Source organism: Taudactylus pleione, unplaced genomic scaffold (genome assembly GCF_031769625.1).
Source record: "Taudactylus pleione unplaced genomic scaffold, aTauple2 ptg000053l, whole genome shotgun sequence".
Lineage (NCBI taxonomy): Eukaryota > Metazoa > Chordata > Amphibia > Anura > Myobatrachidae > Taudactylus > Taudactylus pleione.
Genome location: NW_028284455.1, coordinates 42987842 through 43059930, shown reverse-complemented (window position 1 = coordinate 43059930; position 72089 = coordinate 42987842).

The following is a 72089-nucleotide window of genomic DNA, read 5'->3' as shown; positions in this document are numbered from 1 at the left end:
ATATACATTATAAAGAAGCCATACATTATACCAACTTGTACTCCATCTGTCACAACTCACGGATGGATAGTGGATGCTGGTCTGTAATTCGAGATTTGCTAGACCCAGTACTGAGGCACGGAGTCTAATGTGCTGGTGGTATTCACCAGGGACCCCCGCAAGGAGGTTTGGAGTTAGCTGCATCTGACACGCAGGGCGTGGCCCTCAGACTTGGTTCCCTTGTACTGGTGCTGGTGTTCCCTGGATTGGAGAATATGGAGAATATTGCAGAATACGGCAAAGGTGTACAACGTAGTCGACAAGCTGAATCAGAACCGGACAAGACGTTACCAGGGATCAGATGAAAGACAGGTCACAGAGATTAGCCAAAGTAAAAACTGGAATACCAAGCATAGTACCAGGATGGATCAGGTCACAAGCAAAGCCAAGGTCAGGAACGAGCAGTAGGGATCACTAGAAATGCTAGAGTATGGTTTGGGAGCATATACTCTGGAACTGTCTATTGCCCAGAGACCCCCTCTTATAGGGAGTTCAAATCTCATGCCAAACGTGGCACCATGTTTGGTACACCTGGCTCATTAAATTTCTCACAGGTCGGCACGCGTGCCCCCAGAGGACCAGCGGCCACCTGTACACAGCTGCAGGACGCCGGGGCAGGAAACCGAAAAACACAGCAGCGGGCGCTGGGGACTCCCCACCAACTGCCCTGCTGCTGACCAGCGCTGCCAGGCCTGGTAAGTATGTATCGGTGTCTGGCATGCTTTGACACCATCACTTTGTGCAATAATTCTACAGCAGGAATTGCACTGTTACTCCACTGGTATTTGTGCAGATAGTTTCTATAGTAGAGTAGAATCCTACATTACCTAATGCATTAAATGAAACAGGAGTGTCAGTATAGCTAAAGTGCAGAGAACATTTTTGATCTAGTTTGCCACTCCTGTTTCACATAGTTTATTATGCCATATGAACATATACCAATATTGAAACATATCAACTTGATCTTCCCTGAATGCACTGAAGTAGCAGCGCATTTCTTTGCGTAGAAATTGTCAAGGCATGGACTGCTTAATCTTGTTTACTGCATACTTTGTAGTGGCATGATATTACTCCAACCAGAGGTGATGCTGTATCTTTTATTTCTTCTGTTCCAACAATGCAGCAGTTAATGAGCTGCACCTCTTGCCAGGCTTTTAAACCTCTAGCTCTTCCTTATTTCCTGTGACTCATCATGTTTCTGCTATCCTGAAATCCTGGTATCCTGACTCCCTAAAATACAGTTCCAAGAGTGCAATCCTGTGTTCCTGTCATCCTATTCTCCATGTGATATCTGGAAATTCAGGAACCCTGCTTCTTGTGTACAATCATGAGTTCCTGTCGCTCTATTCATAGAGTGCTATCCTGGGTTCCATGTAGTCTGTTTCTAGTGTTTAATTCTGAGTTTCTAGCTTCCAGCTAGAAGTGTGCAATCCTGTCATACTTGGTTCCTCTTGCAAATGATTGTTTCACAGTAAACTTTTGTTTGAAACTACTAGTCTTCTTGGTTCCCTTTTGTGATGAAGATTCACTCCGAGCAGCAGCAGGCCTAGTGCACAAGGATTCTTCTTGGGACTCCTTGATAGGGGAAGAGTTAGTTTGCCTTTGCAAATTGGATGCAGGACTACCTCTGATCAGTAATGAGGATGTTGATGATGAAGGTGTTGACAGCGGAAATTGCATGTGCAATGGTAGCTGATGCTGGAATGCTTGCTATTATTTAACAGGATTTTCCATATTTTGCTAGACAATTTGCATTAACTTGCTGCAAATGATGTAACAAGGTGAAGGTGCCTAGATGATTAATGTCCCTACCTCTACTTACTTTGGCAGCACAAGAGGTGGATTTTTTTATTTTATGCCCAGACAATGTCCTTTTTCTTATCACTGCTAAGAACTGCTGCCACTGGTGGGTGACTTACCTTGAAACAAACTACATATCCTCCTGAATTTTATAATCTTGTTCTTGTGAAATACATTAATCATCAACATCCTCATTAGTATTAGAAAACAAATATCCCCCTCATCCTGTTGCACTTCCAAAGTAGCATCCTCAATTTCTAGGTCAAAACTATCATCATAATCATCAATACCTTTACTACTATTCATTCTCACATTTGCGCATGGTTCAGAAATGGAGGAAGGAGGGTTCTCTAGGATTTCAGTGTCAGGAATATGAGACATATCACACATGGACACCCTTAGACCCTGCTTGGGAATCTGTTAAGTTTGTAAACACACAATTTGCTTTATTACAATGCAGTTTTATTTAAATACTTCATTGTTTTTTTGAAAACAGATAAATTTTTCTTTTCTACAGTACTTTCATTTTTTTTTTTGGGAGCAGCTAACCAAGACATGACGACAGTGAGAACAGTAATATATGCTGCCTTTTCAAGACACACACTATTGAAATACTGTTTCAATTGAATTATTAAAGACTGCAAATTTTTTTTGACACCAGAAAAAAATCTTTTTTTCCACTTTAATTATTTTTTTAGGGACACGACAACACCCAGAGTAAGTACATTAATATACACTGCCTTTCTCAGACACAAACTCTTGAAATACTATTTTGCCTTGCTTTGACATCTGAACTTAACAGGAAAACCCGAGCTGGGACTCGGTTCTCCTCAGAAACCCGAAGTTTGGGAGTGTTCGTTTTTCTGTAAAACCAAACCACTCATCTCTAATATTTATATGCAACACTGTATATGCAAAGTTATAAAAAGTAATTATATATTATAATAAATACATAAAAAACACACAACAAATAAAAATGGTTTTAATAAAAACAGAAACACACTCACAGCCCTCTCACAATCTTCCTTTTTTATCTAATATGTAATTTGTTCCACTCACATTACAATGGCTGAGTTAATATGCAATCTGAACCACTAAAGTTTATGTACAGTATAAAGAAACTACTGCTCCTATTCATACCCCTTGTGACAACTTTATCGTGGGGAGAGAGGTGTAGCCACATAAATCCTGGAGGGATTTCCATTAATGTCCACTTCTCTGCAGTGTGGCCATTACATTACAGCAATTGCCACTGCTCTACTATTTAAGCCCAGAACTCACACTGACTTGCTCTCTGGAAACCACCACAATACAGACACTTATCTGCTTCCAAGACATCTGCAGTATATTTCTGACGGTACTCTTTAATGCTCTCCAGGTTGTTACACTCTTACACATAACGTTTAATATGTAACAAAATGCACTGGCAGACTAAGTAAAATAGTTACACTAATTTTAAAAAAATATAAATAAGTCTGACCATCTGAGAATGCTATAATAAAATATAACAGGTTATGAAACAGTTTTAATTAGGGATGTGCAGGCTCGGTTCTACTCGGTTCCGTTCGGTTCTTTTTACCGGATCTTATTGGGTTTCAGCTGTCACGAGTTTTGGATAGCCAATAAGATTCGGTAAAAAGAACCGAACGGAACCGAGTAGAACCGAGCCTGCACATCCCTAGTTTTAATGTACTTATCCAGCATTCGGGGACAGATTCAATTACCCGTGGTGTTCACCACGTAGGGAAAGCTACATGATTAACGCTTGGAGTTATTCAATTATTAGTCAATTTCCCCATGCAGTAAACCCTTCGGTAGTGTACATTAACACATAGATTCGGTGTTAACTGCTGGAATCTATGGGTTTCCCCGCACATGTTAAGTGCCCCCACACATGTTAAGTGCCCCCTGTGGGACTAAATTCATGGGATGCAGAAGTCAATTGATTTGCTCAGGGCTGATTGAATCTGCCCCTATATGTTTTGCCTTTAAGACAACCGATGTTTTTAAAGGAGATTACTTTGGACAATTGCCCACTTTCTCACCTGCTGCTTAATTTGGCAAATAGGGTACATTCTCCGAAACTCATTACCTGGAGCCAGGTACCAAAGACGCTGGAAGAGGGAGTCTGTTCAGCTCATAAAGGTATTAAATACCAAAGATTCAAGTGCTGATTTCACTGCTCACTCACTAGTGACACATAATATTCAATACTTCCATATAATGGTATCAAATTAATCAACAATGAACATTACTCATATATTATATGTATATTAGCAGAGCAATTTACATAATAGTAGCAATGTCACATTTAGATCACATCACATCTAATAATGTATGTTAAGATAATTTGCAAATGTCATTATTATTCTACGCTATCATTATATTTCCATAAGAGCTGCTTTCATATTAATTGTTTCTTTTACATACTCATTTTTTTCTTAAATTCCTCATATTCCAGGGGACATTTGGCCATAAATAAAGTACAGAATATCCCATTTTAAAATCTGACTGAAAATGAGAGAGCTGTTAAATCTTGGCTGGGTTTCTAATCTCCCATAATCTGAAGACATCTGGTGACCGTTATACAAAGCTGTGTACTAATATATGAACTGGATCAGGAAAATTGATGCTGTCAGTGTATTCTCCAATGTTTTATCTTCTCTGCAGGGGATCTGTAACCTTTTATACTATCTGTAGACAGATATCACATTCAGGTCAGGTCAATATTTTTTTAAAGGGCTTATTTATAAATTGCACATATAAATCTTTTTATGACAATGTCACAATTAACCTAGAATACTAGGTATTCTGCAGCTCATTTAGTACATTACAATCAATACAATTGACTAGAGCTTCAAATATTGTCTTCTTCCTCTTCTGTTGTGTATTGATCCAGTGTTATCAAACAACATTCTGCAAACAAATTCTACAATATCACAGCTTAACGCCAAAGGTGGACATCTGAAACCTGAATTAATGTTTCTTTCCTCCAGACTTGTTCTGCTAAGTGTGCAATTTTTTCAAAACTATGGTAATTATAACAAGCAGTAATTATAGTCACTGCATCTTATGTAGTAGAAACATGAAGACTAATACCTCGATTCTTCTGGACATTTTTAGGCAACATCACAATGTTTGATTGTTTTTGGCAGACTGAAATATAACAAACACTGAAAAAGGTTATTAAGGGAGTTCAAAACCTCTCCTACCATCATTACATTTGTTTGTTCATATTAGGGATGTGCAGGCTCGGTTCTACTCAGTTCCGTTCGGTTTTTTTTACCGAATCTTATTGGCTATCCAAAACTCGTGACAGCTGAAACCCAATAAGATTCGGGAAAAAAAAACGAACGGAACCGAGTAGAACCGAGCCTGCACATCCCTAGTTCATATACACTTATTTAGCTATCTCACACATATATAGATGCAGACCCATGTTCAGGGGAAGACTGGGCCATGTTGCAGGGGGATATAACCTCTGGCCAGACCACCATGTGTCAGTTTGTGTCTCCTGGTTTTTGCTGGTTCATGACATGAGGCTGCTTCCTATGCGTCATTTACTTTATAATCATGAAGCAGTTGCAGGTGAGTATTTGTTCTACATGGCTCCTATAGTCCAGAGTATGTTGTGTCAAGGTGCGGCACTCGGAGAGTAACAGACACTGTTCTGGCCTCTCGTGATAGAGACAGGGGCGTATCTATAATGGGTGCAGGGTGTGCGGGGCCCCGCACACCCTGCACCCATAATATACTTACCTCTCCAGAGTCCCATGTCAGCGCGGGGGTCCGGCGCTGTAAAAACATCTGGAAAATGGCTGCGGTGGCCATTTTTCCATTGTTTGAGCATGCACAGTACAGGGAATATGGCTGCCCCATGGAGATAATTCACACAAATGGGTAGATCTAGAGACAATACACTGAGTCGTCACTAGATTGAAGTCTAAACTATTCCCATCCAGACCTGGAGTAATAAAACAGAGGGGGAGGATAGTAACCATCCAATAGTCCAAAACATTATCAAGGGCCCTAATGATGATCACAGCACTCCACGGCCAACCATCCATAAATTCCGCTAATAAAATCTAGATCATGCTAATTATCCAAATTATGGATGGGAATAGTTACAAATGGGATCTCTGGCGCATGCCCAGTGGAGGGGTTGCAATGGGATTTCTGGTGCATGCCCAGTGGAGCCAAGCCATACGCCATGTAGCGAAGGCTATGATATTCCATACACCATGGCATAGCGCTACATGCATGCGCCAGAGATCCCATTTGTAACCCCTCGTAACCCCCCTCATAACCCCCCACAGCGCCAACGTGCTGACATTGATGCAAGTTTGCGCTTTAAATGCACAATCAGTTTGTAATGCAGAGACCTCTCTCTCAAACTGAGCCCACTACCAGTTACTGAACTCATGAAATCACTATAGTGTAAAAGTCTGGGACGGCGCTGACAGTGGCGCAAGTGTGCAAATTCAACCACACAGTGTATGTACTGTTATACAACCATCCCACTTTTGCTGTGTGACTCCTGCTCCACTGGGCATCCCGCAGTGCTATGATCCTCCATACGCCATGGCATAGCACTGCATGGTGCATGGAGCGGCTCCACTGGGCATGCGCCAGAGATCCCATTGCATCCTCTCCACTGGAAATGTGCCAGAAATACCATTTGTAACCCCTCGGAGCTGACAGCCACCACAGCGCCGACGTGCTGACATTGACATAAGTTTGCACTTTAAACACACAATCAGTTTGTAATACATAGACCTCTCTCTCAAACAGAGCCCACTACCAGTTACTGAAGTCATGCAAAATCTCCATAGTGTAAAACTCTGAGACAGTGCCACAATTTTGCATTTGTAATGCCTTACTTTTAAACAGCCCACTACTACATTAGTTTCACTATAGTGTCCAGAGCCGACAGTGCCAAAATAAAATTATTCTTTTCCAGGGCTCGAACCCAGGACCAGCATTGTTGCAAAGCGATCACCTAACCACTTGCCCACAAGCCAGCTATATTAAGAACCGCACATACCAGGCTCATCCTTGTGCACTCCACCCACCTGCTGCTGTTTTTAATAATAAAAAAATTGTCTTCCTTTCCAAATATTATACAGTACTAGTACATATATACACAGTACCCCACCATTAGAGGATAATTCATCCCATCTCAGTGAAAGCTGTGCGTGCATCTCATTAATCTACAGTATCGGTTATACTGTGATAACAACTCGGGCAACTTCACTACTGTACAGTTATGTACAGTATGTATTCTGATTTGCATCCCATTCTAAGAGCTTACTGTATGTATGTGATATTAAAAATATTAATTGTGCGAACATGCAAATACTGTACAGTGCGTGAATGTGATATCCATCCAATTTAACAGTATAGTATTCAGTACAAATTACAACAGTGGAGCACTAGCCACCCAGCGGTTAAGCGCTGTATTACATGCCGTAGCGTATCCTTAGTTGAAGAATACCATGGTATGCCACAAGTCCAGCCATCACGTAACGTTCCATGGTGCGACACAGAGACCTGAATGGTGCACCATGAACAACAAACTAGCTGGGCACATCTGTATATATGTATATATATATATATATATATATATATCTATATATATATAGGCACACTCACTTCCCCAGCAATTAAAAAAGTGAAAAAGGACCAGCAGTCACCTTTAGATGATCAAGACTTTATTCACATAGTCATAAATGATGATTACAGCAGCAGCAGCTGCAGCAGCACAACATCCATTTCAGCTGATGCTTCTCAGTTTACCCCTCTCCAGCATCATATTTCTCTATATTACCTCTCCTCCACCCCCACTTATGCTACACCCTTCCAGTTACCCCCAAACACCTGTGAGCACACAACCCCCTCCCCCATATGCAGAGTGCAGCAGAGCGTGTGTCAGGGGGGACTGAGGATCCTTAATGGACTGAGCATCCTTAATGCGCTAAAACATTTTAAGATTAAAAAGAATGAAGATATTTAAAACAAATAGTACATGGTATATATTGTTATTTGTGAAACAATTTTATGAATACTTTGCTATAGAATAAATACATATATTTTTTTTAGCCATTTACTCAGAGCAGGAATTCTCTCATTCTTTTTGCTTTTCTTCCCTATACTATCTTTGTTCTAAATATCTTCCTTCTTTCTAATTTTAAAATGTTTTAGCGCCTTAAGCATGGCTATAGTTTAAACTTTAGCTTTTTCTAGCTCTTATCCTGTTAACTCGGAAGGGACCCAGGTTGCTTAAACAGCTGCTGAACATTTAACTGCTTACCCCGAAAGGTCTTGCACAGATAGTCTCATTTGTTTTGTCTATAGTCCCCCTGCTGAAGCTGATCTCTGCAAGTAGTGCTTGGAGGGGAACTAAGAGGGAGCAATTCCGAAAGTGATGTCGGCAGTCACAGACTGCTGCAACACTTCTAGTGGTCCAAGGGAGTCAGAGGAGTCAAAAGTATAGAATGGATCTCCAATGTAAAGATGAAAGAAGCAGCAGGGCGGTGTGGTCGCATGTGATGCGACCTTGTCAGCTGAAGCACTGCTGGCTGCAGACGCATTACATGTGACGTCGCCAGTTAAGGGGTTAATATTTGTGCTGTGCTTAGTGCCCTAAAACCCCTTGACTTTGACTTCTGCTCTGTCTGTGGGCTACAGCTCAGGCTTGCCGATAATCTGGCTGCATCTTCTGGGAGGAGGCAGCCAGCTCGGTACAACGGTGGGGGGGAAGGGGGGCATGACGCGATTTTGAGGGCAGGATGGGGGGCATGGCCATATGATTGTGTCATCACGGATCCACCCCCACTACACAATGCAAAGATTACCTACATTGTGTAGCCAGGGGCGGGGCCATGATGACGTGATTCAGCGCGAATTGCATCATCAGCTCCCCTGAACCAGCCACTTAAACAGGGAGTGAGCATATGCTGGCGGGGGTATGCGGGAGGGTTGCACCAGCTGATAGACTTGCCCACTCTCCTGGGGGGTCGGAAGCAACACCCGATTTTCGGGAGGCTCCTGACCATTTCAGGAGGGTAGGCAAGTATGCTGCAGCAGCCTGCATCATATCATGATTCTATGTCAGTGTCAATGTCCAAGGTTTGGTATAACCATAATATAAGATAAAGATTACAAGGGGCATATTTATCACAATCCGCATCTCAGATTGTGTATAATTGAATCTGCCCCTATAAATTAAAGTGGTTGAAGGTAGGGGCTAGCTACAGTGTGCCCCCCATGGAACTAGCCACAGCCCATGGCAATAACCACAAACCCTGTGCTGACCACACCCACACATCACTGGTCACACTCCCACATCACTAGTCATACCCTATGTAAGGGCACACAATAGGCCAATAATAAATTTCAGCTCCAGGCCCATGTGGACCTTAATCTGGCACTGATGAGTACAAACCATTCTCTGGCTTTTTAGAGGTCTATCGCTAGTTAACTTCTTCATTTATTTGCACATATTAATGCCATGCATTTCTATTCACTGGGAACACCAACTTTGGCAGACGGTTACACCAATTAAGCGGGCCCCTACTATTGCAATCCCCTGGTGGGCCCTTCATGCCTCAGTCTGACACTGCCCACCAATGCTGCTCAGTTTTATTTTTACATTGCATTTTAGATGTCAGTTTGGACACACTCGATCTGCAGATATATCTGTTAAGTATGTACCCAGCATAAGATGCAAAGTTATTTTCTCTTTTTCTTGCTTTCCTCTTAACTCTGAATGAGCCCCTCAGTCTGCATTCAGATGGATTTTTAAGGTACAAACATTTGTTCCATCCACAGATTCCATCTTGACAGGCCAATCCATGTGCTTCCCATACAGGGGTTAGCTGGCAAATTTTAGTCTGGGGCAAGCAAAGTGCATCGACCAATAAAAAGCAGCCCTTCATTAAAACATGGGTCTGTATTCAATTAGTTTTGCGTCCACGATACTTTTTCGCATGCCGCACTTTTTAGCCGTGGAAACTTATTGTGCGCGCCCCTGTTATTCGCCGTATTCAATTCCAAAGGACGCGAAAATGCGTCCCTGCGAAACTATAATTTGCGAAAAGTGTTGGCAGAATTGGGGAAATCAGCCTGACACCCCCCAAAATTATACACTAACATTGGGGATCAGTATAGATGTCCTCAATTAGCCCTACTGAAGCTATTTGGGTATTTAAGTGCTGTCAATTGCTCCCAAATAGCATCTTTGCACAAGTGGTGAAGAATAGCATTAAGCAGTTTTTTACTATTCCTGTCAAATTTGGGGTACAGGTTGAGTCTCCCATATACAAATATTCTGAAATACGGAATATTCCGAAATACAGAATTTTTTGGCTTGACTGAGAAAATTAATCCTTTGATTTTTGATGGTTCAATGAACACAAACTTTGTCTAAGGCACAAATTATTACAAATATTGTATAAAATTACCTTCAAGCTGTGTGTATAGGGTGTATATGTAACATAACTGTATTTTATGTTTGTACACAAACTTTGCTTGAACCACAAAATTATTGGTAATATTGTATGAAATTACCTGCAGGCTGTGTGTATAAGGTGTATATAACACATAAATGCATGCTGTGTGTATATTTGGGTCCCATTCCCAAGATATTTCATTATGATATGCAAATATTCCAAAATACAGAATATTCTGTTATTCAAAATACCCCTGGTCCACGTTTACATATGGTACATATGGCAAGACAGTTGTTGTCCGGATCTGGATAGAAATATTGCCAGACCAAAGAGGTGGAATGTTTGGTCATCTGCCCAGGCATGACCGTCATGGGCTTTTTCATCCCACGGACAACAACTGTCTCCCCCGGAGCCTGATTTAAACAAAGCACATCACCATCAGAATCCTCCTCGCCAACTTCCTCCTCAGCGCCAGCTACACCAGTATCCTCATCCTGTTGTACTTCAACAGTGACATCTTCAATTTGCATATCAGCAAGTGGACTGTGGGTGCTCCTTTCAGCACTTGCAGGGGGCGTGCAAATGGTGGAAAGAGCCACCTCTTCCCGTCCAGTGCTGGGAAGGTCAGGCATCGCAACCGCCACCACACTTGGACTCTCCTTGGGGATTTGTGATATCTTCTTAGAACGCACAGTTCTTTGCTGTGCTTTTGCCAGCTTAACTCGTTTGATTTTTTTAGCGGGAGGAGGGCTTCCATCGTCATGTGAAGCTGAACCACTAGTCATGAACATACTAGTCATACTAGTATGTCACACACTAGTCATAGGGAAAGACCTTAGCCGTTCCTTGCCACTCCGTGTCATAAATGGCATATTGGCAAGTTTACGTTTCTCTTCAGATGATTTAAATGTTTTTTTTAAGGTCATTTTCCTGAACTTTGTGATTTGGGATTGTATGTGGCTTCTTCTATGACATTGGGCATCGGCCTTGGCAGACGACGTTGATGGCATGTTATCGTCTATGTCATGACTAGTGGGAGCAGCTTCAGCACTAGGAGGAAGTGGTTCTTGATCTTTCTCTATTTTATTTTTATTGGAGAAAGTTTGGTCCTCCATTTATGTTATATCGATTTGATATATACGTGCGGCTAAGGCGCACACAAACAGGAAATATTTTTTTATTTTTGCTGGAGAGTAGTGCACTTTGTGGGTTACACCACCCTTTAAGAAATGAGCCAGCCGGCCCTTTACGTATGGGACACAGGTGCACGTTTGGCGCTGCTACTTTGTTGATGCATGTGGGGCTACTGCGCACACAATTCACAAACACAGAAAATATTTTTTTATTTTGTTTGGAGTGTACTTTGGGGGTTACAGCACCCTTTAACGGTCAAGCCAGCCAGCCCTTTACTTATGACACAGGCGCACGCTTGGCACTACTTTGTTGATGCACGTGCGGCTACTGTGCACACAATTCACAAACACAGAAAATAATTTTTTTTTTGGTTTGGACTGGAGTGTACTTTGGGGGTTACAGCACCCTTAACGGTCAAGCCAGCCGGCCCTTTACTTATGACACAGGCGCACGCTTGGCACTACTTTGTTGATGCACGTGCGGCTACTGCGCACACAATTCACAAACACAGAAAATAATTTTTTTTTTGGTTTGGACTGGAGTGTACTTTCGGGGGTTACAGCACCCTTAACGGTCAAGCCAGCTGGCCCTTTACTTATGACACAGGCGCACGCTTGGCACTACTTTGTTGATGCACGTGCGGCTACTGCGCACACAATTCACAAACACAGAAAATAATTTTTTTTTTGGTTTGGACTGGAGTGTACTTTCGGGGGTTACAGCACCCTTTAACGGTCAAGCCAGCCAGCCCTTTACTTATGACACAGGTGCACGCTTGGCACTACTTTGTTGATGCACGTGCGGCTACTGCGCACACAATTCACAAACACAGAAAATAATTATTTTTTTGGTTTGGACTGGAGTGTACTTTGGGGGTTACAGCACCCTTTAACGGTCAAGCCAGCCAGCCCTTTACTTATGACACAGGCGCACGCTTGGCACTACTTTGTTGATGCACGTGCGGCTACTGCGCACACAATTCACAAACACAGAAAATAATTTTTTTTTTGGTTTGGACTGGAGTGTACTTTCGGGGGTTACAGCACCCTTAACGGTCATGCCAGCCGGCCCTTTACTTATGACACAGGCGCACGCTTGGCACTACTTTGTTGATGCACGTGCGGCTACTGCGCACACAATTCACAAACACAGAAAATAATTTTTTTTTTGGTTTGGACTGTAGTGTACTTTCGGGGGTTACAGCACCCTTAACGGTCAAGCCAGCTGGCCCTTTATTTATGACACAGGCGCACGCTTGGCACTACTTTGTTGATGCACGTGCGGCTACTGCGCACACAATTCACAAACACAGAAAATAATTTTTTTTTTGGTTTGGACTGGAGTGTACTTTTGGGGGTTACAGCACCCTTTAACGGTCAAGCCAGCCGGCCCTTTACTTATGACACAGGCGCACGCTTGGCACTACTTTGTTGATGCACGTGCGGCTACTGCGCACACAATTCACAAACACAGAAAATAATTTTTTTTTTGGTTTGGACTGGAGTGTACTTTCGGGGGTTACAGCACCCTTAACGGTCAAGCCAGCCGGCCCTTTACTTATGACACAGGCGCACGCTTGGCACTACTTTGTTGATGCACGTGCGGCTACTGCGCACACAATTCACAAACACAGAAAATAATTTTTTTTTGGTTTGGACTGGAGTGTACTTTGGGGGTTACAGCACCCTTTAACGGTCAAGCCAGCCGGCCCTTTACTTATGACACAGGCGCACGCTTGGCACTACTTTGTTGATGCACGTGCGGCTACTGCGCACACAATTCACAAACACAGAAAATATATTATTTTTTAGCACTTGGGGGGAGCACCCCTGATGGACAGAGCACCCCCTGGACAACACTACAGCACCCCTTTAGGACTGGGACACTGCACAGGACTTTGGAGTGGACACAGCCCCTATGGAGAACTGACTGCACAACACAGTCCAGCCAGCCCCTATGGACTTTGAAGTAGTGAACACAGCCCCTATTAACAACAGCAGCACAGCACAACACAGCCAGCCCCTATGGACTTTGAAGTAGTGGACAACAGCAGCACTACACTACACTACACAGCCCTAACTCCCACCCTCCCTCTTCACTGTCCACAGCCGAGTGAGAAAATGGCGCCGACGCGGGTACCTTATATAGGATCAAAAACCCGCGAGACTCGGAAGGCAGGATGATGACGTTTTGCCTCGATTTCAGATCCGAGTCAGGCGGGAAAAGTCGAGCCTGACTCGGATCGGACTCGGATCGGGGGTGCTCGGGGGGGTTCGGATTTCAGAAATCCGAACACGCTCACCCCTAGTTTATTGTTTATTGAACCACTCTTATTGTTCTATAGCAGTAATCCATTCCAGTAATTTTGGGTTACTAGAAATAAATCTAGATTGCTTTTGCATAAATTTTGTCTCCCATTGTCTGTGTCTGGTTGGGGAACCCTTGACTCGCTGCTGGGCATTGACTGAGTTAGGAATTGCCACTAAAGAAAGAAATCAGAAGGTTGATCCACCAAAGAGGTAACTCCAGCTTACAAGTGCACCACACCATTTATATCCTTATCAACAAGATATTACAATGGCTTTAGGTATAGAACACAGAAGTAGATTTAGCAAAGAATGAAGAACACTTTTATTTGAGAATAAAAGGTGGTTTTTCATCAGCAGAAGAACATGTTTTTGTTTTGCCCCAGGTTCCCCAAAATATTCCTTCATTTTCTGGCATGCTTCCAACTCTGGCATTGCTTACCAGTTCACTACCACTTCTTAAGTTGTGTGGAGCAAGGTGTAGCATCTTCTGCTAAACTCAGATTACCAGAGTGACATCATAACACAGTGCCATATTCCTAGCCCATCACCAATATGGATGGGGGGGATTCAATTTAGCTCGATGTTGAATAGCCAATTTGAGTATCCTAAGGTATTTTTGCTTTTAGTATATTGATGGAGGTGAGAGAGGCAGAATCTGGGGCAAGAGAGGATAGAGAGAAAAAGGGATAGGCAGAAGTTGGGCAAGGAAGGGAGAGACTGGTAGAAGCTGGGCAGAGAGAGGGGAGAGACAGGAAATATAGTAGCTGTGTAGATAATAGAGAGCAACAGAAGAAAAAAAATATGGAGAATAGGGTTAGGCAGAGAGGTGTGAAAAAGGGAAAGAGATAGAAAGAGTGGAAAGAGAATAGGAGATACAGATAGGAGCTATGCAGTGGAAAGTGACATGCAGGAGATGCTCAGAAGATGGGGGGGAGGGGAGAAAAGAGCTGGAGCTGGGGAGATGTTGGAGGTAGGAAGACTACTTACTGATTTGTGCAGAGAGCATATAGTCCATCTATATTATTTACTGAACTCCTCCAATCAGGAGTTGCTCCAATCCACCATCTAGATACACAGATCCATGTACTTCCACAAAAAAAGGCATCTTGCACAAAACTGGGGTAAAGCATAAAGATGGCCCAAGGGAAACCAGAAGGGTGATATTGAGGGCTGATCTGCAGTAAGAGAGTTTTAGATTGGGACAGTACTAAATTTGGGTTATGGCACCAGCCTTTAGTTGTGAAAGCCTCAACATGTAGGTGCAACTTCATATCAGCCTTGGTCCATGCATTTCTAGTAGGATAGTAAACCATGTAGTTCTTGGTTCTTAAAAAGCTATAACCTAGAGTGTGTATTTTATACAAAAATGCCTGTTTGTGTTTTTAACCACCTGTTTCTCTTTTACTACCTAGGGTACCGGGTGTGCCAATCTAGCACATAAGACTGCCTCTGAGCAAACATACTAGCTCAACATTAACACTGTATCTCCACAAATGGCACAGTGCTAAGGTCCACCAAAAGCTGTTGTGATGTCAAGTGAATAGTTTTACATCTATTATACCTGTTTTTGATACTACAGTGCCTGGATTTGCAGAGCAAGGTGGTGTATTTTGTAGTGACGGATGTTTTTTCATATAGGATGAGGATCTGATTGGTCCATATTGATAGAGATATATTAGAAGTGAACTTGTACACCAAGCAATGCAAACATTCTAAAGAAAATTAATTTTGTAGATAGATATTAAATTTAGGTGCAACAGTTGAAGATTTTCATTACAATTCTTTGAGGTTACACACACTAATTTCAAAGACTTGTTGCTTCATCTAAGCATCACAAGCACATAATTTCCCGCACATAACCCAGAAAACAATGGTATAGGACATCTGAGATGATTTTTCAACTTTGGCAAACATATCTATTTGAATTACAGTAAAAATATGCAATGACCGTGCAAAGTGTTTGAGCAAATGGATCATTAAGGTGCTCTAAGGGTTGTGTACATATATATACATGGTGTAATAAAATGTTCTATGTGCATTCCGAAATGGATTAACAGCTAAGTTAATGCAACATAGTAAAACAAAATATTATTATAAACTTTACAATATAGAGCAAGTATACAGTAAGCTTCAAAATTGTAAAGCATGTATATTTCAGTTGATTTTACATTGCTTTAAGAGTGTCATAACTGGAAAATTGTGTCAAAATCATTTCATACCCAATTGTGGTTCAAATCTTGTAGCAAAGTTCTTGAAATTAATTTTTCAGCATATTGAAATAAATGTCCTTTCTTTTTATGAGATATTTCTTTAAAAGTAACCAATACTATACAACTGACAAAAGAGTCTATAACCAATTTGAACAAAAAATAAAATACACAAAATTGTAAAGAGGACAATGGGGAGATGTATCAAAGCTTGGGGAGAGATAAAGTACCAACAAATCAGCTCCTTGCTGTCACTTTCAAACACAACTTGTAAAATTACAGTTAGATGCTGATTGGTTGGTACTTTATCTCTCTCCATTTTATCTATCTCCAAGCTTTGATAAATCTCCCCCATTGTTTCAGTGTCCGTCTGAAATGTGACACGTTAAATTACACAAATAATAAATGTGAGTATCATAATCAAGCAGTCGAATTGACAAACATGAAAACATAACATTACATATTAAACAGATTAACTAAAAATGGAATAAATTCTTCAGGCTTAGGATTAACTGATAAAAATAAAAAGGGATTCTGCCTGTGAGAGTTCCACATTATACCACAAAGTAGGTTGAAAGTAGAGATGTGCGCAGACCCCCGTGTTTTGGTTTTGGATCTGGATCTCCCCTGGTTTTGGATCTGGATTGGTTTTGCCAAAACTAGAGATGTGTGCTGACCCCCGTGTTTTGGTTTTGGATCTGGTTCTCCCCCTGGTTTCAGATCTGGATTGGTTTTGCCAAAACCTCACTTCCGTGTTTTGTTTTCATGTTTTGGTTTGATTAATCATGACTGAAGTCGGGCAGCATTAGGTTGAAACTTGCGTTTGTGGCTGGATCTTGTGCGGTACTGTGGTTAAGCCTAACACACACGCACACACACACAGAAAAATATAAAAGACACTATTATTGATTTTTTTTAGCACGACTGGAGTCGGGCAGCACTAGGTTGCAACTTGCGGTGCTGGCTGGACCTTGTGCAGTACTGTGATTAAGACTAACACGCATGCACACACACACACACAAAAATATAAAAGACACTTTGATTGATTTTTTTTTGACTATATATTTTTTTTATTTCTCTTTTTGAGTCCAGAACTTGGGCCCAGATGGACACAGCACCAGCCCAGATGTATCTGCAGTTCTGCACCAGCCCACAATGGATCAGCAGCAACAGCCCAGGACACAGCAGACAGCACACACAGCCCAGATGGATCAGCAACAGCCCAGATGGACACAGAAGACAGCACAGTGACAGCACCAGCCCAGAATGGATCAGCAGTCACCAGCCCAGGACACAGCAGACAGCACCAGCACCTCTCCCAGCCCTACACTACCCACCCTCCCTCTTCAGTCTCCAAAAACAGAGTGAAATGGCATCCATTGCGTGGGTCCTTATATACTACATTGATCATAGAGACGAAAGCTTGTGACCCATGAGATTTCTGACTCTTTCGTTTTGCCTTGGTTTTGAGATCCGAGTCAGGTGGGAAACTCCGAGCCTGCTTGGATCCGACTCGGTCTGCTAAATTCGGGTGGATTCAGATCTCTGGAATCCGACCCCACTCATCTCTAGCCAAAACCTCACCTCCGTGTTTTGTTTTCGTGTTTTAGTTTTGGATCTGGATTTTTTCTTAAAAAATAATAAAACAGCTAAAATCACATAAAATTGGCCTTTTTTGTTCCTACAGTATTAATAACCTAAATAACATTTATTTCCACTCGTTTCCAGTCAATTTTGACCACCTCACAGCTCACAACATTGATTTGTTCATCTAGTTTAGGCCCAAAATTTGCACCAAGATAGCTGGCTGACTAAGCTAAGCTGCAGCAGTGGGTGCTACAAACACATGGCAGTTCAACTTCAAACATGGAACATCAGGAAACACTTTTATTATTCAAGAGAGGCCTGAGGGAATTGGAGTATGTATGTAGGTGAAGGTAGAGCAGGGACAGGAAGGGTTGATTGGTAGTAAATTTAATTTAGTTTTTTTGATTCCAAAGAAAATTTATGAGGGAGAAGGGGAGGGGAGGAGGCATTTACAAAAAAATGTGATACAGTACATATACATCAGTCCTTGCCACATAAGAATCCTTGAGCATGGCTGTTGCTGCTGGGGGTTGATTTTTTTCACCCCAGAAGGGGACCAGGAAGTGTGCTTTCCAAAAATAAATAAACCATTGACTTAAATAATCCTTTGCAAACCTTTGTTCTGCAACGGAATTTCCCAAACTGTACAGGGACATTAAAAAACTGTTAGTTAGTGGCCTTCAAATTGCCATTGTTCCCACTGTCCACTTCTTAGATATGTGAGTATGTTAGAAATTAATGTAGAAGGCCAAAAATTTGGTGGACCACACATGGCTGATTGATCAACCATGGCGACTGGATTAGTGTCATAAGGAAGAGGAGGCTGCAAACTGGGTGTCATGTTATGAGTTGGCCACAGTGGCATAACTAGGGTATTTGGAGCCCAGGGCAAATTTGAAAACGGAGCCCCCCCCCTAACACAGCGATATGTGCGTGAGCCGAAGGCGCGCGCGGCAAAAAATGGGCGTGGTCACTTAAAAATGGGGCGTGTCAACATGACACGCCCCTTTATTTTCACGCTGAACATTCCTATCCATATGCATCTTAACCCCAGTAGTACCCCTTATACAGTACCCCCAGTATGCAGTTGTGGTCCCTCTTATGCAGGCCCATAGTAGTGCCCCTTATACAGTACCCCCAGTAGTGGCCCCCAAAATGCAGTGCCCCACATAGTGTTCCCCTTATGCAGTGCCCCCAGTAGCAGTCCCCACAATGCAGTGCGCCCAGTAGCAGTATCCCCTTATGCAGTGCCCTTTATATGGTGCCCCCAGTAGTAGTCCCCCCCTATGCAGTGCCCTTTATATAGTGCCCCCAGCAGTAGTCCCCCCCATGCAGTTTTCCCAGTAGTGGCCCCCTTATGCAGGCACCCTGTAGTGATCCCCCCTATCCAGTGCCCCCTGTAGTGGCCCTTCCTATTATTGCCCCCAGTAGTGGTCCCCCGAGTGCAGTGCCTCTAGTAGGCCCCTTTCATAATGCCCCCAGTGGTAGTTCCCCCCCAAGTAGTAGTCCCCAGTAGAGTAGGTGCTCCCAATGGTGCCCCCAGTAGTAGCCACCCCTCCCCCCGTAGAGGTCCCCCCAGTAGTAGCCACCCCTCCCCCAGTAGAGGTCCCCCCAGTAGTAGCCACCCCTCCCCCAGTAGAGGTCCCCCCAGTAGTAGCCACCCCTCCCCCAGTAGAGGTCCCCCCAGTAGTAGTCACCCCTCCCCCAGTAGAGGTCCCCCCGGTAGTAGCCACCCCCCTCCCCCGTTGTGCAGATAGGTTACAAAAAAAAATATATATATATATCTATAAAAATATACTTACCTGAATCTCTGCTTCTGCTCCTGCTCCTGGTCCGGGTGGGCGCGCTCAGCATTATGGGACTGACGTCATGACGTCAGTCCCATTACCCACTGCAGGAGCCGGACGGAAGTCCGGCTCTTGCAGTGGGTGCTGCAGCAGTCAATGAGAGTCTATCTGACTCTCATTGGCTGCTGTTTAACACACGCATCGCCGCCAGCACTGGCGGCGATGCGTGTGTTATGCACAGCCTGAGCCCGCCTCCTGGGGGAGGGAACGGGCTCAGGCGTGCAGCACAGGACCGGCGCTGGAAGCCTAGCGCCGGTCCTGTGTAAATGTGTAGTGCTGACCGCACTCATTGCGGTCGGCGCTACACTGGCTAACTAGGGCGGGCGGGCCGGTACCATGGCCGGCGGCGCCCCCCCGCGCCGCCGGTCCAACAGCACCCAGGGCACGAACCCCACCCGCCCTGCCCTAGTTACGCCACTGGTTGGCCATATAGGGTATGTTGCTGTTAAGGGATCAGGCTGGTTATCAGTGGACACATTATTAATATAAATGTTATTTTGGGTTGCCATCTCCTGAAGGGTGTTTACAAACAGACAGAGACTACCTACCTATCAGCTCAGGCATAGACACTTCCTGAGGAACAGAGGCCCTGATTCAGAGCCGCACGCTCTGACAGAGCACTCACTCTGAATCAGGGCTGTCCCTCTGGCCGCTCACATAGCTGTGGGTGACCACCCACAGCTATAGCGAACGGCCAAAAAGATGGTCGCAATGGTCAAGACCATCGCAACCATTGGGCTTGCGACGAGACCCTTGTGGTAGGGTCTCGTTGCTGCAAGTCCTGGAGTGCTTTTGGCTTTATCAGAGCCGAAAGCACTCCCACTGACATCACTTGTGATGTCAGTGGGGCCGGCCCCAGACGGTAGGCGTTCCCATGGGAATGCCTCCGTCTGGCCAGCTACGCCCCCGGCATGCCCACCAAAGGGGGCGTGCTGTCACTCACCATCAACAGCACGCCACCTTTGTAGTTAGACCCATAGCAACGGCTTGCCCATCGCTATCCAGGTCTCGCGCATGCGCACGACGCCTCCGTCATGCGCATGCGCACTGGGCTAACATCGACCCGCTTGCGAGCTGGTCTGAATTAGGCCCTGAGGCCCTGATTCAGAACTGGAAGCTCTGACAGAGCGCTTGCTCTGAATCAGGGCTGGGCTATTTTTTTTTTAACAGCCTCCTGACCGCTCACATAGCTGTGGGTGACCACCCACAGCTATAGCGAGCGGGCAGGAAGATGGTCACAATGGTCAAGACTATCATGACCATCGGGCTTGCGACGAGACCCTTGTGATAGGGTATCGTTGCTGCAAGCCCTAGAGTGCTTTCAGCTCAAACAGAGCAGAAAGCACTCCCATTTACATCACTTGTGATGTCAGTGGGGCCGGCCCCAGACAGTAGGTGTTCCCATGGGAACGCCTCCATCTGGGCAGCCATGCCTCCGGCACGCCCACCAAATAGTTTTGGATCTGGATTTTTTCTTAAAAAATAAAAAAACAGCTAAAATCGCATAAAATGGGCCTTTTTTGTTCATACACTATTAATAACCTCAATAACATTTATTTCCACTCGTTCCCAGTCAATTTTGACCACCTCACAGCTCACAATATTGATTCTCATCTAGTTAAAGGGCCAAAAGGTGTCATCCAGCTTGCTGGCTCAAAACTGATTGATATAATTATTAATAGAGTTGAGGACTGTGCAAAGATGATGGTTGAAATACCCTTGAGGATTGAAGAATTGATAGTTGGTTCAGCTCCTGGCTGTAAAATTGATAATAAATTAATTAAAAAACAATTCATTGGTCCAGCACCAGGCTGAATAGTTAATAATAACGTAATTCAAAAAGTAATAAACAATTCATTGGGTGCAGCCCCTGGCTGAATAATTAATAAAAATAAATTCATTGGTGCAGCCCCTGGCTGCAAAATTTATAATACATTAATTTAAGAGCAATTCATTTAATGCGTAGTTTTAGATTTCAGTCTGTTGGAAAAAAACTCACAAGATAGGACTTAAACCTAGGATCCAGAATGGTCGCCAAAATATATTTTTCAGATTTCAATAGATTGACGACTCTTGGATCCTGGTGAAGTGATCCACCAGTCCAACATACTTTGAGCAATCGCTTCGTTTCAGCTCCTCCTTCAGTTTCTCCAGCTGTTTTTGCAAAAGTCTGATGAGGGGAATGACCTGACTCAAGCTGGCAGTGTCTGAACTAACTTCACATGTGGCAAGTTCAAAGGGTTTGAGAACCTTGCACAACACGGAAATTATTCTCCATTGCACTTGAGTAACGTGCATTTCCCCTCCACGGCCTATGTCATAGGCCATTGTATAGCCCTGGATGGCCTTTTGCTGTTCCTCCATCCGCTGAAGCATATAGAGGGTAGAATTCCACTGAGTTACTACCTCTTGCTTCAGCTGATGGCAGGGCAAATTTAATAGTACCTGCTGGTCATGCAATCTTCGACAAGCATTTGCCGAATGTCTAAAATGTCCGGATATTTTGGGAGCCACCGAGAGCATCTCCTGCACACTCCTTTAATTTTTAAACAAATGTTGCACCACCAAATTAGTTGTGTGAGTAAAACATGGGACGTGTTGGAATTCACCCACATGTAATGCTCTCACGATATTGATGGCATTGTCCGAAATTACAAATCCCGAGGTAAGCCATTTAGCAATGATTTCCCTGAGTTTTTCTAAGAGGTTCTCAGCGGTATGCCTCTTAGTGAAACCAGTTATACAAAGAGTAGCCTGCCTCTGTATCAGCTGTCTTTTGGTAGTTGCTGCTGCTGCTGCTGTTGTAGGCAATACACCTACCCAGTGGGTTGTCACAGTCATATAATACTTAGTCAATCATGCTAAAAATAACAACAATGGATGCAGCAGGACTACTCCTGATGACAATTGAGGATGTTAATGATGCAGGTGTTGGTGTTGGAGATCGAAGGCGCTTGGATCCCACAGAGAGGGAGCAGGTTGGTGACACTGGACTTGTTAATTTTTGAGATTTGGAACTTGGTGACATACACTTTGATATTTGATGAATGCGCTCCAAGTGACATAACCAGGAGGAAGTTCCTCATGGTTTAGGTCTCTCCCTCTACTCAATTTTGCTTGGCAATGGTTACATATGGTTTGACAACTGTTGTCCCGATTGGGGTAGAAATATTTCCACACGTGAGAAGTGGATTTTTTTGTCTTTTGCCCTGGCTTGACAACAATGGGCTTTGGCTTTTTCAATCCATGGGAAACAGCTGTTGCCTTACTTACACAAAGGACATCCTCGGCATTAACATCGTCATCACCAGCATCTTCATCATCAACATCCTTAGCACCTTCAACTACCAAAATATCCTCCTCCTGCATGTGCAATTCCACAGAAGCATCTTCGATGACTATGTCTGCAAGATGTTGGCTGCCTTTCCCCACATTTACTGAGGGCACATAAATGTTGGAACTTGGAGGATCCTCCAGTACACTAGTATTTAGATCGGGCTCACACATGGCAACCACGGACACACTTGCACTCTCCTCGGGGATTTGTGATTTCGATTTCTCAGGGCACACAGTTGGTTTTTCCGGAGCTGTCTTACTCATCTTAACAACTTTAAGTTTTTTAATGGTACCACCACCACTACTACTACAAGCAGAAGGGCTATTAGAATCAGAACCAGCAGTCTTCCTAAAGAAAGGCCAAGGCCTTATCCTTTCCTTGCCACTTTGTATAGTGAATGGCGTATTGACAATTTTTTGTTTATCTAAAGGCAAATTTCCTTTCAATTTTTTTTTCTTAACTTCAGTAAAAGAAGCTTTACCATATCGATGGCATGGGCCTTCAATGGAGGATGAGGAAGTTGACGGCCTTGCACTGCTGGCGGCAGCTACAACATTCTTGGCCTTGCTCTCCTGTCATCTGACAGTCCTCCATATTTTCTGCAGTCTTGAAGCAGTGTCACAAGCACCAATAGCGTAGCCTAGGTGCGGTTACAAAATTTACACATGTGCAGTCGTGCGCACACAGACAAATATTAGACAAAAAAAGACAATTTATTTACATTTTTTTTCAGGTCCAGAACTTTGGGCCCAGAGCACAGATTGATGATGACTGGAGTCAGGCAGCACTAGGTTGCGTTGCTGACTTGCTGTATCTTGTGCAGTTAAGCCTAGCACTCACACACACACAGACAAATATTAGACAAAAAAAGACAATTTATTATTTTATTTTTTTCAGGTCCAGAACTTGGGCCCAGAGCACAGATTGATGACGACTGGAGTCGGGCAGCACTAGGTTGCGTTGCTGACTTGCTGTTTCTTGTGCGGTTAAGCCTAACACACACACACAGACAAAAAAAGACAATTTGTTTTAATTTTTTTCAGGTCCAGAACTTGGGCCCAGAGCAGAGACTGATGATGACTGGAGTCGAGCAGCACTAGGTTGCGTTGCTGACTTGCTGTATCTTGTGCGGTTAAGCCTAACACGAACAGACAAAAAAGGACAATTTATTTTTTTATTTTTTTCAGGTCCAGAACTTGGGCCCAGAGCACAGATTGATGATGACTGGAGTCAGGCAGCACTAAGTTGCGTTGCTGACTTGCTGTATCTTGTGCGATTAAGCCTAAAATGCACACACACAGACAAATATTAGACAAAAAAATACACTTTATTTATTTATTTTTTTTCAGGTCCAGAACTTGGGCCTGGAGCACTGATTGATGACGACTGGAGTCGGACAGTACTAGGTTGCAACTTGCACAGAAAATAAATTGACAATATATTTTCTTTTTTGGGGGGGTACAAAACTTGGGCCCAGGTGGATGCAGCAGACAGCACAGTACCAGCCCAGATGGATCAGCACCAGCCCAGATGGATGCAGCAGACAGCATAGCACCAGCCCAGAATGGATCAGCACCCGCCCAGCATACAGCAGAATGCACAGCACCAGACAGCACAGCACCAGCCCAGATGGATCAGCACCAGCCCAGATGGACGCAGCAGACAGCACAGCACCAGCCCAGATGGATTAGCAACAGCCCAGATAGACACAGCAGACAGCACCAGCCCAGAATGGATCAGCACCAGCCCAGGACACAGCAGACAATACAGCACAGCACCAGAACCTCTCTCAGCCCTACACTACCCACCCTCCCTGTTCAGTCTCAGCAGACTGAGTGAAATGGCATCCGCTGCGTGGTCCCAATATACTACATAGATCATAGAGATGAATGCTCGCGAGTCGCAAAATTTCGTCTCTATGGTTTTGCCTCGGCTCGAGATCCGGGGTCGGCGGAGGAACCGAACGAATGTTCGATTCTTGCCCAGGATCTCAAAATTCAGGTGGGTTTGGATCTTTGAGATCCGAACCCGCTCATCTCTAGCTGAAAGCATTTATAAATAAAAAATGGTTCCTATCATATACTGTAGTACAGTAGGTTTTTCTAATTAAAAAATTGGTAGACTTGTTGGTATATCATACTATTCCTACACACAGAAAGCGTTTAAATAAAAAATGCATAATCTTTCAAGTGCATATTTTTACCTACACATAGGGGTAAATTTACTAAAGTGAGAGTTTTTAGAAGTGAGTTTTAGAAGATTCTACTTAACATTTAACTAGCACCTTCTAGAAGATAAAAGCTGGAATCTTATTGGTTGCTATGGGCAATATCTCTTCTAAAACTCACTTCTAAAAACTCTCACTTTAGTAAATTTATCCCATAGAATAATTATATTTTCGATTTTGGAAAGGTGGAGTAATGCTGAAGCAGGAACCATAAAGTATTCGTTTATGAGGGGAAAAAAATCATATTTGCTTTTTGTTTTCTTTCTTGAATTTTCAACAGAAAAAACACATTCTGGGCTATTTGATAAAATGTCGGTATATTAGAAATGAATGACTAATGACTAAAATTCAAAATTTTCTACGTTAATTAATTCATAAGCATATTACTCCATATTATATCAATGATATGCGGTGAGGTCAATGGCTGGGGAGGCACATATGGAGATGGGTCTGGGTGTTGGGAGCTTGTCTCACCCCCTACTCACTGTAACTCTCCCCTCACTACACTAAGCTTCAGTGGCCATAGATTCTCCTACCTGCAGCAATGTGTCTTCTCTTGCTGCTGCTGAGTGAGAGCCGATTTCTAAACACTACAGTGCACTTCCTGGTCACATCAGTGCTCAAGGCATACCTATACTCAGAGGCATGATTCTATTTGCTGTCTTTTTGTGCAGCTTTCTGCCTGTGGTGTAGCCCCGCTCCCAGCTCTTGCAAGCATGGTCTGACTATTCAGAGCTGTAGCTGCCTCATTTCTCATTTCCCTGCAGTCCTAGGGAGTTTCACAAAGCTTGTGAGTGTTAACTATAAAAATGATTACAATAAACAATGGAATTTTTATAAGTTATAAATATCTTCTTTGTATTATTATAATATTTTTTTATATCAAATCTCAGGAGTATGACAGGGGAGGCTCTGCCTCCCCTGCCTACCCTAACTTCATGTCCCTGAAGCATATGTGAGGGACAATCAGTTCACATCCTAGCCATGGTGATATTGGCTGCTCTCCGATACTATTTTGAAGCTTCTATTGCAACTAAACAAAGTCAAACCTGTTGGTATTTAGATATACACTCCATCCATTCATGCCTGTACCACCAACTAACCAGCTGGCAATCCAGAAGCAGAACTCAGGGCGTGTTTCAGCATGGATTGCTATTGCGATCATGGCTGAATAATCGCACACAGTTCAGCTGCGAAAATATGCTAATGTTTGCAACCGCCCAGCCAGCAGAGAGATGCCCATTACTGCTTTCTCACATCCATAATACCTTGCAGTCCTGCGTATGCATCGGTAACATCGGCCCCTCAAACAGAATTACATCAGCTCTGACCTGTCTCAGAAATTGCAATTCTCGTTGCACGCAGTGAGTACTCAAGCTGCATATGTCGTTGTAGTGGCTAATTTGTACATGCCCATAGAATGACATTCAAACAGACAGGCACGCCTGATTTCTCTGACCGTTCCCCCATCACCACCCCAAAATGCTGACTTCCTGTCACTCACTCAGTGATGGCTTTCTATCTGCATGCTTGATTGCAGTGCGATTGCAATGCTATCCTGTGCATGCACACTGTGGTGTTTATGTTGCATGTTTTATTCCTTTTCAGTTAATTTTGTATCTGTTAGCATGTTTGTTTCATTATTCCTTTTTATTTCTTTTAAATTCCTAAACCACAAGCATATAGCAACTCTTTTCCTTCTGGCAACAACATTTTCTATTCATTTACCTTCCAGATATTCCAAAAGGAGAGCCAGACAGGTAAGTATATAGCTGATGGGCTTCAGCAGGGCTTGCTAGGGCATGCCAGGCCTTTAGTTGCTATACAGAAATGTCGTCTTGCATCTTTTGATGAACATGTTGCAAACGTGTGCACACATCATGCCATATGATTGGCCATGGCCGCGTGTACCATGGTACTCCATGTAGAGCGCTATGTTCGCACCATGCAATCCTATGAAGTCATGGGTGCAAACTCGGCGCGCATACCCATTCATGGGTGCGTGACTCGCGCCATGCATGGTGCGATTTGCAACGCAAGTGGCCTAGATGCAAGAGGACATATCCGTACATATTAATAAAGTTATTGCGGTCAGGTGCTCATGCCTCTTGCCCCGGATGTTACCTGGCAGACTTTTTTTTAGTCTGGTGTCAGTAGTGCTCCAGTAGAGATGTGTTCATGCAGCTCCATGTCCGACCATCTTTTTATGATTCAGCATCATCTGCATGGTTTAAGAATGGTGGCATTGATGGTGCAGGGTCTCCACAGGATTGATCCTTTGGTTTTGAATGTGCACATCACGGGCTCTTGATTAATTCTGCAAGTGGCACATTTGCTGCTATGTGGGTTTGGCGGATAAGTACAAGAAAGAACAAATGTACGCTCTTCTAATGATGCTGAAGTGGTAGATAAGGTTGACATTTCCATGATTCGAGAAAATCTGCCTACCTGTATAAAATATGATTACAGACATAATATTAATTTAACCCAGTGTTGCCAAATCCTGCTGAATGTATTCAGAATTCTATTTACTGTCAGTAGTACAGAATACTCCATATTTTCTAAAGGACACGTCAGATTTTTTAAACAAGTTGAACTGATTTGGTAAGCCACTTACTGATTGTTTACTGGTAACAATAGACGTTAATAGCCTTTTCACGAATATTGAACACATGGAGGGTATGAACGCTGTGAGACAAGTGGTCACCGCAGATCACCTATAGATTTCGTGTTATTACTCATGGAGATCATATTATATAAAAATAATTTTCTGTTCAATAATACATTTTACTTAAAGTTAAGGGTAACGGTGATGGGGTCGAACAAGCCCCCATCATATGCTAACCTCTAAATGTATGATTAGGAACAGACTCATCTCATGTCATATTCACTTTATTCACTTTATATTGCTTTTTATGTTCGATTTTCTAGACGATCTGTTTATGGTGTGAATGGGTGGGGCAGACCATCTCAATGAATTTGTTCATTACCTCAATGAGATATCTAGTTCTATCAGGTTCTCACATGTCAATGGTTCTCACAACCATTGTCTTTTCAGATGTGTCAGTATCTATCAGTGAGAGGAAATTTCAGACAGAGGTTTTTAAAAAAAACTACTGATAAAAACACACTTTTATTGGCCAGCCGTTTTCACCCACAGCCTCTAAAACATGGACTGCCATATTCACAAATGGTGATAGTTGCTAGGATTACTTTGGATGCTGACAAACTTCCAGGGGCATTAAATCAAATGGGACAGAACTTTATTAAATAGAAGTTATAGTCCCAAAGAAGTAGACTCGGCTATCCAAAAGTGTTTGGGCTTATGGAGGGAGGATTTGAGAATAATAATGAGGAGAAGATGGAAAGGTTACTCTTCTCCAGCACATACTCCATTTCATCAAATTTGCTATGTAAAGTCAACCATGTACTCTGATATTAGCCAGAGACTGTACAATAAAAATAAATCGCTGAGCCTATAGAATGATGCTTTTAAGTGCATGGGGTGTGTCAATTGCCCTTTCATGAACACAGGCAGTTCATTCCAGCATCCAAAGATGGGAGTTAAATATTCTCTCCATCATAAGATGACATGTGACACAAGATTTGCAATTTATATAAGCCAATGTTCATGCAAATTAATTTATGTGGGGAAGACCATTAGAATGGTCAAAGAACATATAGCAATGCATCGTTCTTCAATTAAAAAAGCATTGTCTACAATAGATCAAAGTACTCTACCAGTGGCAAAACATTTTGCTACCTACGGACACACAATAAGAGATTTTACTTTTATGCCAATTGACCATGTCCTACCACTTCGGAGTGGTGGTGACAGATATAACCTTCTTTTGAAACGATAGTGTCAATGGATATATAAACTGAATTTGATGACTCCAAATGATTTAAACAAAGAATTATCATTGACACCATTTCTATGAGATTTGAGGTTGATTGGGCTTTCCATGAATTGCGTTACACCTATGCTTCATGTATTGATGATGACATATATTATTGTGATTATAACATGTTTTTGTAGGTAATTGGCTAATAACACTTTTATATTATATTGTTTTTCATGATATTTTCCATATGTTATTTGGATAATCTATGGATTTTTTTAAACTTTTTGGGATCCATGTGTCCCCATTGATACATTTAGTGGGGTTTTTCTAAGTAATATTACACGTTTGTTGTAGGTTTTGCATTTTAGGATGGGTATTGGAGGCTGCTAAGTGAATGCTTGGCATAGAAGCCTATCTGCTCTTTTAGTAGAATTGATAGATAGGCTGTGGGAGCACCACCAACATTTATTTATTATTATGAATATGTATCAATGCAATATGGTTGGTTATAATAATTTCTGAAATATAAGTTCTGTATGGAATCTTCCCTTTTCCTTTGTGTAGAATTGATAGATGTCAGTAACAATGTTGATAACATAGTTTTATGGGTAAATAATAGAGTTTATTGGGCTTCTCATAGGCTGTGCGGGTTGATTGGGCGGTGATGTATGCTGGTTTTGGGGCATCTTTATTGCAAGTTGGTCTGAGTTAAAAATATCCCTTCAATAGATTATATTGCTTGATAATGATGAGCTATTAATTACCTGATATTGGATACACTATGGTTGGAGTCATGTTGGTTGGTTATGGTCCCAGAGTGATCATCATGTGACTATTCATTTTTTTCCATTGATGTTCGTTATGATGAATACACACAATAACTTAGGGAATAGCAAGATGCTAGTTTACCAATCATACTTGACAGCAAGTGAAGCCCACTTGTTAGTATTAGAAAGTCTCGAGGTGGATTCTGGGTGGTTGCTTAGCAACCCAGTTTTGTTTATATGTGATCATGAGATTTGCTTTGATTGGTATGAATTTGCTTGTTTATTCTACATGACAAAGAGCATGGGGAACAAATTCAGGCTTCCAACCCGATATTGTTTTGTTTTGGGTTTTCTTACATAGTTTTGATTTTTCAAATTTTTTGATTAATGCCGCCGGGTCCGGTGGCATCACTTCCGGGACAGAAGAACTGTCTTGCACTCCCCAGTTTGCAGGGTAGATGAGATTGGTTCCGTCCATTTTTGCTTGCTGGCAGGGTCCCACTGTGGTGGGCATTGTGAGACAGGTGAGAGCATTTTGATTAATTTTAGTGTGGGCTATTTAAGTTGATGCATGGGAATACACTATATGGCAGACCCCTGAGGAAGGTGGTAAAACACCGAAACAGCTGTCGGGTTGGGACCTGATACTATGTGGTCCCCACTGCCTGTGCTCGGATAAGTATTGCACTGTAGTATGCACCATTTTGAACTTTAAATGGATGGCTGATATATTGCATCATTAAATGCATTGAAGAATATTTTTTACATTTTTGGTGTGCTGTTCTCTGTTTTCTCATATGCCTAGTTTGGAACTGGGAAAGTGATTACTATTTTATATATATTTCATGTTTTACATGAAAACTGACTTTTATTTATCAAATGAGTTGCAAAGTGAATAGAACATATAGTCAAGACATTGGCAAGGTTAGAAATAATGATTTTTATTTGAAATAATAATTTTGTCCTTCAAACTTTGCTTTCGTTAAAGAATGCTCCTATTGCAGCAATTACAGCATTGCAGACCTTTGGCATTCTAGCTGTTAATTTGTTGAAGTAATCTGAAGAAATTTCACCCCACACTTCCTGAAGCACCTCCCACAAGTTGGATTGGCTTGATGGGCACTTCTTGAGTACCATACGGTCAAGCTGCTCCCACAACAGCTCAATGGGGTTGAGATCTGGTGACTGCATTGGCCATTCCATTACAGACAGAATACCAGCTGTCTGCTTCTTCACTAAATAGTTCTTGCATAATTTGGAGGTGTGTTTTGGGTCATTGTCCTGTTGGAGGTGGAAATTGGCTCCAAACAAGCGCTGTCCACAAGGTATGACATGGCATTGTAAAATGGAGTGATAGCCTTCCTTATTCAAAATCCCTTTTACCTTGTACAAATCTCCCACTTTACCAGCACCAAAGCAGCCCCAGACCATCACATTACCTCCAGCATGCTTGACAGATGGTGTCAGGCACTCTTCCAGCATCTTTTCAATTGTTCTGCATCTCAGATCTCTGTGTGATCCAAACACCTCAAACTTCGATTCGTCTGTCCATAACACTTTTTTCCAATCTTCCACTGTCCAATGTCTGTGTTCTTTTGCCCATATAATCTTTTCCTTTTATTGGCCAGTCCCAGATATGGCTTTTTCTTTGCCACTCTGCCTAGAAGGCCAGCATCCCGGAGTCGCCTCTTCACTGTAGACATTGACACTGGCGCTTTGCGGGTACCATTTAATGAAGCTGCCAGTTGAGGACTTGTGAGGCATCTATTTCTCAAATTAGAGACTCTAATGTACTTGTCTTTTTGCACAGTTGTGCACCGGGGCCTCCCACTTCTCTTTCTACTCTGGTCATAGCCTGTTTGTGCTGTTCTCTGAAGGAAGTAGTACACACCGTTGTAGAAAATGTTCAGTTTCTTGGCAACTTCTCACGTGGAATAGCCTTCATTTCTATGAACATTAATAGACTGTTGAGTTTCACATGAACGTTCTCTTTTTCTGGCCATTTGAAGAGTATAATCAAACCCACAAACTTGATGTTCCAGATACTCAACTAGCTCAAAGGAAGGCCAGTTTTATAGCTTCTCTAACAGGCAAATCCGTTTTCAGCTGTGCTAACATAATTGCAGAAGAGTTTTCAAGGGTTTTCTAATCATCCATTAGTCTTCTAACGTGCTTAGCAAACACAATGTACCATTAGAACACTGGAGTGATGGTTGCTGGAAATGAGCCTCTATACACCTATGTAGATATTCCTTTAAAAAACAGATGTTTGCAGCTAGTATAGTCATTTACCACATTAACAATGTATAGAAAGTGCTTTCTCTTTCAAAAATAAGGAAATTTCTAAGTGACCCCAAACTTTTGAATGGTAGTGTATATTATATATAATCCACAAAAAGGAGCCAGCACATCCAATTTAAATGCAAAAAAGATTTCTTTTATAAAGACATAGAAAGTAGCAGCATGAACACATGAGTAACGAGGTATGATAAAAATGAGTTTCAATAATGTACTCAGCATTAATGTCAGGGTGGTCACAGAGATCACAGAAGTTCCTATTCAAGCCATCATGTCATCCTCGTATTGATGTCACTCTCATTCCAATATATATTAACTATAATATATATATATATATATATATATACACATACATACATACACAGTATATATATATATAGTATTTAGAAAAGAAGGCGCTCAAAATAGACTTTAAAATTAAACTTATTTTATGAAAAATACAGTTTGGCTCAGTACATTACATCGTAGTTAATGAGAGGTTCAGGAACTGAGTTCCTGTTTGTTCCTGAAAAAAATTAGCCCTGTCCTTATATCTATCTTCCTGAAATGTCTGCTGACAATGGGATCTACATGTCATGGATATAGATGTCCTCTCTTACTGGTGGCTTGATGAGCTTTACTAGGTGATGCTTCATGATAACTGTGCAATTACCTGTCCAAAGGCATGCTTGTTGGTTGGCCTTCATCCTCCAGTTAGCTGTCCCTGGACCTCTGTCCCTTCAATGCCATGTGTCATGAACTGATTGTTTCTGTTGGGATGGTACTTCATGGGCAATGATTTGTTATTCTACTCTACAGAAATTTTCTGCCACCCAGGTTCATCAGTGTCACCCTTGTGTGGAGACCACCAAAAGGAGGTCAATGGATGCTCTTTTCTGTACCACTATGTTTGCTGATATTGAGTGTGTGGTTGTTGCCTGTGTCCTTTGCAACGTGCCTCCAGGGAGTCACTTGCAACCTGGTCAATCAGTGCAGATGGAAACCATAGTTGGATTTGATAAGCTTAGCAAGGTTCAAGCACTGGCCCATAGATCCAGCGGCTACTTTTTAAAGCCGATGGTGCTCTATATGAGTGGAACAGGTGCCAGTTACTCAGTGTTCCTGTGATTCCTAGATTCAAATCATAGTCAGTTGTGAGAGAAACATCCATTTTCCATGCAGGGACTCGATACCCAACATTTACCTATGCCCTATGTAGATGATTCCCAGGATGAATCTCCCCAATTAGTCCCATTCTTTATTACAAGATCTGGCAGGGTCTCAAGGCCCAATTACAAGTTCCAAGACTTTATCATCAAACATTTATATTGCTTGACTGTTTTATTGTTGTTTTCTTCTGTTTCATACACAAAACCCTGTTACACATTAACAAAGTTATTGGGTGATCATGTTCCCTGTCTCTTACCCCAAATGTTACCTGGCAGCCATTTTGTGCATTAGTCTAGTGTCAGTATTGCTCTAGTAAAGATTTATTTTCTTGCAGCTCCAAGTCCTGTCATCTCTTGCTAAACTAACATCATCTATAGTTGATAGGAAGGTGGCACAAATAAATCATAGCAAATCTCTTAAACCAAAAACAACATTATAAAAGCTGAACATTGGAAGCATATTTGTCATGACCTTTATATGCATGTACTAGCGGTACAATCCTAAAATAAATAAATGGGTGAAGAAAGTATTACTGCTCTCGAATGAAATTGGCATTATATATATATATATATATATATATATATATAAAATCTCCAAAAAATGAGGGTGCACTCACCAGACTTCAAGGAATGTTCAGAAAATATATGATTTTATTTAGGTCATCTTAAACATACAGCCATCAACGTTTCGGTCCAGTTGCATCTTGACAAAGGTCCTTGGACTAGACCGAAACATCAATGGCTGTACGTAAGTCTGGTGAGTGCACCCTCATTTTTTGGAGATTGTATTTTGGCAAGGTTTTTACCTTGCTTGGGTCAGCTACCCCAGCATTGAACTTTACAAGATGTGAGTGTGGACATTATGTGGTTTTTTATTTATATATATTTTATATATATATATATATATATATATATAGTCCCAAAACTGCCGGCACTCAGCGCTCTTCACTGCGCAACTGGCCCAGGTGCTAGTGTAGATTAATAATCCAAGCAGTCCAAAAGAACACAGCACTCGGCGGGCTCTATCAAAATGTCACATAGCAGTGTCTTTATTGGTCTACGTTTCAGGGCATCAGCCCTTTCATCAGGACACACTTACAAACAATGACACAGAACACTTACCCACTATAAGTACCCACCAAGACTGCCAGCATCCTCCTACACGCGCCGCGAGCCATCCACACATCCGCTCATGACGCACTTCCGGGACCGATAGCACAGGACGCTGCTAAGCAACCGCCCAGCTTGCGGTTCACACCAGAAGCGCCCACATGCATGCGGAAGTGCCACTCCACCAGCGCCAGTAGGGGGAAAGCATCAGTCGATAACACACAGAAAAAAACACAAAGAAAATACCAATACAGATACAAAAACATGTTATCAGAATCAAAACTGCATCAAACAGTATGAAAAAATTTCTCTTATACTATAACATATAATAGAATACTACCAAGAGAGTGCAGATGATTTAGTCTATTACATTATTATATTTATATTATATTATATTTTAAATTATTTTAAATTATTTCAAATTATAGGGGGACCAGATCATGATTATAGCTACACTACACCACCATCTAGTCATAATTAAATCAAGGAATTCCAATTAATTTTAGCATTAAGACCCATAGGGTAAATAGTATCTAGTCTATAGATCCAGCGTGCCTCCGCCCGAAGCAACACCTTACCCCTATTGCCACCTCTGGCAGATTCCTTCACATGATCAATCATCATGTAACGCAAAGATGATAATGCATGGCCCATAGCCTTAAAATGTTTGGCCACGGGTTGATCTATATCCCTTCCCGACAATGATAAATTAATTGCAGACCTGTGTAGAGCCATTCTCTCACGAAACTTGCGAGTCGTCTGGCCAACATAGCACAGGCCACAAGGGCACAATATGATGTACACTACATGCGTAGTCAAGCACATCAATACATGACGGATCTCATACAATTTATCCTTATGAGGATGTCTAAAAGATCTGCCCTGCATCAAAAATTTACAGGTAATACAGTTATGACAACTATAGCAGCCAGATGGCTTAGTATACACATTCAGAATCTTCGGAACACCTCTACCAGTAATATCCGTCACCATCAAACAATCTTTAAGATTACGCCCGCGTCTAAAAGCAGCAACAGGCCTCAGATCTTTAAACACTGGTAATTCAGGATCAGATGACACTACTGGCCACAAAGCCTTTGTAGCATATTTTATCACGGGACTAGCCACAGTGAAACTACTAGACCAGGGTAACAATTTCTGATTTTTATTGCATCTGGGTTTCAGCAACTCAGACCTGGGCATTGATAACACTTTGGCTTTGTGTTGTAACAACAATTTGTGATCGTAATCTCTGGCAAGAAATTTGCTAATAAGAGCATCTAGCCTAACACTAATTAGTGACCGATCACTCATCAAACGCGCCTCCCGCATCATCTGTGACAGCGGTAACCCTTTCTTAAGGGCCAATGGGTGATGGCTTGAGGCTAGCAGGAATGAATTACGCTCCACATCTTTAGAATAAACATCAGTGGTTATTTGACCATCGATCACCTCAATATGGACATCCAAAAAATTTGCAGATTCTGCACTACACACATACGTATATTTAATGCTAGAATCCATTGCATTAATGTCATTCATCATTTCCATGAACAATTCGAGGCCACCAGTCCAGATCATAAAGACATCATCAATGTAACGTGTATATATTTGAATATGTTGATTAATCACCCTCCGATCAAGGAACATACAGTTCTCCTGTTCAAACATATACACGTTTGCATAAGATGGCGCCACTGGAGACCCCATGGCACAGCCACGAAGCTGTAGATAGTACTTGCCATCATGCAAAAAATAATTTCTGACCAATGTTAACTCCAACAATGATAAGAATAAATCCTGATCAAAACCAGACACAGCAGAATGGTTAGACAAAAACTTCTTCATGGCCATTAAACCTCCATCATGGGGTATAGAGGTGTACAAATTACACACCTCCAAACAACACAACAAGGCACCCTTTGGTACTTCCCCAACTTCCAACAGCAATTTCAAAAAACTCGTCGTGTCTTTCAGAAAAGAGCATTGCAGTGGCAGAAGTGGTTGTAAGACACAATCCAAAAATTGTGCCACGGGCTGATATAAAGAGTCACGTGCCGAAATAATCAGGCGACCAGGTGGCTTACACTTATCTTTATGCAATTTAGGCAGAGTGTATAACACAGGGACCTTAGGGAAATCCAACAACAAGGCTTTAGACAACTTAAGTGAAATCATCTTATGTTCAACAGCATTATCGAGAATACGTTTTAACTCATTGCGAAATTTCGTGGTGGGATCACTACTCAGTTGTTCATAGACTTCCACATCAGCCAACTGTCGTGCAATTTCAAGACGATAATCACTAATGTCCTGTACCACAATCGCTCCACCTTTGTCTGCCGGCCGGATTATAATGTCCTCATATGAGGACAGATTTTTCAAGGCCAATGATTCAGCCCTAGATAGATTTTTATGAACCATTCCCGGAGCTGCCACAAAACGATCCACTGATTCATCGAGGAGTCTATTGAAAGTTTTCAAAGACGGATTGGTAGAAACTGGATCGTAATTAGATCTGGAGCATTTTTTAAGGAACTGATCAGAGATGGAAGAGTCAGGCACCATGACTTTATTTTGAAAATGTTCTTTAAGGCGCATATTCCTAGCTAATCTGTGATGATCTATTTTCCACAAAAACTCATCGTGGAAGTTCGTCAGCACGAAGGACAGTCCCTTATTCAGGACTCTCAACTCCATCTCACTTATAGTGGGTAAGTGTTCTGTGTCATTGTTTTTAAGTGTGTCCTGACGAAAGGGCTGATGCCCTGAAACGTAGACCAATAAAGACACTGCTATGTGACTTTTTGATAGAGCCCACCGAGTGCTGTGTTCTTTTGGACTGCTTGGATTATTAATCTACACTAGCACCTGGGCCAGTTGCGCAGTGAAGAGCGCTGAGTGCTGGCAGTTTTGGGACTGTATGGTGAGTCTGCACCTTGTGTGCAGTCTTCTTGTTGCAAGGCACCTATAAGACGCTGATTTTGTATATCCTACTACGTGTATCACACTGGACTAATCGGGACTGTGGTGTGAGTACATGAACCACTGGTCCTAATATTGTTTTTTGTGGTGTGTTGAAGAATCATCACTGCATCATTATGGATACAGCATCCGGTGGTCTGCCTTTACAGGCTACAGCTGGCTGCCAGAGCTTGAATGTACCAACAGGAGAGATTTTTAGCTATTCAGCTACAGAAATTGAGGGGATTCTATTTAAAGATGTATTAACCATTACTGATCCTAGACATAGCTTGGATGATCTGCACCATCAACTGAATAAGCTAAAGAGACGTGAGATGGATTTTCTGTTGCATGGGATTTCTTTGTCTGACTATGTGAGGGAAAGAAAGATCCCACATGGCTTTAGAGTAAGAAATGTGCCAACGATTGGTCGCCACAATCCGGAGTTTGTGCACAAATGGGTGGGCATTCTAAACAAATGTGCCCTTGACTTGATGGTCTTGGTTATTGATGAAGCTGGACGTGAGTTACAACAAACTAGATCTAAGATCGCATCGTTTGAGCTCGAGCACAAGAGGGTGCTGGAGGATGTGGCCAATCGGTCATGGCTAGATAAGCTTGATCAGCAGTGTGATCAGTATAAGGCTGAATTGATTAAATTTAAAAAAAATAAGAAATATACTGTGGATCTAGATTACGAAGAAAACCGTGTGTACCGTTGGCTATCCGGCGGTTCTAATGAGGGCCGCAGTCAGCCCGCCCTGTATAAACGGAAACCCTGGCAAATGAAATTCCAAGGCCGTAATAGAAAACCTGTACCCACTGACACAAGTGATAGTGACTTTGTGATTTCTGAATCCGATGATACATCTGTGGGCAGGCGTATCCCTTTAGGGCAAGCTCCTCTGGAAACCATCAGTGTCCTAGAAGATCTGCCACCCGTAGGGGTGGGCAAAGGCAGAGGCAGCAGAAAAAATCCATCTCGCAAGAAACAGTAATCTTTAACTTGAGTAAAAGAGTATTTGATGAGACGGAGTTGAGGGTCCTGAATAAGGGACTGTCCTTCGTGCCGACGAACTTCCACGATGAGTTTTTGTGGAAAATAGATCATCACAGATTAGCTAGGAATATGCGCCTTAAAGAACATTTTCAAAATAAAGTCATGGTGCCTGACTCTTCCATCTCTGATCAGTTCCTTAAAAAATGCTCCAGATCTAATTACGATCCAGTTTCTACCAATCCGTCTTTGAAAACTTTCAATAGACTCCTCGATGAATCAGTGGATCATTTTGTGGCAGCTCCGGGAATGGTTCATAAAATCTATCTAGGGCTGAATCATTGGCCTTGAAAAATCTGTCCTCATATGAGGACATTATAATCCGGCCGGCAGACAAAGGTGGAGCGATTGTGGTACAGGACATTAGTGATTATCGTCTTGAAATTGCACGACAGTTGGCTGATGTGGAAGTCTATGAACAACTGAGTAGTGATCCCACCATGAAATTTCGCAATGAGTTACAACTTATTCTCGATAATGCTGTTGAACATAAGATGATTTCACTTAAGTTGTCTAAAGCCTTGTTGTTGGATTTCCCTAAGGTCCCTGTGTTATACACTCTGCCTAAATTGCATAAAGATAAGTATAAGCCACCTGGTCGCCCGATTATTTCGGCACGTGACTCTTTATATCAGCCCGTGGCACAATTTTTGGATTGTGTTTTACAACCACTTCTGCCACTGCAATGCTCTTTTCTGAAAGACACGACGAGTTTTTTGAAAATTGCTGTTGGAAGTTGGGGAAGTACCAAAGGGTGCCTTGTTGTGTTGTTTGGAGGTGTGTAATTTGTACACCTCTATACCCCATGATGGAGGTTTAATGGCCATGAAGAAGTTTTTGTCTAAACATTCTGCTGTGTCTGGTTTTGATCAGGATTTATTCTTAACATTGTTGGAGTTAACATTGGTCAGAAATTATTTTTTGCATGATGGCAAGTACTATCTACAGCTTCGTGGCTGTGCCATGGGGTCACCAGTGGCGCCATCTTATGCAAACGTGTATATGTTTGAACAGGAGAACTGTATGTTCCTTGATCGGAGGGTGATTAATCAACATATTCAAATATATACACGTTACATTGATGATGTCTTTATGATCTGGACTGGTGGCCTCGAATTGTTCATGGAAATGATGAATGACATTAATGCAATGGATTCTAGCATTAAATATACGTATGTGTGTAGTGCAGAATCTGCAAATTTTTTGGATGTCCATATTGAGGTGATCAATGGTCAAATAACCACTGATGTTTATTCTAAAGATGTGGAGCGTAATTCATTCCTGCTAGCCTCAAGCCATCACCCATTGGCCCTTAAGAAAGGGTTACCGCTGTCACAGATGATGCGGGAGGCGCGTTTGATGAGTGATCGGTCACTAATTAGTGTTAGGCTAGATGCTCTTATTAGCAAATTTCTTGCCAGAGGTTATGATCACAAATTGTTGTTACAACACAAAGCCAAAGTGTTATCAATGCCCAGGTCTGAGCTGCTGAAACCCAGATGCAATAAAAATCAGAAATTGTTACCCTGGTCTAGTAGTTTCACTGTGGCTAGTCCCGTGATAAAATATGCTACAAAGGCTTTGTGGCCAGTAGTGTCATCTGATCCTGAATTACCAGTGTTTAAAGATCTGAGGCCTGTTGCTGCTTTTAGACGCGGGCGTAATCTTAAAGATCGTTTGATGGTGATGGATATTACTGGTAGAGGTGTTCCGAAGATTCCGAATGTGTATACTAAGCCACCTGGCTGCTATAGTTGTCATAACTGTATTACCTGTAAATTTTTGATGCAGGGCAGATCTTTTAGACATCCTCATAAGGATAAATTGTATGAGATCCGTCATGTATTGACGTGCTTGACTACGCATGTAGTGTACATCATATTGTGTCCTTGTGGCCTGTGCTATGTTGGCCAGATGACTCGCAAGTTTCGTGAGCGAATGGCTCTACACAGGTCTGCAATTAATTTATCATTGTCGGGAAGGGATATAGATCAACCCGTGGCCAAACATTTTAAGGCTATGGGCCATGCATTATCATCTTTGCGTTACATGATGATTGATCCTGTGAAGGAATCTGCCAGAGGTGGCAATAGGGGTAAGGTGTTGCTTCGGGCGGAGGCACGCTGGATCTATAGACTAGATACTATTTACCCAATGGGTTTTAATGATAAAATTAATTGGAATTCCTTGATTTAATTATGACTAGATGGTGGTGTAGTGTAGCTATAATCATGATCTGGTCCCCCTATAATTTGAAATAATTTAAAATAATTTAAAATATAATATAATATAAATATAATAATGTAATAGACTAAATCATCTGCACTCTCTTGGTAGTATTCTATTATATGTTATAGTATAAGAGTAATTTTTTCATACTGTTTGATGCAGTTTTGATTCTGATAACATGTTTTTGTATCTGTATTGGTATTTTCTTTGTGTTTTTTTCTGTGTGTTATCGACTGATGCTTTCCCCCTACTGGCGCTGGTGGAGTGGCACTTCCGCATGCATGTGGGCGCTTCTGGTGTGAACCGCAAGCTGGGCGGTTGCTTAGCAGCGTCCTGTGCTGTCGGTCCCGGAAGTGCGTCATGAGCGGATGTGTGGATGGCTCGCGGCGTGTGTAGGAGGATGCTGGCAGTCTTGGTGGGTACTTATAGTGGGTAAGTGTTCTGTGTCATTGTTTGTGTGTCCTGACGAAAGGGCTGATGCCCTGAAACGTAGACCAATAAAGACACTGCTATGTGACATTTTGATAGAGCCCACCGAGTGCTGTGTTCTTTTGGACTGCTTATATATATATATATATATATATATATAGTAACAGGGTCACAGTAAATAGGACACACAATAGGCAGGTTCATGAAACAGTGCCCTTTTAATTGTAACAGACACTGCAATTTAGCATACTTAGACAGAAGCCTGGACAAACAGGCACAGTAATTAGACATGCAGGTGTAAGTAAATGATCCAGCACCAAAATGCTAGTGTTCAGTCTGCTGTGGTAGAATGCAGTCACAATCTGCTATGCTCCTTAGTACAGCTAGTTCAGAAAAGTCCCTGGCACTAATGAGACTCTGGCCTACTCACTGGCCGATATTCGGCATCAGTGCCCAGAGCACCTGGGGGATGAGGGCTTTAAACCATTCCTGTCATCCAGTGATGACTTCCAGCTGGATTTGCTTTAGTTTCTCTTGGAGAGAGCTGATTCTACAGGAAAGTGGGTAATTCAGGTTAGAGACAACACCTCTTACCACACATCCCCCCTTTTCACTTTTCCAAGCCTGGGGAAGCGCATATCTTCCTTTCTGACAGCCAACACCCTTCAGACTTCCTAAACTCTGGAAAAGACATCTGTGTATTTGTGTCAGTTACACAGCTGATGCTTCATGACCACCTTAGTAGGCATAGCTTCCTCATACCCCCCCTCATTTTCTGCAGATGCTGGGTTTTACTTTTTCCACTGCTCCATGGACGATGTATCCCTCAAAGTGATAGTGGGAGATCAGAGTGGTCTAGCCAGTAGTACAGGGTGCGGACTCTCCTCTTGCCAGGGTTTGAGCAAGTTAACATGAAATATCTGCTCTGTATGTCTCCGTCCTGGCTGTCTGACTTGGTAATTTACCGGTCCTACAGGTTCCATCACTTCATATGGCCAGTACCAGTGGACAAACAACTTGCTTTCTTGTGTTGTTACCAACATTAGAACTTTCAGAACTGAGCTGAGACATCATAGGCTTGTTTCTGATTAACTTTGGACTCTATTAGGTTTTCTCGGACAATGGGTCCTATGATAGCCATTCCTATAATTTTCTAACAAACTCCACAAAGTTTGGTTCTACTATTTTCTGATTTCCCAGCCTTATTTCAAAATGTCTAGCATGCCTCTAGGTTGTCTTCCAAAGAGGAGCTCAAAAGGGCTGAACCTGGTTGACGATTAGGGTTTCTCATGTATAGCAAACATGAGGTAAGGGAGTACTTCATCCCATTCCTGTTCATTATCCAGGACAGCCTGGTGAATCATTGATTTTAAAGTCCTGTTGAATCTCACCACCAACTCATCTGTCTGTGGGTGGTAGACCAAAGTATGGAGATGTGCTATTCCCAACTCTGACATCACCTGGGACATTAACAGAGTTCCCTGGTCTGTAAGAATTTCTTTAAGGAATCTGATGCAAGATAAGAAGAGCAGTAATTCCTTGTTAATAGTAGTTGTCTTTGTGTTCCACAAGGCTATCGCTTCTGGACAATGAGTGGCGTAGTCCAAGATTACCAGGACATGTAGGTTACCCCGTTTAGAGTTTGCCAGTGGACCTATGAGATCCATTGCAATGCGGTCAAATGGTACTCCAATAATGGGCATTGGGCATTTGGTCTCGGGCTGGTCCTCTGGAACATGGGACACCGTTGGCAGAACTTTTTAAACTTCAGCCGTGAGTCCTGGCCAAAAGAACTGGAGCAGGATATGGTCTAGGGTTTTATATTCTCTGGGATGACCTCCCCAGAGATGGGCATGAGTGGCCCGTGACACTAGTGGTACATGTATCCTGGGTACCAATAAATGCTCGACTTTCTTCCCTTGTTCCAACTTAACTCTATACAGTAGGGCTGACTTGAGGATAAAATATGTGGTGCCTTCCGGAGGGTAAATGCTTTTTACTATGCCATTGACTTCAATGAGATTGAACATAATATTCCTGAGGGCAGCATCGTTCTGCTGGTCACAGGCAAAGCTTCATAGATGTATTTCATTTGGCAGCATACCCCAATCCAGAATAGAAGTACCCTCGTTTGATATGGGCTGTTCAGGGGTTTTCTTCTCTAAAGAGCACTGGTTGTTTTATTACACATCTCCACTTTGTGAAGTAGCGCCTTAGAGATTTTTGTACTTGTTCTGTGGCTGAAGTTCCTTCAAGAGCTCAGCGAACTCTGGGAAATTATGTCCCAATATAAGTGGTTAAGGGAGCTTGAGCCCAACCACGGATACTACCTCATAAGTGTGTCCATTTAGAGTGAGACTCCCTCGTACACAGGAAATTTTTGTGGACCCATGTACACAAAGCATCTCAACTAACCCTGGCACTTTTTCTACTGGCCTAGGTAGGACAGCCTCTGAAATCAGGGTTAGCTCACTCCCTGAATCTATTATAGCCAGTAGTTCTCGACCAACCAGCATAACAGATTCCCACATTAATGGGGTCTGGAGTCCAGGGGTACCATAAGATAGAAGGCTGGGTACATAGCACACATGTTGGCCACACCACAGTGCATAGGAATATTTTTTTGGATAGACCTGCCTTATGTGACCTGGCTCTAAGCACTCATAGCAGATGACCACATAGTCTCCGTTGGTGTCTCAGCGAATATTAGGTGTATATGGGGTCAAAGGTCAGTGGGGTGCCAAATTAACAGGATGCAGATTCCCTGGTCTCTTTTCTCTTTTCGGGCATTTTTGCCATATTTCCTGCGGTTTCATACTGCTCCAATACTATAGCCAACTCCTTCAGGTTCCAGGTTCTGAGGATCGACGAGTCCCACACAGTGCTGCATACTTTGACCTAGGGTCCTTATGCACTGGTCAACAACTACCAAAATGGCACTTTTGACCAGGTCATACTTCTCTTCATCAGTGGAGGACAAATCAGTATATGCTTATTGTGCCTCACCAGTAATATTGGGGGCAAGTTTATTAGCCCAAGAAGTGGCTGGCCACTTTAAACGTTGTGCCACCCTCTCAAATATCAATAAATATGTCTCTGGGTCATCTGAGGCAGACATTTTCTTTGAGTGCCCTGCAGCTGTCTCTTCCACTGACTGGGTCACCTGCCGTAACATTTGTTCCTGTGTCCTCTGATGAGAGGACAAATGTGTCATGGTGCGAAATACCTCCTACATTGGAACTTCTGGAGGTTTATACAAGAGTTTAGGTGCTTTCAAATAAGGGCAATGAGAAGCCAGGTTTTTCCAACAATAAATATATAAGTGTGGAGATTACTTTCATAACTTCTCAAACTCTGTTTCCTCTTCCAGCAGCGCAACAGTTAACAAGATTCACCATAGCATATCTCAAGCACCATATTAGGGAAAAGGAAAGTACTACCCTTCCTTCTTCAGCAATGCAATGGTTAATATGGTTCCGTAAAACATATATTAGGCATGCAGTAAGGTAAAGGAAAGAAACGCTTTCTTCTCCCGTACAGACAACAGATTTTCCCACAGTGCACGGCATTTATACAGGATTCTTGATACAACATACTCACATATACAGGAACATTCATGCCGAAGGCATGTCTAAGGAACTAATGGCATCTGTGCTGTGCATCTGTGCTGTGACTAAAGGCATCTGTGCTAAAGGCATCTGTGCTGTGACCCAACGGCACAGCTCCCCATACGGGCCACCAAATATAACAGGGTTGTAGTAAATAGGACACACGATAGTCAAGTTTATGGTGAAACAGTCCCTTTTAATTGTAACATACACTGCACTTTAAAATACTTAGGGCTCTATTTACTACAATCCGCATTGGTAATGCAGATTGTAGTGTGATATTACCGAGTGAATTCGCATTGCGAATTCAGGCAATATCACAGGGATTTACTACAAATCCCTTGCAGGGACAGAGCTTGCGATAAAGCTCTGTCCCTGCTAATCCCCTTCGGAGCCTTATCACGGTATTTTCGCAAAAAATACCGTGATTAAGTGCCCGCGCATGCGCCGACCAGTCACCGCTGCTACCCCCAGTGCTAAGCCCTGCCCCCCGGCGCTAAGCCCCACCCCCCACAACCCCCCTCTCCCTTACTTACACTTACCTGCATGCTCCGGGCCTCCGGTGATGTTCTCCATTCCTCCGATCAGGTGATCTCCTATACTGCACTGGGGCCCGATCACCTGATGACCGGGCAGCAGTGCACTGTGGGAGACCAGCTGACCGGAGGGAAGACATCACCGGAGGCCCAATCACCGGTCCCTGGAGTCAGGTAAGTAATTTTTTTTTTTACTATTTTAAAAAAATTTTTTTTTACAGTAATCAGCTTGCGGTCTGTTTAGACCACACAGCTGATTACAGGGACCGACTCCCGGCTCTGCTCTCCCCGTTAGAGCAGAGCAGGAGTCCGGTAACCGGGGGAGACCCTGGATAACACCACCTCCAGGTGGCGTTATTATCACAGGGCTTCCCCCGATATTTTTTTCACATTTATTTTTAGTAACTATGGTCAGATTGCATTTCCCATTACAATTATGGGAAATGCGACCTGCTTTACAAAAAATAAGTGATACTTAGGGGTTGGAGTAGAATTTTACGAATTCTACTCCAATTGCCCTGTAATAACTATAGGTGATACTAAAATAATGTGAAAAGGGTGTGAAAACACCATTTTTCACATTATTTTAGTAAAAATAATGTTGCTAAATAGAGCCCTTAGACAGAAGCCTGGACAAACAGGCACAGTAATTAGACATGCAGGTGTAAGCAAATGACCTAGAACCAAAGTGCTAGTGTTCAGTCTGCTGTGGTAGAATGCAACCACAATCTGCTATGCTCCTTAGCACAGCTAGTTCAGAAAAGTTCCTGGCACTAATGAGCCTCTGGCTCACTGCTGGCCGCTATTCAGTGCCAGTGCCCAGAATACTGGGTGAATGTGGGTTTTTAACTGTTCCTGTAATCCAGTGATGGCTTCCAGCTGGACCTGTGCAACCCAGGAAAACCTGGAGTTACAAACCTCTACTGCTGCTGCAGATTGCACAGGTTTTACTTTAGGCTCCCTTGAAGGGAGCTGATCCTACAGGCAACCCCTCTCACCACAATGTATATTTTAAAAAATTTAGTCATATTTTGTTTTCAAGCATCCTCCAAAATTCTGAAATCTTTCAGACAAAAAAATAATTATAATAGAGAACATTCATCGTACATGAACATACTTCCATTCTGCACATAAGTTAAAAACACATATTGTTGTCAGAGTGGTTGTGTTAAAATACTCTATATTATTTTGTGGGGAGACATCATAAATTTGAATAACAAAGTCCACACATTTTTAAGACTCATTAGTTTATTTCTGGCTCCTGTTCTAAGGAAGGAAATATTGATCTACAGATTGAGGTAATTTGGTGTTCACTTTAGAAAAGTTCCTGAATTGTGATGACTGTTGGCTCCTGTACATGATCATTTAAGATGTGGGAAGAAATTATTTGTACAGAGCCCGCAAGAAGTCATGGAGGATCTAATACAGAACTTGTACAAAACTTAATCAAAACCAGCAAATAAAGTTATTTAAAAATACTCATTTCATATGACATTTCCTTAATTATCAGCATGCAGTTTTCATTTGGGTGTCTCTTGCTGAAATCATTAATGCTGAAGTGGCTTAACAAGACAATTTTCCTGCACACATTTTTTTTCAGTCGCTGACATCTGCCATGCCATATTAGATGGGTGATAAAAAATCAACTATTTACTGAGACCCTTTTCACACCCAACATAACATTTCACACCTAGATATGAAATGATTTATGAGAACTCTGTAAAACTATTTGTATAAAGCCTTAAAAATGTTTATAAAACTGCTGCATAATGAAAGACTACAGATATCAGAGAACATGGAGAGTACCAATAGCTATTACTGCTTCAATGAAATGATGTTATATAAGATATCATAGAGCTAGGCATAGAGCATATTGCTTGATTTTATAACCAGTTACACAGTATATGGTTAGGAAAAATAAATATATGACAAATAATGGGCACAACTCAAGTGTGAACCTTCAGCCTTTCCTTATAGCAGGTTACATAGGGCCGGTTGGTGGCCTTAACCAATTGAAAAGATATTATATAATTGTGTCATACTGTATATTATTACATAGAATATATAAATTAATACAGTAGGGGTATACATTTACTAAGATTCATGTTGGTCCCGATTTGATCCGTTTTTAAATACGGATATGAACGATCAAATTCGGGAGTTTTAAAAAACACAAAATCGGGTATTTACCTAGCTCCCGTGTTTGTCAGGATCGTGTTTTCCGATGGTGTATTTGATCGTTCCTGCCCGTGTTTAATCCCCATGTTTACTACCCGTGTTTCCCTCCCGAACAAGCATCCTGCACATATCAGTGAAATATGTGAAGGCTGCTTCTGTGTTTTTATTGTGAATAAAGGGTTACTTTTAAAAACAAATTACATACTGTAGTTTCCCCAAAAAAGCATAACCAGTCCAGGGCACCTCAGTCAGTCCTGGTTCCTAAAAATACGGGGAAAAAATGTGCAATGTACCCCTGTATTTTAGAAACCAGCACTGGGCTGCTAAGCCATTCCTGATTTTAAAAGTAGAGGGAAAAAATTGCGTAGGGTTCCCCCTATTTTTAAAACCAGCACCAGGCTCAAATCCGTCTGGGGTGTAATGCCACGGCAAGGGGACCGTTTCACAGGGCATTATCACCCCAAACCAGGTATCTCAGTGGAGATGGGGGACCCTCGAATAAAGGGGTTCCCCCTATCCAGAGCACTCTAGGCTTAAACTGAAATCCGGGGCTCTTCCCTGCATCCCTGTGCGGTGGGTGCAGGGGTAAGAGTGTTGAAAATTTAAATAAACTATTTTTTTTACAGTGGAGTTACAGGTGCCAGCGTGCTTGCACAGTGACGTGCAGACCAGGCTGCCTTTCGGGCAGCCCTGCATGGCTTCTTGGGGCTGCAGGCAATGTGTTATGCGCATGTGCAGTAAAAGATCCAGGTGCTGGAACCCGGCCGGCCTGACCAACAGCGGCAGCCCCCCTCATGCAAGAAGGTAGGAGCCACTGCTGTATATCTTGGGAGCCAGTACACTGAAAGCTCTGGGCCCCCCACACCTTAATACCCATCCACCCTCGGCCCCTGCACCCACATATCCCTCCACTACATGTGCCACGGCCTGTTAAACCTTCTGCAATACTCACAGTGTCCAAGGGTATGCAGAGATAAAAACAAATCAACGAGATATCAGCATGATAAAAAGAGGTAGGTACAAGTGCTTTAGTTGCTAGACTCATTGGCAGCACCAGTGGGGTGCATGCCATACCGGGTGACACCATCCAATGGGGGATGAAACCCAAATAGCAGATATGCTATTTGAGGGTCACCCCCTCAGATTGTGTCACCGAGTGGTTAGCAGTGGTTAAGGATGACACGTGCATGGGCACTTCATCTGTTACACCCCCCCTGAGGCTGGAAAGGATCAGGGCTTCCCAGCAACTGCTGGAGTGCTGGGCAAGTCCCCAGCATGACAACATGGGGGCATGACAAGCAGTCACCAATCTGGAAGATATCACTGCTCATCTGTGAAGGCACCCAGCTAAGTATTGTATCATAGTTCCAGACCTGCAAATGTATATATCTATCTATCTAACTATCTATCTATTTATCTATCTATCTATCTATCTATCTATCTATCTATCTATTTACATGGAAGCAGCAACAACACAGCATATTTATATGTAATAATGTTAAAAATGCGCTGTCACTTATCAGACTTTTCAGTCTGAGGCTACTGCCAGTCAGTGCCACTCTGCCTCATAGGTGGGATTGGGGATGGTGACTCTGGAGGGATTGGACAATGTTGCCATGCTGCAGCTTGCTTAATGAAAGCGTTAGGTTGCCTTTCTAGAATCCACGCAAATAGCCAAAGTCCTTATGTATAAGAACAAGGCGGCACTCCAATTCTCTATGTAGAAAAAGTGTTATATTTAAATCATCATAGTGATAATACAAACTTGATAGTGATAACATCCAAACCGCGGCGCTGCACAGCGCCGTCACCTGATCGGAAGAAAACACAAGTAACTAGTTGCCATGGTAACCACAGAGACTGTTGCTATAAACACATGCATACAGTATGTGTTAGCACAAAAAAAAATCTTCTTTTAGCAAAGCAATCGAGATATGGTCTATCAGGCACTAGTCCTCCCTAATATACAACACAACAATGCAATCAAAGATGGAAAAAAGGCACAAACAAACATAAGGAAACCCCTACAAACAATAACAAATAAAGTCTCTCATAAATAAATAAAAAAACAAAGAAAACTTAATCATATTATTCAATAAACAAACAAAAAATCAATCTAATTAACAGAAAAAAAAGAAAAATATATACAAGATATGTGGTTGCACATTATTAGAACAGAATTAAGATAAGCAGCCCAACATACAGTACAATCAAATTTGGGGTGTATAACAAAACACCCATAAACTTAAATACAAAAATGAATGTGATAGTTGCCATCACATATATAAAAAAATGTCATATTCTATTGTTGGTTCTTCATAAAAAGACATTTTAGGATAAGTCCTCATTGAGGCCTGCTGGACGCAGGGTTCCCATGTTATATATATATATTCACATTATATTTGCAGCAATTTTTTGCCCCGATCTCCTCCTCTCTTAAGGGGTCTAATCTGGTCAAGAGGCATAAAGCGAAAATCATTGATGCAATGTCCGTGTACCACAAAGTGTCTTGCTACAGGTGGTGTGCTTTGGTCTACTAAAATTAGAGCCTTTTTGATGGATGAGCGAAGCATGGCTATATGCTCTTTTAACATACGTGTCATTTTGTCTATATATAATTTCTGGCAGGGACAGATAATCAAAAATACAATGTATTTGCGTTCACACATCATCCGATGACGAAGCCGATATGTGCAACCATTTGTGGTGTGCACAAAGGTCTTTCCAGTTAAAAGAAAATGACAGTTAACACATCTGCTACAGCAAAAAGATCCAGTTTTCAAAGACAACCAGATGTCTGTTGTCACACCTGGGCTGACATCTGCATTGGTTATTTGGTCTCTAAGATTGCTGCTACGTTTGTATGTGTACTGATGATATGCCAATGTTTTAAAATTGATTCTCTCATCTTGTGTGATGATTTAGAGTACATGGTCAGAAATACCACGTGATCCAGACTTGTGTCAGCCTTCACAGGGTGGAGATGGGTATCCCTGTCAAGAAGTAGGCATCTTTGGATAGCTTCCTCTATTTCCTTTTTACAATATCCTCTTTGGATAAAGTCCTCACCCATTTTGTTGAGTGCCAATGGTAACTTAACAATGTCTGAGGTGATACGAGTTACCCTCAGTAACTGTGAGAATGGCAAGCCCCGTTTAAGGGGTCTCGGATGGAAGCTTTCTGCAAGTAGTATTGTGTTTAGGTCTTTTGGTTTCTTGAAGACCTCAGTTTCAGAATCATTATTTTTAATAGATACGGCTACATCTAAAAAGTAGATTGTTTGCAGACTGCTGGTACACATGACCTTGATGGTGCTGATCAAATTGTTAAGGTAAGAAACAAAGTCATCCAAAGTTACTGTTCCCCTGGTCCACAAAAAAAGATGTCATCTATAAACCAGGAGTAAAGTGCAATATGCTTGGCAAACAATCTATTATTCAAAATATGTGACAGCTCATAAACATGCATATATAAATTTGCATAGTAGGGGCTATATTTGACCCCATAACAGTGCACTGCAACTGTAAATAAAGAATTCTCGAATAAAAAATAATTTTTGTGCAAAATGACATCTATTAACAAGAGAAAGAATTAATTTGGTGGTCCTATATAATAGGGATTATCGGATATAATCTTCCTAATTGCTGCTAGACCCTCATCATGATTTAAGTTCGTATACAAACTGACGATATCCACCGTCACCAATAAGCAGTCATTGGGGGGATACCAACATTTTTTAAGTTTTCCAGAAAGTCTGTAGTGTCTTTAAGGATGCATGAGATGATATGTACCACCGGCTGGAGAAAAAAATCAACAATCTGTGAAAGTGTTTGGCATAAGGACCCCCCAGGAAGAGATAATAGGTCTACCCAGGGACCTTACCATTAATTTTTGTACTTTTGGGAGGTGGTACAGTAAGGGAACAACTGGATGTTCCTGGTTCAAAAATGTGGCCATTTGCACCCAGCCATTGGAGAGTCCAACATTGACAATAGAGTTAATTTCTCTCTTAAAAGAGGAAGTTGGATCAAACGTCTATTTGCCTGTTAAACTCGTCTAAATATTCACCTCTGTCCATCACCACCGTCTCCCTGCCTTTATCAGCCGGACGAATGATGATGGACCTATTCTCTTTAAGACGTTTGATAGCAAGTTCTTCTTCCTTTGATATATTCTGAAATGACACCTTCTGTTTTTCCATAAATGGAATAACCTCTTGTCGTACCAACCTCATAAAGGTATCAATGGATGGGTTAGTACTGGGAGGATCAAACATGCTGGGAACATGAAAATTGGTTTTGGTGTATTGTTCTTTTCGATTTTTAAAAAAAAAATCCTTCAATTTATATTTTATATATATTATATACAAATAAAGATAGATGGCGGCACTCACGGGTCTTGCAAAGATTAGAATACACTGACACCTGTGTCAATCCTGTTTGACGTTTCAGTCAGAATAGACTTTTATCAAGAACATAAGTAAAACACAAAACATACATACCTATATACCGTGATGTCAAATATGATAGGTGCTTCCTCCATCTGCAATCCCCCGGGTGCTCCGAGTCTGACGTCATCTGCATGTGTCCCCGCTGTCGTGCGGCACCAGCGCACCGACGACGTCACGTGGTGACGTCACACGCTGTACCAGGGGCAGAGGGTTGCATACAGTGCAGTCAGGTCTAGCACGCCAGTGGTGGGGAGGAGGCATAACAAGTGCAAACCATGGTCAAATGTATATAAAAAACACTGTTGAATATGAAAGAGCATATTGATAAATACCGTATTGTGCAGACTAAAAATTAGAGGATAGAGATCTCTAATGGCAAAATCTTGTGCTAAGCAAAATATATTAACATAATGTGATATGTATCCACCAAAATCAAGATCTCTGTAGAGAACATATAAACTCTGCATCATAGTGTGAAATAAAAATGAAAAACCAAAGTGTTGTGTGCTGATCCAATATGACCAATATAGTCATATGGTGAGTTGTGAATGTGAAGAGAATGTAAAGAAACCATGAAAAAAAGAAAACAATAATAGAAGTGTTTTAACGATATAGTAATAAAGACGTACATGATGTTTGCTTTATTCAAAGCTTTAATGCTTGTGTCAGTGTTGATATGGGCCATAAGGTCTTAGTAGAGTGATTGATGAAATTTCTGGCTGTGCTGTTTGTTTGTGAAGAACATCGTCTTCTCCTGCTTCCGAGTCTTTGATCTGGGAGTAAGCAACTCATGCCGGGTCATTTTCATGACTTTATTTTTTGTGCAGGCCAACTCTTTTGGCGAATACCCTCTATTAATAAACTTTGTTGTTATATCATCAATCTCCAATGCCGCCACTTCATCATTGGTGGTAATCCTTCTAATACGTAGGAATTGGGAGAAAGGAAGGCCCTTTTTGAGGGCAATTGGGTGATGAAGTGGCAGTTTTGTGTATGTTGTTGGTCCTTGAGGAAAATCTCCAATAAAGGAGATTGAAACGTTGGCAATTACCATGGCCTAAAGAGTTGATTTTTTTCATACAAGTTGGAGTTCTATGAGTGCCACCGATTTGCATGTTCATATATATATATATATATATATATATATAGTATGAATAGGAAAAAACAGCGGCACTCACAGGACTTGAAGAAAAAAAGACTCACAACTCCACCAGGAACCCCCTGGAGTCATGAGTCTTTTTTTCTTCAAGTCCTGTGAGTGCCGCTGTTTTTTCCTATTTGCATATTTGGCTCTTTAATGGAGTGCCGGCATTACTGCATTGTATATATATATATATATATATATATATATGTATATATATATATATATATATATATATATATTAGGGATGTGCAGGCTCGGTTCTACTCGGTTCCGTTCGGTTCTTTTTACCGAATCTTATTGGCTATCCAAAACTCGTGACAGCTGAAACCCAATAAGATCCGGTAAAAAGAACCGAACGGAACCGAGTAGAACCGAGCCTGCACATCCCTAATATATATATATATATATATATATATATATCCAATTGTTTCTTCCATGTATAGGAAATAACAGAGGGCACTCACCAGAAGTACAAAATTCATGCTTTTTAATTCATCACTGACAAAGGAGTTGTCGACGTTTCAGTCCCGGAGGACCTTCTTCAAGACATCAAAACCATAGTGCATAACATCATAGTGCATACTATCACATCACCAGATCAAGTGGTGTATATATATATATATATATATTAGGGGTGTGCACCGGCCACTTTTCGTGTTTTGTGTTTTGGTTTTGGATCTGGATCTTTCTTCGTGTTTTGGATCTGGATTGGTTTTGCCAAAACCACCCTTCCGTGTTTTGGGTTCTGGGTTTTGTGTTTTGGATCTGTATTTTTTTTTAAAAAAGCATAAAAACAGCTAAAATCACAGAATTTGTAGGTTTTTCTGCTCCTATGCTATTATTAACCTCAATAACCTTAATTTCCACTCATTTCCAGTCTATTCTGAACACCTCACACCTCACAATAGTGTTTTTATGTCCAAAACGTTGCACCGAGGTAGCTGGATGACTATGCTAAGCGACACGAGTGGGCGGCACAAACACGTGACCCATCTAGGCGTGAAACTGCAGTGGCAGACAGGATGGCAGTTTGAAAAACTAGGCCCCAAACTGTACATAATGCAAAGAAAAAAAAGAGGTGCAAGATGGAATTGTCCTTGGGCCCTCCCACCCACCCTTATGTTGTATAAACAGGACATGCACACTTTAACAAACCAATCATTTCAGCGCCAGGGTCTGCCACACAACTGTGGCTGAAATGATTGGTTCGTTTGGGCCCCCACAAAACAAGCTGGCAATTAATGTGTCCCTGCACAAACTGGCTCTATGGAGGCAAGATGTCATCCTCATCCTCCTCATCCACCGATTCCTCACCCTCTTCAGTGTGTACATCCTCATCCTCACAAAGTATTAACTCGTCCCCACTTGAATCCACCACCACAGGTCCCTCTGTACCTTCTGGAGGCTGGTCTCCCTGGAAGAGCTGATAATTCATTTTGATGAACATCATCTTCTCCACATTCTGTGGAAGCAACCTCCTACGCCTTTCGCTGACAAGGTTCCCGGCTGCACTAAACACTCTTTCGGAGTACACACTGGAGGGGGGGCAACTCAGGTAAAATAGAGCCAGTTTGTACAGGGGCCTCCAAATTGCCTCTTTTTCCTGCCAGTACAGGTATGGACTGTCTGCCATGCCTACTTGGATGCTGTCACCGATGTAATCCTCCACCATTCTGTCAATGGTGACAGTATCATATGCAGTGACAGTAGACATGTCAGAAATTGTTGCCAGGTCCTTCAGTCCGGACCAGATGTCCAAACTTGGTCCTGCCTGTCCTGCATCACCGCCAGCGGGTTGCTTAGGATACCTAAGTTTTTTCCTGGCAGCCCCAGTTGCAGGAGAAAATGAAGAAGGAGCTGTTGACGTGTCACGTTCCGCTTCAGCTGACAGTGTGTTCACCAGCAGGTCTTTGCACCTCTGCAGGCTTGTGTCGGCCGGAAAGAGAGACACCACATAGGCTTTAAACCTAGGATCGAGCACGGTGGCCAAAATGTAGTGGTCTGATTTCAACAGATTGACCACCCTGGAATCCTGGCAAAGCGAATGAAGGGCTTCATCCACAAGTCCCACATGCCGAGCGGAATCGCTCCGTCTTAGCTCCTCCTTCACTTTCTCCAGCTGCTTCTGCAAAAGCCTGATGAGGGGAATGACCTGACTCAAGCTGGCAGTGTCTGAACTGACTTCACGTGTGGCAAGTTCGAAGGGCTGGAGAACCTTGCACAACACGGAAATCATTCTCCACTGCGCTTGAGTCAGGTGCATACCCCCTCCTTTGCCTATGTCATAGGTGGATGTATAGGCTTGTATGGCCTTTTGCTGCTCCTCCATCCTCTGAAGCATATAGAGGGTTGAGTTCCACCGTGTCACAACCTCTTGCTTCAGGTGATGGCGGGGCAGGTTCAAGAGTGTTTGCTGGCGCTCCAGTCTTCGGCACGCAGTCGCTGAATGGCGAAAGTGGCCAGAAATTTTTCGGGCCACCCAAAGCGTCTCCTACACGCCCCTGTCGCTTTTCAGAAAATTCTGCACCACCAAGTTTATTGTGTGAGCAAAACATGGGACGTGCTGGAATTTGCCCAGATGTAATGCCCGCACAATATTGGTGGCGTTGTCAGATATCACAAATCCCCAGGAGAGTCTAAGTGGGGTAAGCCACTGGGCGATGATTTCCCTCAGTTTCTCTAAGAGGTTGTCGGCGGTGTGCCTCTTACTGAAACCGGTGATACACAGCGTAGCCTGCCTTGTAACGAGCTGGCGTTTCTGAGATGCTGCTACTGGTGACGCTGCTGCTGTTGCTGCGTAAGGTGATACATCTACCCAGTGGGCTGTCACAGTCATATAGTCCTTAGTCTGCCCTGTTCCACTTGTCCACATGTCCGTGGTTAAGTGGACATTGTGTACAACGGCATTTTTCAGGACACTGAGGACACTTTTTCTGACGTTTCTGTACAGTCTCGGTATCGCCTGCCTAGTGAAGTGGAATCTAGACGGGATTTGGAACTGGGGACACACTACCTCCATCAATTGTCTAAATCCCACTGCACTAATGGCGGATACCGGACGCACGTCTAACACCAACATAGCAGTCAAGGCCTCAGTTATACGTTTTGCTTCAGGATGACTGCTGTCGTACTTCATCCTCCTCGCTAAGGACTGTTGGAGGGTCAATTGTTTAGTAAAAGTAGTGGTGTTCCTACTTCCTCTCTGGGATGATGAACGACTCCCAGCAGCAGCAACAGCAGCAGCGGCAGCAGTAGGCGTAGCAATGCAGGATCCTCCAGAGGAATCCCGGATAGGAGAGTCAGTCATGCCAGTGACATGGCCTGCAGGACTACTTCCGATCCTGACTAAGGAGGAAATTGACGAGGAGGGAGTTGACGGTGTGGTTTGCAGGCGCTTGGATACAACAGGACAACGGGATTTAGGTGTCCCTGGACTGCTTACGGTCTTAGCCAAAGTTTCTGAACTTGACAGTAACTTTTTATGAACGCGCTGCAGGTGCCGTATAAGGGAGGATGTTCCTAGGTGGTTGACGTCCCTACCCCTACTTATTTCACCTTTACATATGGTACATATGGCAAGACAGTTGTTGTCCGGATTTGGATAGAAATATTGCCAGACCAAAGAGGTGGAATGTTTGGTCTTCTGCCCAGGCATGACCGTGATGGGCTTTTTCATCCCACGGACAACAACTGTCTCCCCCGGAGCCTGATTTAAACAAACCACATCACCATCAGAATCCTCCTCGCCAACTTCCTCCTCAGCGCCAGCTACACCAGTATCCTCATCCTGTTGTACTTCAACAGTGACATCTTCAATTTGCATATCAGCAAGTGGACTGTGGGTGCTCCTTTCAGCACTTGCAGGGGGCATGCAAATGGTGGAAAGAGCCACCTCTTCCCGTCCAGTGCTGGGAAGGTCAGGCATCGCAACCACCACCACACTTGGACTCTCCTTGGGGATTTGTGATATCTTCTTAGAAAGCACAGTTCTTCGCTGTGCTTTTGCCAGCTTAACTCTTTTGATTTTTTTAGTGGGAGGAGGGCTTCCATCGTCATGTGAAGCTGAACCACTAGTCATGAACATACTAGGGATCGACCTTAGCCGTTCCTTGCCACTCCGTGTCGTAAATGGCATATTGGCAAGTTTACGTTTCTCTTCAGCTGATTTAAATGTCTTTTTCAAGGTCATTTTCCTGAACTTTGCCATTTGGGATTGTATGTGCCCTCTACTATGACATTGGGCATCGGCCTTGGCAGACGACGTTGATGGCATGTTATCGTCTATGTCATGACTAGTGGCAGCAGCTTCAGCACTAGGAGGAAGTGGTTCTTGATCTTTCTCTATTTTATTTTTATCGGAGAAAGTTTGGTCCTCCATTTATGTTATATCGATTTGATATATACGTGCGGCTAAACACAGAAAATAATTTTTTTTTTGGTTTGGACTGGAGTGTACTTTGTGGGTTACAGCACCCTTTAACGGTCAAGCCAGCCGGCCCTTTACTTATGACACAGGCGCACTCTTGGCACTACTTTGTTGATGCACGTGCGGCTACTGCGCACACAATTCACAAACACAGAAAATAATTTTTTTTTGGTTTGGCCTGGAGTGTACTTTCGGGGGTTACAGCACCCTTTAACGGTCAAGCCAGCCGGCCCTTTACTTATGACACAGGCGCACTCTTGGCACTACTTTGTTGATGCACGTGCGGCTACTGCGCACACAATTCACAAACACAGAAAATAATTTTTTTTTGGTTTGGACTGGAGTGTACTTTCGGGGGTTACAGCACCCTTTAACGGTCAAGCCAGCCGGCCCTTTACTTATGACACAGGCGCACGCTTGGCACTACTTTGTTGATGCACGTGTGGCTACTGCGCACACAATTCACAAACACAGAAAATAATTTTTTTTTTGGTTTGGACTGGAGTGTACTTTCGGGGGTTACAGCACCCTTAACGGTCAAGCCAGCCGGCCCTTTACTTATGACACAGGCGCACGCTTGGCACTACTTTGTTGATGCACGTGCGGCTACTGCGCACACAATTCACAAACACAGAAAATAATTTTTTTTTTGGTTTGGACTGGAGTGTACTTTCGGGGGTTACAGCACCCTTAACGGTCAAGCCAGCCGGCCCTTTACTTATGACACAGGCGCACGCTTGGCACTACTTTGTTGATGCACGTGTGGCTACTGCGCACACAATTCACAAACACAGAAAATAATTTTTTTTTTGGTTTGGACTGGAGTGTACTTTCGGGGGTTACAGCACCCTTAACGGTCAAGCCAGCCGGCCCTTTACTTATGACACAGGCGCACGCTTGGCACTACTTTGTTGATGCACGTGCGGCTACTGCGCACACAATTCACAAACACAGAAAATAATTTTTTTTTTGGTTTGGACTGGAGTGTACTTTCGGGGGTTACAGCACCCTTAACGGTCAAGCCAGCCGGCCCTTTACTTATGACACAGGCGCACGCTTGGCACTACTTTGTTGATGCACGTGTGGCTACTGCGCACACAATTCACAAACACAGAAAATAATTTTTTTTTTGGTTTGGACTGGAGTGTACTTTCGGGGGTTACAGCACCCTTAACGGTCAAGCCAGCCGGCCCTTTACTTATGGCACAGGCGCACGCTTGGCACTACTTTGTTGATGCACGTGCGGCTACTGCGCACACAATTCACAAACACAGAAAATAATTTTTTTTTGGTTTGGACTGGAGTGTACTTTGGGGGTTACAGCACCCTTTAACGGTCAAGCCAGCCGGCCCTTTACTTATGACACAGGCGCACGCTTGGCACTACTTTGTTGATGCACGTGCGGCTACTGCGCACACAATTCACAAACACAGAAAATAATTTTTTTTTTGGTTTGGACTGGAGTGTACTTTCGGGGGTTACAGCACCCTTAACGGTCAAGCCAGCCGGCCCTTTACTTATGACACAGGCGCACGCTTGGCACTACTTTGTTGATGCACGTGCGGCTACTGCGCACACAATTCACAAACACAGAAAATAATTTTTTTTTTGGTTTGGACTGGAGTGTACTTTCGGGGGTTACAGCACCCTTAACGGTCAAGCCAGCCGGCCCTTTACTTATGACACAGGCGCACGCTTGGCACTACTTTGTTGATGCACGTGCGGCTACTGCGCACACAATTCACAAACACAGAAAATAATTTTTTTTTTGGTTTGGACTGGAGTGTACTTTCGGGGGTTACAGCACCCTTAACGGTCAAGCCAGCCGGCCCTTTACTTATGACACAGGCGCACTCTTGGCACTACTTTGTTGATGCACGTGCGGCTACTGCGCACACAATTCACAAACACAGAAAATAATTTTTTTTTTGTTAGGACTGGAGTGTACTTTCGGGGGTTACAGCACCCTTTAACGGTCAAGCCAGCCGGCCCTTTACTTATGACACAGGCGCACGCTTGGCACTACTTTGTTGATGCACGTGCGGCTACTGCGCACACAATTCACAAACACAGAAAATAATTTTTTTTTTGGTTTGGACTGGAGTGTACTTTCGGGGGTTACAGCACCCTTAACGGTCAAGCCAGCCGGCCCTTTACTTATGACACAGGCGCACGCTTGGCACTACTTTGTTGATGCACGTGCGGCTACTGCGCACACAATTCACAAACACAGAAAATAATTTTTTTTTTGGTTTGGACTGGAGTGTACTTTGGGGGTTACAGCACCCTTTAACGGTCAAGCCAGCCGGCCCTTTACTTATGACACAGGCGCACGCTTGGCACTACTTTGTTGATGCACGTGCGACTACTGCGCACACAATTCACAAACACAGAAAATAATATTTTTTTTGGTTTGGACTGGAGTGTACTTTCGGGGGTTACAGCACCCTTAACGGTCAAGCCAGCCGGCCCTTTACTTATGACACAGGCGCACGCTTGGCACTACTTTGTTGATGCACGTGCGGCTACTGCGCACACAATTCACAAACACAGAAAATAATTTTTTTTTTGGTTTGGACTGGAGTGTACTTTCGGGGGTTACAGCACCCTTAACGGTCAAGCCAGCCGGCCCTTTACTTATGACACAGGCGCACGCTTGGCACTACTTTGTTGATGCACGTGCGGCTACTGCGCACACAATTCACAAACACAGAAAATAATTTTTTTTTTGGTTTGGACTGGAGTGTACTTTCGGGGGTTACAGCACCCTTAACGGTCAAGCCAGCCGGCCCTTTACTTATGACACAGGCGCACGCTTGGCACTACTTTGTTGATGCACGTGCGGCTACTGCGCACACAATTCACAAACACAGAAAATATATTATTTTTTTAGCACTTGGGGGGAGCACCCCTGATGGACAGAGCACCCCCTGGACAACACTACAGCACTCCTTTAGGACTGGGACACTGCACAGGACTTTGGAGTGGACACAGCCCCTATGGAGAACTGACTGCACAACACAGTCCAGCCAGCCCCTATGGACTTTGAAGTAGTGGACACAGCCCCTATTAACAACAGCAGCACAGCACAACACAGCCAGCCCCTATGGACTTTGAAGTAGTGGACAACAGCAGCACTACACTACACTACACTACACAGCCCTAACTCCCACCCTCCCTCTTCACTGTCCACAGCCGAGTGAGAAAATGGCGCCGACGTGTGTACCTTATATAGGATCCAAAACCCGCGAGACTCGGAAGGCGGGAAGATGACGTTTTGCCTCGATTTCAGATCCGAGTCAGGCGGGAAAAGTCGAGCCTGACTCGGATCGGACTCGGATCGGGGGGGCTCGGGGGGGTTCGGATTTCAGAAATCCGAACCCGCTCACCCCTAATATATATACTACACAGGAAATGGGTTTTGAAAAAAACGACACACCAGTCAGTAAAGTCAAGTCGATGTTTCAATGCAGAAGCATTTTCATCAGAAGATATAAAACACAACATGAACTAACCTTAAACAAGTGCTCCCCTTCACCAGGTTTCCGCGTTCTTCCTCCCAACTTCCAGCTGAAGTCCCGCTGGTATGTGCATAGTGATGACCTCACCACAGTGCACCCATCATCATAGAAACTAAAGATGCATGCAAAAATTCTACTGATATGTTCAAGCAGAGGAAACAATACATATAGCATATCTTGTAGTACAAACCTATTGTATAGGAATAAAACGCACTAATATATATACTGCCAATAAAGGCACAATAATACAATGTAATAGCCAATTGATAATTACATAATGTACTAACTAGAAAACGTATAATGTACAAAACCTGTCAGTGAAAGCACTGCTATATCTGCCGATAACATTAAGCGCAAGACAAATCTGAAGCAAGAATGAATGACACAAGCAAGCAATCCAATGTTACAACATCCAGTATTCCTAAGAAATAACAAACCCATTGTAGCTTTATAGAAAACACTGCACAGTAGTATCACAAGGGGGGGGGGGTGACACCAATGTGCTGACTCTTCCTCAATGACAGGATCCAGGTGCTGCACTGTAACATTACATGCAGCACTCATCTCCTGACACAGTGAGGGAGCTAACACTGTCTGCAGAGTGGTCCCCGGGTGCAGCACCTCCGGGCACCCACTCCCCCCCAGGAGTTCCCCAGTTGTCACGGGGTTCAGACTACGAGCCCACGTCCCTTCCGCAAGACCACACCCTTTTCTGCAAGGCAACACCCCCTTCCATGCGGCACACCCCTCTTTTCACGGCACCCAGTGCAATAGCAGGGAGGGACACCACTGTCTCTGCATGTTAAGCAACGTATTTGCACCCTCGCATTTCAGCATGGTTTGGCCAGGTGCAAAGTTACTTTCCTTTTTTTTTTGCCTTGCTCCGAACTCAGAATCAGCCCCTGTATGTCTGGTACGTACCATGTTTTTTGTTTCTTTATTTCTCAGTACACACATGGAAAAGGGGCCCTCATTCAGACCCGGACGCAAGTGGCCGTTCGTACGTTCGGCGTACGTACACACATATGTAAATTCAAGCACTCGCTCGTATTTTCTAATGCAGCTAAACATCCTCCCCAAACTCTACCGACCCCTCCTCTAACTAACGAGCGTGCCAAATAGCGAGCGTACATCCCCAAAGTGGCTTGAAGGGAACGCACGCACAAGTACAAACCGGAAGTGGGTCTGTCAGATTCCGATTACCTGCTCCTTTATTCTGCCTACCTCCCTCAATTGTATCATGCCAATCAATATATCAATTATCTTAATTGGTTTTTTGTTTTATTTTGGACAATGCAATAAACTTTACTCTTGTCCGTGTTTGTGTTTACCCGCAGAATACGTACGGCTTAAACATTCGCTTTTCTTTGTCAAAATACATGTTAGAGCCAATTAAACATTTGTTTTATTTGTTTTTAACCAAGCATATTTTCCTGGGTTCATTTCTTTATTTAAATTTGCTTACGCATGTCACTGCATCAAGCCTATCATAACTCTCAAGAGATTTGTGGCCCTGTCGAACACATGACTCATACACTAACCAATAGAATTGGTCCTGTTAATTACCCAATACATTAGCCAATCAAATTTATTTTCGGGTCTTTATTAAAAATGATTTTTAGCAAATACACCATTGCCATCATGAGAGCCTCGGCATTCACCAGGCGCGAGCTGCTGGTGTTAACCGAGGTCATGGACAGGCGGATCACCTGCCAGCCTCCACCCATCACCAATAGAGAAAAGCGTTCCGCATATGCGGAGGTACGTGGCCGCCTGCGTTCCTTCGGCTCATGCCGCCAGATCGGCCAGCTGGAGCGCAGGTGGTCCGACCTGCAACGGCGGACGCCCCGCTTGCTGGCATGCTTTCGCATGCAGATCGCGGAAAGTAAGTTTTTGTGACTGTGGTTTTCATGTTTATCTTTGTACTCATATGTGCATGGCCATGTTTTCATGTATGTCCTATTTATTCATTGTACTCATATGTGCATGGCCATGTTTTCATGTATGTCCTATTTATTCATTGTACTCATATGTGCAAGGCCATGTTTTCATGTATGTCCTATTTATTCTTTGTACTGATATGTGCATGGCCATGTTTTCATGTATGTCCTATTTATTCTTTGTATTCATATGTGCATGGCCATGTTTTCATGTATGTCCTATTTATTCATTGTACTCATATGTGCATGGCCATGTTTTCATGTCTGTCCTATTTATTCTTTGTATTCATATCTGCATTGCCATGTTTTCATGTATGTCCTATTTATTCATTGTACTCATATGTGCATGGCCATGTTTTCATGTATGTCCTATTTATTCTTTGTATTCATATCTGCATGGCCATGTTTTCATGTATGGCCTATTTATTCATTGTACTCATATGTGCATGGCCATGTTTTCATGTATGGCCTATTTATTCATTGTACTCATATCTGCATGGCCATGTTTACATATTTGTGTTGTTAAAAATTAGTGTTTAACTAGGTCTGGGTTGAAAATAACCACAATTTGTTTCCCATCTTTTAGGGGCAGAGCGAAGACTACGGCGTCATCGGCGTCAAAGATGGCGCTCTCGGCCCCTCTCCCCAATCCCAAGCCAAACCTCAACACCCCAAAATTCCCATATTTCCCCCTCCTCCCCAGCCTGCACAGACCCTGTGGAGGATGTTTCGGGGCTCCTTCTCCTCCATCCCAATTCCCCCTCTCCTCCAACCACCCCTCTTTTAACTACCCCCTCCCCTGAATCCCAAATCACCCCGCCAACCTCGTTGGGGAATGTAGGCACCTCCGAGGAGGACGAGGGAGTGGCTTCTGGAGCGGGTGTTATTTTGAACGGTATGTTTTGTTTTTTTTTAGTTTTTAGAAGAAACTGTTTGTATGTAATCCTGTGTCTGTGCCTTTTTTTGTGTGGTTTGTGAGAATTTGTTGTAGATTTCTGTTTGTCTTTACCTTTTACTGCTGATTTCCCCATACACATATCACACCTGTCAGAATCTGATTTTTTTATTTGTAATTTTTGGGGGGACCATTTTTGGGGCCTTGGTATTTTTGGGGTAATTCTGCTTTTGGTCACAATATTGTCATTTTTGGTTAGCTTTGTTTGGCTTGTTTTTTAATGTGGTTTCATTATTGATGTATTAAGCCCCACACTTTTCTAACCCACAGAGGAACAGAGGCGTATGGCGGATTTAGCCGGATGTGTCGAATGGATGCGTGCCTACGTCATCATGCTGCTGGTGGTCCTTGACCATATGTCGGTCATCCTGCGTCCCTAATTTTTTGTTTTCATTTAAAAATAGTTTTCAAAATTAAAAAATTAATCTTAACGTTCAGTCTCTTTCCTTGTTTCCAAATCAAAGATTGTTTACACTGACATAAGTAGACTCTTCCAGCAAGTATTTGCAATTATTGTCACTAAGATTGTGTGTTGTATTTTGTAGGAAAACAGGCACAAGAAACACCTAACAGTAACAATCTGATTGGCCTTTTTTTGTGTTTGACAATATTACTACATTTTACAGGTTCCAATTTGGGGGGCAACCTGCTTAGGCCGAGATTACAAAGCCAACTGATTGTACAGGATTCCTTTTGGTGTTGGTTTTGACCCAGAAAACATCTTAAATTTTAGCTCAACTTGCGTCATTACAGGATTACCCCTTAGTAAATTTTAACGTGGGTGAACCTGGTTACACTTGCTTGTAATGGGCAATAAAATGACCAAAATTACACTCTCAAAACATTTATTCACAACATAACTAAAATAACAAAGTGTTCACTCACAAACAATACACACAGTGATAAACAAAAATACAACCCATACAACAACATTTGAAAATAAAAAAGAAAAATCAAGAACTGGTTGACGAAGGACCATGCCAACATGATTCCACAAATGTTGCGTTGCTATATGGGTTCCAGAATATATTTCCAATGTGTCCCCATGAAGGATTTTTTAGGGTAGCAGGAAGTAGTCATCGTTGGAGTCCCAAAGATTATGAAATCAAACAGAAGATGGTGAAGAAAAAAGAAAATAATTAGATGTTTTCAAAAAATCCTTACCACATTGTGTCTAAACACTGTTGTGTTGCCAATAATTACCTAAAATATCTGGCCACCACATCATCGCATATAGCCCCCCCACATACTGACCTCCGACCAACCTCGGGGGGTCATCCTCAGGTAAGGCATCCTCTGGCTGCACTGGGACACCACTCCTTATGGCGATGTTGTGAAATATCCCACACAGGACCACAATTTTCGAAACCATATCCGGCAAATACATGAGCTCGCCACCAGAGCGGTGGAGGCATCTGAATCGGCCTTTTAAAAGGCTGATACAGCGCTCCACCACTTGCCTGGTGGCTGTAAGAGCGGCATTAAAATTACTTTGTGGCCCTGGTGTGGGAGCCAAATAAGGAGTGAGCAGCCAGGGCGTGCAAGGGTAGCCACTGTCACCTGTGAAAAAGAAGTGACAACATCAGGATCACTGTGTATCAAGCTTAACATTGTTATGTACTAAAGGTCTCCACTTACCCAGAAGCCACGCTTCACCAGCTTGTAGGTTGTTTAATTTGTGCCATATCCCTGATTGCCGGATGACGAATGAGTCATGTGCACTTCCGGGTAATTTTGCATTCAGGGACAGGATCTGGAGGGAGGCATCACATACCACCATTACATTCAGGGAGTGATAGTGTTTACGGTTGCGAAATATGGCCTCCAGACGTGCTGGAGGCTGAAGTGGTATGTGAGTACCATCCACAACCCCTATGATGTGTGGGAAGCCAGCTATTTGGTAAAAATTGGCCTTGGCCACACTAAGGGCACCCATATCCAAAGGCATTTTAATAAAATGATGGAGGTGCTTGAAAAGTGCCTCCATCACTGCCCTCAGGATCCGGGAAAAGGAGGATTGGGAGATTCCCGCCACTATTCCCACCGTTGTTTGAAACGATCCTGAGGCACAGAAATGTAACACCGCCATAAATTGCGTAAGTGGTGGTATTGCTGTAGGACTGTCAATTTGCCGCTCAAGATCACTCTCTATTAATAAGAGAGTGTCTATGATGATTTTGGGCAGAAGACGGTAGCGTCTTAACACCTCATCATCGGGCATTCCAAAAAGGGTGACACGTGTTAGATATATCTGGGGCCTTGCATGCCTACGATGCCTATGCCTGGGACGAGATTGAGGTTGGTCGGCTTCCGGGAGCATGGCCAGAACAATCCGACCAAGATCAACCTGAAATGGCAAGATTTGAATATAAGGCTTTTTTCCCCCCCAAAAAAAGGAATTTTACTTAGCTTGATGATACAATCCAATGATGCTTACATGCCGGGGTATTGTCATGATTGGCCCAACCTATAAATAATCACAATATAAAAATGCACCAATTTAGGGTGGGCATTTTGTATTCTAAATTGGGTGCAAGACAAAACATAAAAGGGGAGAAACACACATTTGGGCAAATAGCAAAATGACAGTGTGCAGACTACCTCAATTTGGGCCCAAATGTATTAAACAAATGCTAAAGGGAAAACACAACCAATTTAACGGGTCTAAATAAGCATTTAAAAATGTGCTAATTAGTTCGCAAATACAAGTCACAATAGAAACAGATAAAAATGCGCTAATTAGTTTGCAAATACAAGTCACAATGGAAACAGATAAAAATGCGCTAATTAGTTCGCAAATACAAGTCCAAAAATACGCAGATAGAAAAACACGAATTATTTCATACATTTCTGACTAACAAAACCAAAGGTTAAAAGTGTAAGGTCAAACAAAGTTGCGTAAATACAAACAGGAACATTTAATAACCAAGTGAAAAAAAAAACTTACCAATAGATGATATATAAGTCTCCTGATCAAAAGGTCGTTGGGGCAGAGCCAAAAGAAACCTAACAAAGGCGAAAATTGGAAACATTAACGAGCCAAAATTCAGGAAAAGAAGGAGACACAAATTGAACAAAGTTAGACGGCCAAAAACTTACCAAATAAATACACGCCAAAAAAAAAAACCACCAGAAAAAAAGCGAACGGAAAAAAAATCAAGAAAAAGACAAACCAAAAACAACTCCCACCAACGCCAAATCCAAAACCCGCCAACAATCCACTCCGACCAACGTAACCTCCAACAACCAACAACCGCCACCTCGACTCGAGACGCCCCAAGCCATAAATAGTGTTTAGTTTCCCGCACAAATTAAGGAGGGATCATAGGAACGCACAATCAATGATGCGGACGAAAAATAAGGACGCATGTATAAATACGTCACGAGCCAAAAAAAACGTTCTGGTGTATTTCTTGTTTGGAGATAAGACATGGCTACAGACCAGGGAAACAATAGCCAACAGTCTGCCGGTAAGTATTTCAGGCATTTCAAAACAATGATTAATTTGAAACATAATATAGTGCAAGTTGTGAAGCTTCAAATTCTCAACATTTAAACAAATAGGTGAGGAGGATGACATGGAAGAGGCTGCTGGGCCCAGTATTCCGGCCAAAGCAGGGAAAAAGAAAAGGCAGCCACAATTCACAAGAAAGGAGATGGAGGTTTTGGTTCAGAAGTGTGTCTGCCTGTGACATCCTGCCACAGGCAGACAGGAATATGAGTGCAAGCCAGAAGTGGAGAATGTGGGAGGAGGTAGCCAGTGCTGTCAATAGGGTGGGTGATTATGTCCGTCTAGCCCGGGATGTCAAACGGCGGTAAGTAAAAACTTGACCCCCCTAAAACCAAAACCCATTTAAAACAAAAGGATAATGGTTCCAATTTCACCCACAGATGGGCCGACTTCAAATATCGCCTGAAGCAAAAACTGGCGGACAGGGCTAGGCATGCAAGGGGTACAGGTGGGGGACCCACCCCTGTGTCATTGGAGTTGAATGATTTAGAAGAGCTGGCACAGGGGTGTGTGCAGGCTGTGGAGGTGTTTGGCGTGTCCAACATGGATACGGACATGCCAGACTTTGCGGCTCCTCATGTTGTCCAAGGTAAATATTGTGATGTCACCAACTCTGAAATGTTATTGTGCCAATATGTAGATTCTAATGTGACTCTTTTCTCATTTTTCCAACAGAGACACAGGCGGATGAGTCTGCTCCAGAGGGGAGCCTTGGCCGCAGAATTTCTGCTGGCTCTGCAGGGGAGGAACCAGTACATCCGGCTGAGGACCCTGCAGAAGCAAGTCCAGGGCAATCCCCCTCGCAGGCAGTGTCCCTCCTCACAGAACTCAATTTTAAATCGGATTTCCATACGGAGATTCTGCAGAGGATGGACGCCAGTCTGGTACGGGTGGCTGAGGCCCTGGAGCAAAATGCTGATGCCAACGTGACCATTGGTCAGGCCCTGGCGGAAAATACCAGGGCCAACATCCGCATCGCCAATGCCCTGGAGCAGCTTGTTCGCCAGCACATGGTGGAGCCGACCTCCCTTCCTGCCGGAACATCAGGATCCTCCACCTCTGGCACAACATCAGCCAATCCTCCAAATGTGCCTAGTCCTCTGCCTAGTCCAGAGGCCACAACATCTGCCTCTGGACGGGCCAGCCCGATGACATCTCGGACCCAGTCTGGCGCCCTCCCTCCCCCTGCCAAACGGGGGAAAGAATGTTGACAGCACTGGCTACTTTTCCCACACTCCTTCTGTGCTTGCCCCATATTCCTTTCTGGCCAAAACTTCCCTCTCCTTTCTTGTGAATTGTTTTTAATTTTTAGCTTTAAGTTTCCATACCTTTTATGTTTGCACAATTAAACAAATTTTTTGGAAGAACACTGCAAAAAATGTTTGGGCCAAAAATGTGCATGAAAATGTTTTTATTTTCCAATAAATTTGAAAAAAATGTTCGACATTGTATTCTGACATTATTGTAGAAATGGTTTACATTTAATCCTGGCCCACAAGGCAAAAACGAGCTCCCCCAAAATTTTACCAGAAAAAAAAAAAGGGCTCTTTAAGGAACGTTTTAAAATTTAGATAAGGATGCAAATTCTCCAGGCAAAAGCAAAATGGAAAAACACACACAAACATGATGACATTATTGTTACAATAGCCCAAAAACCAAATATCAACCCAAAACAAAACACCCACAAATGTACGCTAATTGATTGTGTAATCCTGACATTAGCAGCTATGATTTCCACCTGCGTACGGTTTTGTGCTAACCCAAAAAACTGATTTCAAAACACATTCCAAGCCGGTTTTCAATACAACACTAATTGTTTTTCTGACAAGCCGTGATTAATCGATGCAACATCGTGGAGTGCCGGGACGGAGGAGAAGGCCATCGCCAATGTGGTCGAGTAATCCAGACCCTAAGCTGTGCGAGCATTTTGAACGGAAAGAGGATCATCCAGTGACGTATGAGTTGGTACGAACACATTTGACGTTTGCATCTGATAATGTATGTACGCCCCAAAAACGCCTCGCCACGCCTGCGTTTTTCCATCTCCACCCCAGTCAACGCCCAAAAATGCCCTGTTCTGTCAATCACATTTGACATGTCACTTCCTGTACGCTATTTGACGAACGAGACAAAAAAAGCTCGCAATATGCCGTACGCACATGCGCAGTGTTACACCGACGCATGCGCGCTTTCTCAACATCGGAACGCAACGAGCGTACTGCTGTTAACGAGCGGCTCTGAATCAGGCCCAGAATTACCACTAAAAACACTCCTTATAAGACTGAAAACTCCAAAAGTCCAACAATAAGTGCCAGATGAAAAAAATTGCTTTTGTATTTTTTTATGTGCCTTATTTTCTAAATGTTTTCTTTTCCTTACTTTTGTACTGTTATGAAAATCTCAATGTCAGCTTTACAATAGATGAAAAGTTTGGGGATATCTGTAAGCTACTAACATTGGTTGAGTTAAATTGAGTTGATTTGGTATGAAATGGTATTTCACACAACTCCTATGTTTCTCAAAAATTGTTAAAACCTATAAACAAAATGTGAGAAGGGAAATACTTGCTGCAGCATTGTGTGTAAAGACCAAAGCATGCTAGCAAACCGTTCCTATCCATTATTAATATCTTTATCCAGTCAGTTCCTTAGTGGCTGAAGTGAAGAAAATTAATTTAGGAGATTAATTTAGGACATTATAAGAGTGTGACCCTTTATGCCTGAAAGGCTGCAGATAATCTCCAACAAAGGCGATCGATATTATTTACTAGTTAAAGTTAATTGAATATGACAACAAACTTTTCAGAGTAAATAAACCCAGGAAGTTTTAATGAAAAGTTTTGTAACTGAAACTGTAAATGTATTATATACAGTCAGGTGCATAAATATTGGGACATTGATAGAATTTTCATATTTTGGCCTCTATTCACCACCACAATGGCTTTGAAATGAAACAAACAAGATGTGCTTTAACTGCAGACTTTCAGATTTAATTTGAGGGTAATTACATCCAAATCAGGTGAACGGTGTAGGAATTACAATGGTTTCTATATGTGCAAACCACTTTTTAAGGGGCCAAAAGTAATGGGATTATCAACTCAAAAGCTATTTCATGGACAGGTGTAGGCTATTCCCTCGTTATTTCATTATCAATTAAGCAGGTAAAAGGTCTGGAGTTGATTCTAGGTGTGACATTTGCATTTGGAATCAGTTGCTGTCGACTCTCAATATGAGTCCAAAGAGCTGTCACTATCAGTGAAGCAGGCCATCATTAGGCTGAGAAATCAAAACAAACCCATCAGAGATATAGCAAAAACATTAGGTGTGGCCAAATCAACTGTTTGGTACATTCCTAAAAAGAAAGAATGCACCAGAGAGCTCAGCAACACCAAAAGACCTGGAAGGTCACGGAAAACAACTGTGGTGGATGACAGAAGAATTATTTCCCTGGTGAAGAAAAACCCTTTCGCAACAGTTGGCCAAATCAAGAACACTCTCCAGGAGGTAGGTGTATATTTGTCAAAGTCAACAATCAAGAGAAGACTTCACAAGAGCGAATATAGAGGGTTCACCACAAGATGTAAACCATTGGTGAGCCACAAAAACAGGAAGACCAGATTAGAGTTTGCCAAACAACATCTAAAAAAGCCAACACAGTTCTGGAACAACATCCTATGGACAGATGAGACAAAGATCAACTTGTACCAGAGTGATGGGAAGAGAAGAGTATGGAGCAGGAAAGGAACTGCTCATGATCCAAAACATACCACCTCTTCAGTGAAGCATGGTGGTGGTAGTATCATGGTGTGGGCATGTATGGTTGCCAATGGAACTGGTTCCCTTGTATTTATTGATGATGTGACTGCTGACAAAAGCAGCAGAATTAATTCTGAAGTGTTTCGGACAATATTATGTGCTCATATTCAGTCAAATGCTTCAGAACTCATTGGACGGCGCTTCACAGTGCAGATGGACAATGACCTGAAGCATACTGCAAAAGCAACCAAAGAGTTTTTTAAGGTTAAAAAGTGGAATGTTATGCAATGGCCAAGTCAATCCCCTGACCTGAATCCGATTGAGCATGCATTTCACTTGATGAAGACAAAACTGAAGGGAAAATGCCCCAAGAACAAGAAGGAACTGAAGACATTTGCAGTAGAGGCCTGGCAGAGCATCACCAGGGATGAAACCCACCATCTGGTGATGTCTATACTTTCCAGACTTCAGGCTGTAATTGCCTGCAAAGGATTTGCAACAAAGTATTAAAAAGTGAAAGTTAGATTTAGGATTGTTTAGTTTGTCCCATTACTTTTGGCCCCTTAAAATGTGGGAGGCACATATAGAAACCATTGTAATTCCTACACCGTTCGCCTGATTTGGATGTAATTACTCTCAAATTAAATCTGAAAGTCTGCAGTTAAAGCACATCTTGTTTGTTTCATTTCAAAGCCATTGTGATGGTGAATAGAGGTCAAAATATGAAAATTCTGTCAATGTCCCAATATTTATGCACCTGACTGTATTTATGAGTATTAGTAAGTTTCATCAACACAGCTATATTTTCTTGGCAGTACAGTGAATTCTGTACAGTCCTTTTTCGTTGCTGCTTATTAAACAACCTTGTTATTACATATTTTTGTTCTCCTGCAATTGCTTAATCCAGAAGTTATATTTGAAAAAAAGCTATCTTTGAAAATTATTTTACCCTTCCCCGTCCATTTGTAGTTTTCGTGGCCATGGTAGAATTGATAAAATATATGCAATGAATTGTACTAGAGTAAAGTAAAGTTTTTTTTACAAAACAAATGTATTAATGTATGGCATGAAATGCTATATTTATATGACTGAAAATAGTGATGTGGCAGTATGGCATACAATTCAGTGTTATTAAAGTGACAAATATAGACTGTTTTAGTGATTAACCATATATCCAAAGCTAAAATATACACAGTACACTTGTTACACAGTATGGCACTTATGTAGCAATTTTTCTACTTTCTTTTCCAAAGGGCCATTCTAAAATCTAAGGACAAAGAA